The 72,089-nt window shown below is 31.4% G+C and overlaps 3 protein-coding genes and 1 long non-coding RNA gene across 4 annotated transcripts; 2 read left to right on the forward strand and 2 right to left on the reverse strand.

Annotated features, from left to right (window-relative positions):
• Positions 1–18,087: 18,087 nt before the first annotated feature.
• On the forward strand, positions 18,088–22,278 carry LOC134247314 (uncharacterized). Its single transcript, XR_009987806.1, has 2 exons — positions 18,088–18,371; positions 20,640–22,278. It is a non-coding gene; the product is annotated as an uncharacterized LOC134247314 (long non-coding RNA).
• A 271-nt stretch (positions 22,279–22,549) lies between these two features.
• On the reverse strand, positions 22,550–40,266 carry LOC134247315 (COMM domain-containing protein 7-like). Its single transcript, XM_062729682.1, has 9 exons — positions 40,174–40,266; positions 37,009–37,062; positions 36,555–36,657; positions 36,104–36,160; positions 31,593–31,630; positions 30,023–30,113; positions 28,045–28,094; positions 23,001–23,049; positions 22,550–22,890 (listed from the first exon to the last, which is right to left on the reverse strand). Exons 1-9 carry the CDS (start codon positions 40,258–40,260, stop codon positions 22,814–22,816), a joined length of 606 nt encoding a protein of 201 aa, XP_062585666.1. The 5' UTR covers positions 40,261–40,266; the 3' UTR covers positions 22,550–22,813.
• An 894-nt stretch (positions 40,267–41,160) lies between these two features.
• LOC134247292 (chloride intracellular channel protein 6-like) lies at positions 41,161–42,056 on the reverse strand. Its single transcript, XM_062729658.1, has one exon. It carries the CDS (start codon positions 42,041–42,043, stop codon positions 41,363–41,365), a length of 681 nt encoding a protein of 226 aa, XP_062585642.1. The 5' UTR covers positions 42,044–42,056; the 3' UTR covers positions 41,161–41,362.
• A 4,386-nt stretch (positions 42,057–46,442) lies between these two features.
• LOC134247294 (uncharacterized) lies at positions 46,443–52,089 on the forward strand. The gene is made up of 4 exons (XM_062729659.1): positions 46,443–46,820; positions 49,533–49,698; positions 51,043–51,191; positions 51,459–52,089. Exons 1-4 carry the CDS (start codon positions 46,772–46,774, stop codon positions 51,899–51,901), a joined length of 807 nt encoding a protein of 268 aa, XP_062585643.1. The 5' UTR covers positions 46,443–46,771; the 3' UTR covers positions 51,902–52,089.
• Positions 52,090–72,089: the final 20,000 nt, after the last annotated feature.

Here is a 72,089-nt window from a genome sequence, read left to right on the forward strand (position 1 = left end):
ACTCTTCTATTAAACAAGTTTTTGAGTCAAACCTGAATGATAAATTATCAATGGCATTATTCTTCAAATTCTCGTTTTGAAACTATATTTACTTATTGAAAATTGTTGTCAAAAGTAAAATATTGACATAATTCTTTGGCTTTAATAATTGTTAAGGCTTCTTGTGATTTTCCCAAAGAATTTATAAAAATCAAAAATGAAGAAATTTGTCCTTGCAATAACCCTATCAGGGATCAATAAGTCAAAAGTCATTTATGGCTAAGGTTTACAAATAAATACTGAATTGAATCTCATCGCCTTTGCAAACATGAAACTTGGAAGCACCGAAATGAATGTTAAGTTTAACGAATTAGTTTGTTTTAAACAAACAAACTGTCCTCCACACGTAATCTCCAGTTCAGATTAGAGCAGGGTTCGCGCCAGGATTTGAGTGTCATCGAGTCTTGTATGTCTTCCTGGAGTTCATTTAATTTGACAACTCAGTGTTCATTACTTTTCTCGTCCTCAACTCCAGCGGTAAATCTTCTTTCTGTGTATCATTATCGGCAAAGAAAAATGAGTTTATTCCATTCTACTTGAGAGAACATGGAATACTTGGACAGATTTCAGCATTCATATTTTGTCTTCACCGTCCATTATGAATTATTCCGAGGTATTGATCCCATTCATTGCGGATTCTTGAAATAATTAGAAAGAACGAATTTGATGACACGAACGTAAAACCATCAGATTACAAAAAGTTAACGAAATCTTCAAGCTTCAAAAATGGAATGCTTTAATGACTAACAGGAAATTACCACCGGTTCAGGGGGGTGAAACAGAAGGATTAGTCAAAGTTCTTCAAGTCTAATTATAAATTATTTGAGATTAAATTTCGATCAATCTTGCTTGTACTATTTGGGTTTTTTTTTTATCTAGCAGTCTTTTCTCTATTATAATTCTGTTGCCAAATTTGCATGAGGCATTATCTTCTGTGGCAATGTCGAACTTTCATTAAATACTAGAAATAAAATGAGCTTTCGTATCTCAGAGATCAGAATATTTCTTCAACTTAACTTATAAAGATTCAATAGAACATTTTAACTAATAATTCTTTAAAAAAAAAAGAAATCTGCACAGTTTGAAATATTCAGTTCGTCCAATTTTTTGTGAAGCGTCATCAAACAAAATACAGTTTTAAAAGATGTTATCACTTTTATTAATTTTTGAGACGAAATTTGAAAATTAAAATTCAATTTGGCTTTAAACATGGTTTTATATAGATTGGTTTGGGAAAAGAGTAATTGATTCTTAATAGTATTTGAATATCAATTCTAAGAAAGTCCGTGGCGTTCTTCAAATAGTAAAAATTTAGTAAACTTACACCTTGTTTTATTTTTGTTTAAGATTTACATTAAAAGAAAACGGCTTTATCCTTTTTTTTTTTTAAATTCAGCTAGATATGTTTTACTATTTTTATAGATACAAGTTAGTGTTTTCTTCTATTCATGATTGAAGATATATGTCAGAAATAAATCTTATATATACAAATTAGCTTTGATATAGTTTTTCCCTTAAATTCAGCGTTAAGCCGTACCAAATACTTTCTCCTCCGTAAAGCGTTCACCATCTTTTAAAACTTGTAAACCTACTGTTCGTAAAAACACAAAGAAAACATACTAGACTTTAAAGCCATAGGAATGACATCAATTTCATTGAAAGGATTATAGCTTTTTTTTGTCCTTTTTTGACTTTTTTCTTCGTAGAAAAATGTACATTTCAGCAAGATCATAAATTCCCATTATATGCATAAATGGAATATTATAGACAAATGTTATAAGGAAACTTGATAGAATGAAAAGATGTTGAACAAAATAGTCAATTTCATGAGGCTTAATTCTGTTTACTGCTCTATGATATGGAGTATCAAAAACCAAGGCGCACGCGTACGCTTAAAATTGAACAAACTCGGAATGGTCAGAGAACTGGTCTTGATTAAAGAATTAATAATAATAATAATAATAATACTTTATTTAAAGAGGGTGACTCAATTAGTTCGAGCACTATTCTTCCTTGAGGCCCTCTATAAAAATGCATATATAACACACAATGATAAATAGTAAATTCAACAATGTTATACATGTATATGACACAACATACAATAATAATGCATGCATCATTTCATTAATAAAACAGTCACATATGAACAAATATATAAGAATTTAAGTAGAGCGTTGATCTATTATAAATTTTCTTGACTTGATTTTAAAACTTTGAAGTGATGGAGACAATCTTATATTTAAAGGTAAATTGTTCCACAATTTACCTTTAAATGTAAGAATGTCTCCATCGTTACAATCTTTTAGACAAAACAAAATATAGTGCAAAAAAGTTAATTTTATGGAAAATGCATTTCATGTACATAAAAAAGGAGTGACAATCAGGTGTTATAAAATGTGCTAAAATTTCAATAATGTAAACGTCTTTATACGCTATTGCATGGTTATTGATGTTTCATATGTTAAAGTTCGTGATAAGTAAAAAATTATTACTTAAAGATTGCATATTCTTTTTTTATTAATCCATCTGTGTTAAAACTTTGTCGTCATTTAATTGGATCATACATGTACTTTTCTAAATTTATTTTCCTATTGTTGAAAGTAATAAAAATTTAAACTGACATATTGATAAATGGTTCTTTTTCTCAAACGGTCGGTGTTATAACGTACTTTCTCAGTAATTTTAAAGGATTTTTTCTATCAAAGAGCTCTCACAGTCACGAGGTATTGATATTGAATTCATCATTGCTTGTTATCCTTCCTAAAAACAATACACACAGTAGTACAAGCATTATTATATTTATAATGAACAAGTTGCACAGAAAAAGTATTCAAAAATTTTTGGATCGAAAAATTATATTCTTTTCTTTACTTTTGTAAAAAAAAATACTAGTATAATTTAATATTTGTTAGATTATTTTTACTTTATAATTAAAAAAAAATACATATATTTTTTTCAAATTTAGTCTAACTAATATTTATGAATAAACAGTAAGAAACAAACGAACACAAATATTTAAATGGAAATATTCGAAATTTATTGTGTTGTTCTATGTACAGAAACGTCAAGCACTTCACAGACTAGAATCCTTTATTACTTAATGATAAATAATTTGTTTTTTTGTTTTTTTGTTGTTGAGATTTTAGCAATTCTTGGAATGCGATTTACCCAGTATCATGTACTAAAGTTTCTGTCTGTTTTTCTGTATATTTCTAAAACAGACAGAGACAGAACTATGAATAAAACTATATATAAACCTGATACTAGTATCACATCCACCCGCTGATTATTCGCCTTGTGTGGTAACTGTAAAAGAGAACCTGAGAAATGTCAGCAAATGACCGTGTACTTTTGCACATTCAAGTAACACAAGAAATTAAGTAATGTTATCTTCATTGACCAGTCAAAAATTGAATTATATTACAAAGGACGTACTTTAGCGTGCACGTGGCTTCTGTATTTGCTCTCCTCTCATATATATATGTGTATTTGGTTCGTATATTTTATTTCAAAGGTACTTTGAGAGGTTCACCCTTTGAAAATGCTTTCGTTGTAAGAATATGCTGCTCCAAATACAGATGCTTCAAATTTAGTTTTGATTCTTCCATTTATAATTGAAATTTACCAAAATAGCAAGAACGTGCTCATTATCATGATAGAGATCTGCTATTATTTAAACTTTAGATATTTTATTCTGTCTGCACTTAACGTTTTGCTGTTGGATAAAGAAACATATGAAAATATCAAAGTAAAATCGTAATCCTTTTATTTGTAACTTCCTTCTTTTTACAGAGAAGTTTGTCTCCAACCCTTCCTTCCGACAAGATGCTCAGTTTCATTTTATAGACATTTATATATACTCTAAACATATTTAAAACAATTTTTTCACCGATTTTTAACTCATAAAATTGCACTTTAGTCAGATCAACAAAACTTTGAACTTTAAAATTGAATGTTAAGTTAACTACAAGGAAGGAATTCATTGATCTTTCTGGAACCTTTATCTCCCATCATTACGAGACTGAATAAATCTTCAATTTCCGATGTTTATTATTTAATTAAAACATTAATTTGATTTCAATCAATTTTTACGTTGAAAATGGAAAAGACATGTGACAGTTAAATGATAATTATCTGTATTAGAAGCTAATGTAATGGGGCGATGGCTTATTGATTTTGCAATTTGTACCGTTTTGATGCAAAACTTTTTATCAAAGATATAGATTTGCATTTAAATTAATAAACACACCTTTAAGGCGTATATGAAAATATTTACAATCTATACTTACTTATATTGTATAAGATTTTAAAATAAAATCTGCAACACAATCTTTTCTGGGTCGGATTCTTGCAAGGACTATTTAGCTTCATACATTCTTAAATACTGATTTATTTTACATTTATCTTCAACACATTCCAAAGGTGGGATTGGGTGCCTAGGAGGAGGATGTTGTTGACCGGTCACATCCTCCGTGAACCCAGGAAGAAGGAACATTCCATAGTCAAATGTAATATGAGAGAAGATTTCACAATCGGAATGAAACAAGTCAGTCAAAAGTACATGCACGACCTATTTCCAATGATAGTTTTACAATTGCTAATTGATTCTTCGTATAATAGCTGTATTATTAATAAGACAAAGCGTTGAATTTTATCAGCAGAAATGTTTCATTATAATTTTGTACACTTTCCAAGATCTTCATTAAATCATGATCAAACACTAGCTAGGGAGAAATTATTTTGGATACTAGTATTCAATTCTGTTTCGATAAAAGAATTTCATGAAATGTATTTCAATATGTGAGGTGTTTTAACGTGTTTGATCAGAAAATTTTTAAACACGCACTTCGTTTTGTTTGATTTTAATCAATGGCCTAAATCCCTTATCAATCAGTTTTTCCCATCTTGGCGGTGCTTTTGCAGAAGTGTGACACTGAATATTTTTCACTGAAGCCCCAGTCACGCGAATCGCAAAGCAATCACAAAGACTCCACATGGTCAATGAAAGGTTTCGATTTTGTTACATGAACTACAAAAGTTCATAGCGGTATCAAAATATTCCTGGTCGCAACAGTATTTGTACATGAGCAAGGGATAGATGCGGCATTTTTTTCTTTAACACAGAGATTCCACTGTCTCCTTTATTTAAATCGCAAACTGAAACCGCACTCATTGGTTTCCTTCTTATGCTTACACCCAAAATATTGACGCTTTGTAACGTAGTGGCGACACATGTCTAACAGATCGGTACGGCTGCAGTGTTAACACTTACAACTTTTTGTTACCGATAAATACTGATGAAGACTGTGTCGACATGATTTTTCCAAGTTTACGTTCGCATATTTTCTGGCTGCAGCTGAATTTATTCTATGCTTAATTTATTTACAACGTAGAACAGTACAATATATAATGGTTGAAGTTTAGAAAGGTTTTATTGAGTTTGTTTTAGTTGGTAAAAGATAAAAGAGTACAGCAAATTGACAATATCGTCAAAGTTTTGAAATTTCAAAAATTAAAACAAGAAATGTACCCTGTCATCATTTTGCTTAAAGTAAACGAGACAAAATAACGTGGCAAAAATAATGCCTGATAGTTTTCTCTGATTTTCGGAACCTAGCCACAAAACTATGAAACGCCAAATTAACATACATTCAAATATTTGAACCTATCTTCAAATAATTGTACCTATCTTCAAATGAATTTTACCTATCTTCAAATGAATTGGATTTCACTTTAAATCAACTGTCCTTATCTTCAAATCAATCAGAGATAGGTACAATTCAATTATACCTATCTTTAATTCATTTGAAGATAGGTACAATACATTTGAAGAAAGGTACAAATGCAATGAATTGAAGATAGGTTTAATTGATTTAAACATAGGTACAATTGAATTGAACCTGTCTTTAATTACTAAGATATTTGCAATACTAACTACTCCCTTTTTCATATGTTATTTCCGGTACGCCACAGCTGGCGCGAAAATTTATCGGAATCTTCATCCGACTGCCATACAAGATATACCTACATGATATACATGAGTATTTTAATAAGTATATGATGCTTTTTGCATATTTTGAATTCAGTTGTACATATCTTCAAATCATTTATACCTATCTTCAAATGAATTAGAAATAGGTATAATTCAATTGAACCTATCTTTAACTGAATTGAAGATAGGTGTAAGTTCAGTAAAGATAGGTATAATTTATTTTACCTAGGTATAATTATTTAGAGACAGGTATAATTATTTACACCTCAATTCAATTGTACCTATCTTAAATTCAATTGTACCTATCTTTAATTCAATTGTACTTATTTGTTATTCATTTGAAGATAGGTACAATTATTGGAAGATAGGTGCAATTATTAGAAGATAGGTACAAATATTTGAATATCTGCTGATTTGGCGTTCCATATCAAACCAAGTCCATACAATGCAACTCTCTTGAACACAGTTAATTTCTGAAATTTATGATCGTCGAGAGTTCTGGTGCTATGATAGGGTTTCCCTCGTTAACGTATACTTATGTCCCTCTTATGGAAGACATTTTGAGGAAAGGGAAATCATGTTTACACTTTCGTTTCTTCCTGTGCATTCTTTCTGTTAACATCTATAATCTTTTAACGCAAGTGAAAGTACTTCTACATAGATAGAGACAATATTGGCAAAGTGATATATTTCTGTAATTTTGAGATCATTTTTTATGGACTTACTTTGTAATATATAGTCTGTTTAATCAAGAATATTTTTCTGAACCTTTGAAATTGTTCACGTTCTTAAGACTGTGGCGTTGTTTCTGTAACATCATCATTTCTTCATGAAGGCGTTTATATTCGTGACATTATTCAGAATAGAAATTTTTACAATAATAGTCAAAACATAAAAAAATAAATGTCCCAACAAGTGCAAAATTATGTCTTGTGTGAAAAAAAAGACATGCACTTATTCATTAAACGTTGCGATATCTGGATCACGAACATTAAAGTTTTGAAAATGTGAGTCGGTCAACAGTTTTAATTTCACAGATTGAAGAGTAAAGTACACGTTGAAATATCAGATCAATTACGACGTAACTAAACGCCACTATGGCCCCTTTTTTTTAATGCTCGGATCTGTAACAGATGGTAGTAAAGACCATAAAACAATTTAAGACCATAAAAGACTCTTAAGTGTATCAAAGGTTTTTTCACGTTTACACTAAAACGCGGTAAATGGCTTTCATCCTACGAGATGACCATGCTCCATCAATAACTTGGGAAAGTCGTATTAGCTAATGACTAGTTGTACTTATGATTTTCTGGTAAAGTAAATTTCATTCAAAGAAAGTACAAAAACGAACGTACGGATATTTGTCTGTTCGATTCATCAACTTCATGCAGGAGACGGGTTAATAATTAACATCGGAAAAATCTTCCTTGTATCAAAAGGAACAGAGATACCTTCGGCTTACAAATTCGAATATGATGAGGATGAAACTGTTTATTAATGACATACATATATCCCAGGGCATAATGGGTATCTGTCAAATGGTTGATATACCAAAGTGAATAAAATCAAAGTCTTCTGTATTCAGGTAATTAAAGAGAAGTCACGATTGGGCGGTCTGTCCTTCAAGCCTGGAGATGTCAAACGATACAAAAGAGATGGAGCCAGAGGCATGCGGAACAATTAACGTAAGCGGCGACAATACGCTTCTTCGAAATATTTGTAAAACTGTAGATTTTATCTGACATCGTGTTTTATAACGACACTACGTCATCAATACTCTGAAAATCAAAGTAAATTAATTCTATCGCTAAATATAAACCTCAGGTTGAAAAAGTTACAAACTTATTCAAACAACAAAAATTGGAAAGTCAAACAATTCAAATCATCTTTTTATCAAACGAAAAAAAAACCCTGTAAAACAAACATTGACTTGTCTTCCATTATCTAACGTAATATGTAATTAAATTTACCCATTCAGTATCAATCACGTCAGCTTTAAATGGTTATTTTGGTAGCAATGTAAATGTTTACATTAGGCTGTTTTAAGGTATAAATTTACTGCTTAAATTCTTTGTTACATGATAATTTGGAGTCAACTAGTTTAAACGGAACATTTCTTCCTATTTATTCCTATTTTGGCGCTCTGAAAGTATCGTTTGCACGAACTAGAGTAGGTCATTACAAAAGATCGCCACTCCACATGCAAAATTGGAAATTCCTATCGATATTTTTTTCTTTCAAAGTTTTATCACCTTTTAAAGAGATCGTTTAATCAAAATGTTCTCAAATGATAACGATCAGACTATAATGCTCATACGCTGATGTCTAAAAATACTTTTTGAAATATTCTTTGACAACCACACTGTGTTTCTGATTCAATCTTATTTGAGAATACTAATAAGCCCCTTTCTATGCCCACGTAGATCAGCAGTAAGAAAATGCAACTCACGATGAAATATTATTTTACAAACCAGCACGTCAAAAATTTCGCTCTTAAAGTGATAAATGATTTCCTGACTTACTTATTATTAAAGGTTTTATTTATTATCAACAATTTAGGAGGAATTGCAGTTGTGTCTAAAAAATAACTCGAAAAACGGGTATAATGACAAGTTTTGCAATTACTTCTACCGACACTTTTTAATGGAGATTTATAAACTTTTAATCCGATTATGTTTCTTTGTAAAAAAAAAAAAAAAAAAAAAAAAAAAATACTGGTGTTCTATAAACAACCAATAAAACATCACATCGTATTCTAAGCCAGGTAGTTGTTAAAATCATAATTATAAATTAGTTTGTATTATGACACAAAAGTAATCTTTTCAAGAACTAAAAGTAAGTGGAATCGCGTACCCGATGCAGTCAACTGCAGAACATGGTGACCTGGCCTGGGGGCCATAAAACTCACTTTTGAGCTCAGTCTCACTTTTTTTCCAAAGGAATTGATAGTGGAAAAGTGAGACTGAGATCAAAAGTGAGCTCGTCTACGTTTTATGGCCCCCAGGCCTGTTCTTTGGATGAGACTATAAAATCAAAGTCCTTCGCAGTGGGTTCTGTCACAAAAAGATTAATATCAGTGAAATTTTCTTGAAAGGGACTTTAAACAAGCAAACACTTGAACCAAATGTATGACTTGTAATATTGGTTTAGATTTTACCATGATTTTAATGCAATACCTACAGTATATAATATATAACTGTACAATTGATCAAATTACTTGTAATGAGTCTAGAATTTACCGATTTACTTACATGTACGTACGGATACAGTCAATTGAAATGTATAAGAGCTTCAACTTATAAAAGATCATCATAAACAGATAGATGTCCTCTTTAAAAATTCTGCTAGGCGTCTTTAAATTAAGGATACAAAAAGACAGTTAAATGAAAGCAAGGGCAGACATTTTCTTAAATTCAAAGACATATGCATATGCAAAGTAAAAGTAGTAACTAATGAATAATAATGGGAAAAATAATGTTTCTTGTGGGTCAAAAACCATTTGAGTTGATCTGTTCTTAGACAGTCAGTCGGGAGAGGCCAAAAAAAAAAACAATTTTATCAACATGTAAAAAATGTACCAATGAATATCGGCAACGGTCTATCAATTAAAAACTGTTTACTTGTAAATCTTTTATATCTCAGTGAATAACAATTAAATAACACTTTAGTGTCTGTCAGAATTGATTTTTATTTGTGTATTTCAGTGACGAAATAAATGTTAATTGGCAGCAGCTAATAAACTAATTTTTTGATTATTAAACAAAATGTTTTCAGACTTTCAATCGTCAGCGAGCCTTAATTATATAATTTTATATTAAAAACACGTGTATGTGTTGTTAATACATGCCACATGTTATAATGTCATATGTATCTCGCGTATAATTCTATATTCAAGAAAATTTCATCAGTTTAATGAATAAACAAAATCAGACAGACATATGACAAATAAGCTGATATATCAGTGTTAATTTTCGATTACCTGATTACCTTTTTAAAAGTGTGCATTTTGCAATTTCTGTGGTTGGTAAAATAAATACAATCGATCGATCTTTTCGTTTCATTTGACTGACATTATATAAACCAAAAACTTTTAGACTATTTTCAAACAGCTAGATTTGACCACGCGATCTGCGATTTGTTCCACTTACCTGATTAATACAAAGAACTTACAATCTTTCTTTTTTTAAAGTACTCTGTAGATCGACAAGGGTTTCTGACTCCTCCTGGGCAGACAAGCTCACTTTCTTTGTTTTTCAAGAGGCTGTGTCCTATTTGTGATTTTTATTTCTTTACTGGATTTATGGTAAATTACTGTTCGTCACTGTCATTTATTACTGCAAAAACGATTTTTGGAAATGAAACTCACTTTAGTTAAAATATCAACAACAAAAAAACCATGGCGTTTTCTGGGGAATGACTTAAGCTTACTTGAAAAAATAATGCAAGAGCTAAGTTTACTTCGATACAATAAACCTGTTCATCGGTTGGAACATATTTCGGTTTATCGGTTCTTAATTCTTTATTTGACTGCCAGTACTGCAATGAATTTGGCAAAAATAAACATTTTGTATTAAATGAAACTTGACATTTACTTGTATTATGTAAAATTCACTTTTGTTTGACATACTGGTTTTCCGTCAACTTAAATAGTAGACCTGCAAGAATAATTCAAATACACCTTTAGACTTATCCTCTCTAATTACATGTATGTCACACTGAGCCGAATGGACTAACTATAAAAGGTATAGTTTGATATTAAGGCAAAAATTGCATTTTTCAATGTCTGCTACTTTACTACGAAAAGTGTTACAGAATACTAGTTAATATATGTAGTCTAGAAAAAGTTAATTTCATTCACCTAAAGACCGTGCAGTAAAATTTATACATTAATTAAAATTGGGTGCATTGTGTATGGTTTACAATGAACATGTGCCACATGCAAAGATCTGTGATATTTTCATTACATTAAAATTGATTAAGGACTACAATTTACAAGAATCCCTGGTAAAGTATAAGTACCAGTAGGTTGGAGATAAGAATATTTATAGTGTCAATAATTTTCTATTTCGATGAGCAGAAACTTACGTATATCATGCAGCATTTATCCATTTCAATAAAGTACACATGATAACATGTCGACTCAAAGCATAAATGACATATTAACCGTATTTTAAAAAAAAACGTTTGATCCATTTAAGGTTTCACAAGTTCTTATGTATATGCGTCACTGAATACCATTTGGAAATATCAGTTTCTGAATAAGTTGTTGATAAGTTGTTTTCAGCATCAAATATCTGATCTTTGAGTTCAAGAGTTATCTTTTTAACACTACAAAATACATCTGTATAATTGTGTCCCATTTTTATGCACAGGACACTGAGATTTGTATATATAAAAAAGACATTCATAATAACCTATGTCATCGTGAAGTTAGTTAAATGTCCATTTGAACAACATGAATTGAAGCAATCCAACCAGAAGTCTCTGTCGAAACTGTAGCTCTACTTGTTTATACTTATAACAAAGGAATAGAAAAGTAGCGGTTGGGATTTTAAACCTTTTAACAGCAATACATATAATAATTATCCTTGATTAAATCTGTGGCAAGATTGCAATAAAATTACAACAGTAGGAGTAGATTTTAATAAAATTTTACAGATTTTTCAATTTTGGCTGCCATGGCAATATCATTCATCAAAATGAAAAAAAGATGAATGCAATTATGTATATGGGTGTAGTCTACTTGTATGCCACATTATCATATATTATAATCAGACTAAAATTGTATTTGAAGAAGCATTAAGTATTTCACACAAATTCCTATTTCTTAGAAGCCATGGCAACACCGTTCCTTAAAATCAAAAACCGATAGGCAGAATTGTTTCTCAGTGTAGACTATTTGTGTTCGAAATTATATTGAAATCAGAATTAAACTGGGAGAAGTAGCATTTTGAAAGTATTTCACAGAAATTTCTATTTTAAGAAACCATGGCAACGCCAATTATCGAAATCAAAAACTGATAAACAGAAATATGTATCTTAGTGAAGTCTACTTGTATACAAAGTTATATTGAAATCAAATTGTATAAGAAGTAGCATTTTGAAAGCATTATTTAGAATGTTCTCTTTTTAATAACCACGGCAACACCGTCCATCGAAATCAAAAACCGATAAACAGAATTTTTTAACTAAGTGTAGTCTACTTGTGTGCCAAGTCATATTGAAAACAGACTGGAGAATGAGTAGCATTTTGAAAGTATTTCACAGAAATTTTCATTTTTAGTAACTACGGCAACGCCGTTCATGGAGAGCAAAAACCGATAAAGAGAATGATATATCTTAGTGAACTCTACTTGTAGGTTTTATAGAAATCAGACCAAAACTATGGAAGGAGTAGCATTTTGAAAAATTGTTTACAAACAGATGGACAATCAGCTAGACGGAAGGACGACGGATTCATTACTATCCCATAAGCTCTTCGGGTCTCTTACCAGTAGAACTAAAAACAGACCTCTTAAACCAGGTGGGATCATGTGCAATTCCCTGTAGACTGGTCTCATCCAACGTGTGCTTTTCGTCATTCATTGAATCGACCAAAAATTTTTGAAAATGTGGACTGATTGTTGGAAAAAGTAGATTTGTTTGAGCATCAATTCATTAATCCATCAATTCGTAATAGATAAAAATATCACAGTTAGTACAATTGGAGGAAATGTGTAAGATTATCAAAATTATAATTTTTGGATGAAAATTGATATAAATAATATAAATATCACAGTACATCTGGGTAGAAATATATAAAAATATTGAAACAGTTTTTTCATTCGGATGGAAAGAGAGAAAATAGTACAGTTTGAAATTTTGGAACGGAATATAAATATTACACCTAGTACTGTACATTTGGGTGAAAATAGATAAAACTTTTCAGTTAATATATATGGATGATAACAGATATAAATATTACAGAGAACATGTAATACGTACATTTGGATAAAAATTTAAAAAGTATTAGAGTTGGTACATTTGGGTGGAAATAGAAAAAAAAATTATTAAAGTACATGTACTTGAAAAGATATTAGGCAGAAAGAACTTCATCACGTTACACATTTCTACACCGAAAGTTATGGATTAAAATTAATGTAAGTTACAGAAACACTCAAAGTCTAAAACTTTACCACATTCAATTATTTTACACTGAATCCTCTCAACTTATTCTACTGATTCTTACGCCAGGAAAAATAAACGGTACAAAAGATTTAAAGAGGGAATGACGTGTGAAAAAGTGATAAAAAACACCAGCATATCCAGAGCTCCATCGGCTACAATGCTTAAACTCTCTTTACTTAAAAAACAGATTATTTTCCCTTATATATTCCTATTTATAGTACACTGTAGAATATTTTTGAAGATGCTTAGAATCATATAAATATGACAGATAACGGCTTTAAATTCTTGAGATTTTAAAAAGATTTTTCCAACATACTACTATGAAAAACCTTGACCGCAAGTTTGGTCCGACACCTCCCCCAACCCCACCCAAAGGGTGTGTGTGTTCATGATGTGGACAAATTTAAGGCAATATACTTCTTAAGGATGCTTCCAAATAAAAAAAAAAAGACTAAGCCAGGCTTCATTTTTTTTGTTCTTCAGGAGATTTTTCCATTGCATTACTATGTAAAACTCGACCTTCCACCTGTAGACATGATTTGAACAAGTAGGAACTTTCATTCAGTATCAGTGGGTATTAACAAGTAAGACTGTAATGCAAAACTATTTATAAAATACTTGTTCGGAACTAGAAACATATACAAATACTGTATTCATAAACATAAGTTTGCCTTTGCTTGATTGTATTATACATGTACTTGCAATTTTTAACATAATAAATTATAATAATTAGGCATAAATATTTCCAATTCTAATGCTTAAAGACCAGTAAGAAGGATATGGAGATAATGAACAGTATTCGATCTCAAGATCCATAAAACAATATAAAATAGGAGCAGCGTAAACATAGACCTCCGAAACATCAGAGGTGGGATCAGGTGCCATGGAGGAGTGAGCATCCCCTGCTGACCAGTCACACCCACCGTGTGTTTCTTGTCATGATCAGGAAATAACGGAAAAATCCGTCGTCAATTCAGTGTATAAATAATGGACTAACAATTGGTATGAAAAACGTCAGTCAGCATTTGATCCAATGATAAATTGTATTTGCTGACAAGGTCATTGTATCGACCATAGAACTTACGAAATGATGACTTTAAAAGAAACTGCAGATATTCTTGTTTCATCAACTTGCTTGTCAATAATTTACCTCGTTTTAGAAATTGTTCATACGTAGAGCATGCTCTTGCGTATCGAATCAACTGAGATATATATATACTCCGTATGCAGGCGATGAAGGTATATTGCTGCATAAGAAAGGGAAGTTGACGATAGAAAAGTTAAAGTCATCACGTTTATCATACAGCTTGGTTGTTAGATTACCATTAACGTCTTTTTCAAGTAAAATATCCAAGTATGAAACAGATGTCAGACTCGATCTGGGGTATCTTTATCTCAAGCTCACCAGGATATATAGTATCGACGTAGGAATGGAAATTACTTTTGTTAATTGACAATACGTCGTCGATATCTCTAAATGTCGAGTTGAATGCCACAGCAAGTGTTTTCTTGTTTTCACGCATAAGATTTTGCACAATTTCTGCTTCATATGAATGAATAGGTCTGCTAATAATGGAGCGCAATTGGTACCCATGGGAATTCCATTAGATTGTTGGAATACCTGGTCTCCTAAAACCACATAGATATTGTCAATCAGAAATTCAAGCATCTCTTTGATGTCAACTTCAGAGTACTTGTGTGTGCAATCACAATGTGTTTTAACAAAATTATTTTGCAAATGACCAATGACCAGGTAAGTAAATTTACGAGTTCCATTTTTATTGAAAAAGCAGCTGTCAATGATATCAAAAAGCCTGGACTTTAATTTATCTTTAGGGATGGTTGTGTATAAAGTTGAAAAGTCGTAAGTTTTTAAGCTGTTGATTTTGGTAAATTCTTGTGATTTCAAATTGTCTAAAAGTTCTTTGGAATTTTTGAGTATCCACATCTGATTCACACCACTTCTTGAATATATTGTTGCACGGTACTCTTGGTTTTTCCCTCACTACTGTATATATCTTAGTGAGGAGTAACGAAAGAGGCTTGGTTGAATATTTACTGGAACCCGCAATGTATCTTTGTTTGTAAGGATTTTTATGAAGTTTCGGAATCCAATATATATATAGGGTAGTTCAAATTCATTTTTGGCTCTGTGGAATATCAAAAATATTTGAAACTGACATATGATCTTGAAGAATTTTTTACTTAGAAATGGAAGTATAAGTAGGGTTACCACTTGTAGAATTAAATCCAAGTTCTTCTAAAATACAGTTTATATAATGAGCCTTACAAACAAAGACAATGTTGTTACCTGCTTTGTCGGCAGGGACCAGTATGTATGGATCATGTAATCTATCTCATTCTTTTTTCACTTCTGGATTATTGAACACTGAAGGATAGATGGTTTTCATATTGCCCCTCAATCTTTAAATACGCGACTTTAACATGGATCTGATACATTTAATCCAATCAGACAAGGTGTCAACGTCTTCTTTTTCATACCTGGCCTATCGCCTGGCGTAATTTTCAACAGAATCCATAATATATATGAAATTCCGACGCCAGTTGAAGGATCGGGGTTCCCTATATTTAGGACCTTTTAAAGAGAGTAATCTAAAGTCCTCATTATGAACTATATTTACGTCACCTGTAATAACGTGTCCAGAAGGACTATAGTTATAGGGCGAAAAAAACATGAACATGAACACGATGGAGGATTATGTTTTAGATACTCGTTATCCAGGCCATGTAAAGTTTTTTTGTAATTGAAAAGTTTGGAAGCGTTGGTCGATGTATATTTGTAGGAAATACAAGGTGTAGTCTTTAACTTGAAATATGGTGGAATACAAGACTTGACCCTTTTGTGATTAAGAATAAAACTTATATTAACCGCGTCAATTTCTTTATTGGCATATTGAAGTTTAAGGAAAAGACGGATTGTTTTAGCTGCACTTTCTTCCGCAAAACCTGCAGGTTTAAATAGCCTATGGTTTGCAATATTCATAATCACAGATCCCAGCCTACATTCTGGTGTCGAGGAATCAAAAATTGGACTTTCCTTGGCCTTTCCATTAAGGTAGGATTCTTCTCATATTTCTTGCATTTAAAATTAATGAAATTTTCATAGAATCAAGAAGACAATTTCAATAAGTGATGGCATCAGTTAAATTTGACCGTTTTATATCAGAGACAAGGTCAGGTCAAGGTCATTACCTTTTCCCTGGACATTAATAATAAATACTGTTACCAATTATGCAATTCCTACTTGTATTTCAAAAGATTGAATGTTTTTTTTCTGCATAAAAAGATACTACCATAAAGGACCTATAAGATGATATTTCCAAATTGACATAAATAATTTAACTAAAATAAATGTTGCCTAATTCAGATTTTCTTACTTTTCTGAAATTTTAAGGATATATCAGTTATTTTTTTATGCTTCCTATATTTAAATTTTTCTCATTTTCACATATGGTTAAGTTGTCACAAATAGATACAAAATGATACAAAAACAAAAAGTTTTGATCGTTTACTAAGAGAGAAAAAATACTTTTTGCGGATTTTTGGCTAAAATCTGTACTCAGATCGGAAGCTTATAAAAGCTACAATAGTTCTAGTTTGTTTGTTAAATCCTATTTATTTTATATATTTAGGAACTCTAGTCTCTTATTATTAATTAAACTTTCATTTCAAAAGTTATTCAAATCTTCGATTGTGTAAAAATATAACTAAATTCATTGTTCTATAATAATTTTGAGATGCAGAAAAGAAGATATTTTCATACGTCACCATTCCGCCAAAAACACAGCCCTTGCTAGTTTTCAAATGTAGTTTACCATTTCTATTTAAAGTTGTATAATTGTGAAGAGGAAAGAAAAAGATGGTCTTTTTTAAAACCTCTTACACCTACAAAAATAAAACATATAAGGAAATGTACTTTGAATATTTATTCTAGTCAGAAACCAGAGAAGAATCCTACCTTAAGTAAATCATGCCTTTATACCTTAGGCCTAGTAGATATAAAGCTTTCAGTTATATTTTTAACGATCATTGATATCTACTCAATCCACAATACAAAAAACTGTAGGTCACTTAATTATTGTGATCCCTTTATTTCGTGAAGTATTCCTTGACCTGAGGCAGAGTTTTCAGGAAGAGTGGTTATTGTTCTTTATAACCTTAGGGAATACTAATGTACGTGATATGATTTCTTTCGTTTGAGGAACGAATTAGACAGAAATCAATTTCTACTTGGTGTGATAATGAATTACTTTTTCGGAATTACAAGGTTTTCATTCGAATACCTGGTGTATATCACGTGGTTCTTTAGAACCGGTCTCGTTAGCAAGGCTATATAAGAGGTGAATAGTGGTTTAAATACCAGTTTAGGACGACACGTAGAGCACGATAAAGTTTAAATTTCAGATGCAGGACGAAGTGGCGTAGGGTGTGGTTCATCGACATGTTTAGCCATTGTAGATGATATGAAATCACAGAAAATAGAGTTGGAGAGAGATTTGACAGTGTGGAAAACGAGGTCATCAAAGAAAAGCCATCTTAGATCTTGTTTTTATAAGATAAGTATTCATTTGAGAATACAATTGATCAGTTTTTGAATAAGTAATAAATTAGTGATAACAAGGTTTGTAATAGAGAGAATTTGAAAACAAATACATGATTGTATTAAATTAAGAGATTCGTTAATTCTAGTCAGTATATGATAATTGAAGTTATTTCCAGAAATAGATAATTTGTTTTGTAGAAAGATGGATTTGTTAAAGGAAGAAAACTGGTGTTTCTGAAAAGCAAATCAAATACGTTACGTTAATTTATTTTATTTTTCAATTAATACAAGTATAGAATTTATGATATTATATTTGCACTTATATCCAATTAAATATATTTGCTTATCATTTTAAAACGTACTAAATGCATCAACATTATAACTTGGACATTTCCTGAGTATAGAAAATATCGATAAATTAAAATTGTTTGAATTTATTTTTCAGTTTCAGTTTCTTGCCATTTTGTCAAATGTGCTACTAAAATGAAAAGTTTTAGATATGTTGAAGAGAAAACAGTATATTCTTATGTTTCAGGTGGTTACATGTTGGGGTTGGTATCACGATGAGTATAATGAAGAAGGTGATTTTAAGATCTCCAGAGAAGTACGGTAGATTTTTTCTTTGCGTTCTATGCCAATTGAAAGTTAAATTCAATGCGGACTCCATCACAATGGAAAAGAGAAGCATTTCATATTCTGAACTTTGAGTATAATAATTCGTTTTTCGATTTATTTCAGTAGATCATTCAATCATGAATCCTTATAGTAGAGTATGGGGCATAGATAATTTTTGTTTGGTATCTTTTAACCAAGTATATGTATTAATGATATATAAATTTTATAGAAGAAAACGAGTTCTACTTGTCTTATGATTAATGCAGGACAGGTACGGCTTTGCGAAAGAGAATTAAAGATTTAGAATATTTGCATTTTGATTTTCATTGTAGTTAAACTAAGGTCTCATTTGAATTATCTACTTAGAATTGAAATTTATCAATTGAGTATTAATTTAAAAAAAAAAAAAAGATCTAGATGGTATAAAATATTTATAGGAATGATAATTCTGCAGTATTTGCAGTGTTGTTAATTGGCTTGATTGAGTTATCTAGAAAAAGAGATCTAAGTATTTAGTTTCAATTCTAAAAAGTTTTGATAACAGAAACTGAATTTTTGTCGGTTTTGATTTTCGAGTAAAAAGGAAATTTTGTCAATGAATTCTAATTTTAAAAATGATTCGCCAAAATTGAATTAAATTTTTTCTGAATATTAATTTCATGAGCTGTTTTGCACAATTTTCGTGTTTGGTAGTGTTTGGAAGATTTGAATTTTGATAACGTTGATATATTTCATTTTATAATGAAATAATTTAATGAATGTTTATTAATTGGCAACAATTTTTGGAGTATTTACTTTTATTGAAATTAGTTTTCAGTGGAAAGTGATTTTTTTAATACTGTAGCTATTTAAAAGCTGTTATTTTTTAATTTAAAAAAACAAAAATAGAATTTGAGGGGAATTCCAACTCTAACCCAGCTTAGCATAAAATATTTTATGGATGTTTATCATAACGCATCTGTGGTGTTTGGTTTTTGGCGGGATTGATTTCAGTAGACAATGAGAAGTACAAAAATAGTCAAATGAAAATTAATATTTCTGTTTGAAAGAGATATTGAGTTGGGTTTGAATTTGAATAACTTTGGCACAATTTAGCATATCATGCTTTTATGAATGTTTTCCAACCACTTATATGGCATTGTCATTTGGCAATTTATTAAAGATTGTTTTCATTATATTGCTGATACTATGAAATAGAAATTGATTGGATTCGAATGCTTTGCACATTTTATCATAAAATGATGTTATATTATAGATGTTTATCCAACTACATTTGTGGTGTTGCCATTTGGCGAGTTGGTTAAAGTAGAAAGTGGGTTCTTTATCATACGAGTTTGAATTTATGGATGTTTGTCCATGACCACATATGTGATGAAGCCATTTAGTAAGACTGGTTTCTGTAGAAAGTGTTTCTTGGTATATATTAAAGTAAAAGTTTATAATTTTCATGAAATCAAAGAAAATTTTATTAAATCTTGAAGTATTTTGATAAATTTTTCACATAGTATGAATTTATGGATGTTTTTTGAACCGTATTGTGGTGATGCCATTTGGCGAGTTGGTTAAAGTAGAAAGTATTTCTACATATAAAGTACAGTAAAAGTTGATAATTCTGATGAAAATAAAGTAAAATTTGATTGAAATTTGAACTTTTTGATAAATTATATCATAAAATGAATGTATGGATTTGTATCCAACCACATTTGTGGTGATGCCATTTGGCGAGATTTGTTTGTGTAGAAAGTATTTCTACATAAGTAGTAAAAGTAAAGGTTGATAATTCTAATGAAAATAAAGTAAAATTTTATTGGAATTTGAACTTTTTGATAAATTATATCATAAAATGATTTTATGGATGTTTATCCAACCACATTTGTTTTGATGCCATTTCGAGATTGTTTTCAGTAGGAAGTATTTCTACAAATAGTAAAGTAAATGTTGATTATTCTGATGAAAATAAGGTTATCATAACTTGATTATCAAATGGATGTTTATACAAACACATTCATATTTTTCTTAATTTAAAAAAAAAAATGATTAGTGCAATTCATAAATTTTGAACTTAATGGTGGAATTTTGATTCATTTTATCATTTAATGATAGTATGCATATTTTGCTAGCCACAATGATGATGACTTTGATTTTTTTTTTAATATAGATTAAGAGAGAGAGAAAAAGAGATCCTATACATATTTACTAAAATATCAGAGTTACAAGATATATGTATCTATCAGTTTTCTAACATCAAATTTGTTCTTTCAGGTATTATTGGTTATATTCTTCTTACGTTTAATTCAAGCACCATGAGGTATTAATCGGTGTACCAATAATGACAGAGTTTCAAAGAGGCACATGTGTTACTTCCAAGGAATTGAGATGGGATTCAAGATATTTCACAGGAATGTGTATTTTGTGCTATTTTGATATTGGATGATGAATATACTTCTATGTATAACTGTGTCGAATTCATTTGATATATTTGAAGCCTTCTTCCCTGGGACTTCACCATAAATCGTATGGTATGCGTTGAATTTGACTTCAAACTATACTCAAAACTCAAGTGCAGCAAGCATTTATCGATGTATGGATAGGATGTGTGCATAACATCAAGACTTTTACAATCAGACTCACATGGTGAATTACATTATGGATGTTCAAAAGACGGCGGTGTATTGAATTTTTTTTTTCGGATGGATATACATGTATTGATATTTTCCCGCGTTTCGCTAGTATAGCGGGAAAATGTTGTATTAATGACAAGATGTTTATACGCATGTTGTGTGGATTGGTCAGAAAATGACCAATAGAAATTGATTTTGAGGTGTAGTAGAGAACTGGTTTTTAAAGGTTGGTCACTTCGACTTAAGCGAGCAACAGCTAAATTTTTTTAATTTATGTATAAAGGGTATAAGTGAATATATTTATATACATATATTTGATTTTTTTCTTCTTAGGGTTTTATTGGTAGGTTGTGAGGTCCGTCGCAACATTTTTTGCATCCAGCGGCACTTGGCAACGGACACAGGTTTCTAGAGTTTTTTAAAAATTATTTTTATCTCTAGTTTTTCCTGGCCGGCCCTGATGCTTTTCATGTTTATCACAAAGAATATTTTAGAATTATAATAGATGCAGCAGTTTTGGGGGATTTTGATGTTTTTATTTCTCATACACAATGTTCTGTGTTATATATATGTATATTGATGTACTGTTAATAAAATACGGCGTCCAGCGCACGCACGGCTGGCTGTCATGCATAGAATGTTGTTGTTTGTTTGTATAAAAGTAATGGAGTGAATACATGTATTTTTTTTGGTGATTATTTAATTGTTTTCAAAACATTTTATTGGAAAATTTCTGTAAAATTTTATGTATTTATTGTTTGAAATATTGAATGACTTATGATTTAAATGAATTTTGTTGGATTGAATTTAAAATCAATGATTTTACACTTTCATTTTCCCGTTCTTTGTATTTAGAGCTACTGCGTGTCGTTGCTATGTCCAAATGGTGTGTTTGTTGTTTATTGTACTTTCATTTGAAAGTAATGAATGGATTTAGAGTAGAAATATGATTTCTTTCGTTTGAGGAACGAATTAGACAGAAATCAATTTCTACTTGGTGTGATAATGAATTACTTTTTCGGAATTACAAGGTTTTCATTCGAATACCTGGTGTATATCACGTGGTTCTTTAGAACCGGTCTCGTTAGCAAGGCTATATAAGAGGTGAATAGTGGTTTAAATACCAGTTTAGGACGACACGTAGAGCACGATAAAGTTTAAATTTTATCATGATTTATTCAATCCAACATAAACTTGTATATACAAATTGATTTTCATATTTTGCATATGTTATGTACACTGCACAAATAAAGCTACTGCGTGTCGTTGCTATGTCCAAATGGTGTGTTTGTTGTATTGTACTTTCATTTGAAAGTAATGAATGGATTTAGAGTAGAATTAAGTTTTATGTGATCTTTATACATCTGACGCTTTTAAAAACAGAAAACTATTACGCTTACATGAGAAATAGTCAATACCCGTGTTACATATGAAAAAGACTTAGAGGACTGAACGTAAGTAGAATTGCAGAAGAAGAAGAGCGTTATTACATTCTAATGATACACGTATATTAATAGAAGAGCGGAGATTAAAATCAACAAAACTTCACAATAATATTCTACGAGTTTAACTTTAGATAAAATAACAAGGTAAGCTTATATGAATATAGCAACACATTTACTTTCTTACGTATTTTATGTATAACAATAACTTAAAATTGTTTATAAGTATTAGCATGTTTGACATATTTCCTTCTTCGCCACACACCAACATCCACCATGGTAACAAAACGAATGTGTTTACACGTGCATTCCTTCATCTCATGACCACTCCATTACACATGTATTCATTGTTACACTCCACACATACACGGACTCAGCTGAGGTATTCTAGACTGGCCTTAGCTTTCTCCATTTCGTGTAAAAAAGAGTAAAACTGGGGCAAGGTGAGCTCTATAAATTGAGAAAACATTCAGCTTATTCAGACTTCTTTCGAGAAAGATCGATTTACATTGTACCTGTAGACATTGTAAATATAGTTATTGGGTTATCACTTTACATACCCATATAAGTATTCCTTATCCCATTTCCTGTGTTGATGACTAACTTCACCTGTGTCAGAACAATATATTTTTCAAATTAGCAATAAATTAATACTTGTTAAAATGCCTATCCCCTTCATATTTTAAAATATTACTTGAAGCAACACTGGTTTGGATTTCAAACTGAAATAAAAGATTGATTGATTGATTGTATATTGTATATTGGTTAACGTCCCTCTCGAGAATTTTTCACTCATATGGAAACGCCACCACTTGCCGCAAGAGCTGCAAATTTTGTCCTATACTCGGCACTCAAGAGCCATTTTCGTGTCAGCAACTACTGCAACAAGGGACCTCGGTTTATACGGTCTCATCCGAAGGATCGAAAACTGGAATCTTCAATACGAAATGGATTACATAATTAGATAAAAGTCATACTAAAATTCAAGAGTTTCTGTGGAAATAATCTCTGTGCTTTTTGGAGGGATAATATCTCCAATAAGGTTGAGCAAAATTTCAAAAATTAATGCTATATGGCTAGATCTTGTCATCCTGATAACTAGCATTTCCCTTTCAAAAGTTTTGCATATCTGCATTGATGTCTAAATAAACCAAAAAATGCACAACACCCCTATGATCTATGAAAAGTAATAATAACGTGTTTGATTGGATAAAATGAAATAAAGACTTGCCCAACAATTTTTCTAAAGAGTCTCTGAAAAACCTGCGATCAGCTTTACATGGAAGAGGAGAAAATTGAAAGTGTTTTATAATAATGAATGTAGATGATGACATTGAATAGGCTTCTTTAACTTAATCGTCCAGCGGGTGAGAATTTGTTAAATGTGTAGTTGAAAACATTTTAAAGTTATAGACAGGCTTAAAACAGTAAAAATGGGAGAGGTCTAAAATGGACTGAGTCTGCTGCCCAATCCCATCCACAATAACATCGGTGAAAACAATATTGTTTAAGTTAAAAGAAACTGTGAAATATATGTATGAGGTAAAAAACCTTAAAAAGGTGAAAGACACTTTCCTAAATGCAGCTGTAAAAATTTACACTGAATCATATAATTTTACAATAAGAACATCATGGTGTTACACACGTACACACTTCTTGTACTGTAAAAATTATGCTGAAATTAGAACCGAATTATTCCACACTGTACAAAGTAACAACGGAGCAATAGACCTTGACATTATCTTATTTGGGGACCCAAATTTAGGTCAACAAAATAATATCAATATTGTTAAAGCTGTATATAAATATATTAAAAAATCAAAAAGACTTTATGAATAACCAGCGTAACCATTCTGTATCTTTTACAACCCCTCCTTCTTTCTTCTCTCGTTGCACTCCCATTCCCCTCCTTTATTATCTCTCTACACCCTCTTCCTTCTTCTTCTTTTTTTATTATTGTATATTCGTTGCTTCTACATCACGTGTATCTAATTTTGATATTTTGTTTGTGTTGGAGAGGACATTCTAAATTGGTATAACTGGTGTCCAGTCCCTTTGACTGTGTTCAATAAAATATGTTTAAATCATACACACGTAGAGGCAAATGTAACAAGTCCTTTTTACGTAATTACCCACCTATCACAACGTGTAATTTATACAGGTGTGTGTATGTGACGCTATAATTAGGCGTCTCATAAGAACATTACATCAGAATCCAAACGTCAACAGATGGAGTAGTTTGTCAAATAATCAAACAATAAATTAAATCAAAGCAGACAAAAACATTTAAAATCTTAGCAAATTTTCAACAATTTTGAAAACAAATGAATACGACTGACGTGTGAATAATTATATGTTGTTATATTGCACCTGTGTAATTAGAACTTGAATCAATAGCTAGTCAGTTGATGACTCTTTGAAAAGACATCAAAAGGTCAAAAGTCTGGAAGAGTACTTTTGCGGTTGCTTTAAAATGGTTGCAAAACCATCTTATGATTTCTTTACTGACATGCTTTTTAAAAAAAAATGTCTTCAGTAGCGTTTCGACCTCCAAATAAGTGAAAGATTCCCAGAGGTTCGTTAAATACAAAGAAGATGGGAGGATAAGGCGGGCAGAATGCCCATAGCGCGACAGATAAGAAGTGAAAATTTTAATCTCAATTATATCCAAATTTTATTTCATATTTCATCTAATATTAAAGTATACTTAACGTAAAGTCTCTATAATTTACAAAAATCTCACAAAGACTGAAAATATTTGCCAACGGAAAAAGCATACACAGACTTAAAAGAACAAAAACGATCAGTTTTTCATACTTTAACAAACTTTTTCAATATGAGTGGGTCTTCGCTCCATTTTTTTGAAAGATAATCCTAAAAGTTTGCGATAAAATAAATATTTTTTGGTTTACAAAAAAAATGGAGCGAAGACCCACTATACCTTAAAAGTACACTTTTATGACAAAACATTCTCATCTTTCCGAGAAATACTTCAAGTCCATTAAGTCAAGGGTCATATCACAAACATGATTTAAATGCCCCTAATCATCATCACGACCCATGTAGCATAGTAGTTAGCACGTTAGTCTCTAAGCAGTATGATACTTCGGTATTTTATTGCTGGGGTTCGAATCCCACGTATACCATCTAATATTTTTTATATATGAAATTTTATAAAGAGATTTATTTTCTCTCAGAAAATGTTTTTTTTTTCTCATAATTTCATAAATTTCAATAATGAGAGGTAAATTTAAATACTCAATTTACATATCAAGTGTGATTTCTTAATATGTGATGCTATAGACATTCTGCCCGCCTTATCCCCCCATCTTCACATCAACATTACAAATATATTTGCCTTCATAGAAAGGTACATACAGTTTTTTTTAACTTATTTTTAAAAATTATTTAAAACGCTCTTTACGCAACTGGACCCACGTTTCCAATCATTATTGAAACCCTGGAACACCTGTACCCATAAATTAGACTGTGCTTCCTTATATACTGGATCTAAAAATTTAACTTAATTATATATGAAAGACAGACACAGAAAAATAATTGATTTCGAGTACTGAGTATATTTCTGTTCATGTACACAAAGGGGTCCAAGAACGGTTGTTATTTTTAGACCATCTTCCTCAGAGACTAAATTGAGTACTTATCGTACTTTGTAGTATTTTGCTGACGTATTTCATACCAACTATTAGGCCTAATTTTTCATACTAGATATGACTACGAAATATCTAGTTTATCTTATCAATTTATAGGAATCACGGCAGGAGTGACGGTCTAAAAAGTATGCTTACTTCTCTTACGCACTTGAACCCACATTTTAAATTTTAAGAAATTTGTCTTTTATACAATGTTCGCAAACTTTAAACTGGAAATATTACCTGGATTATCAGAATGGGGAAAACAAGGAGAAAAGTACGAAATTGAGGGGATTCTGAAGTGTACATGTACGAGGGTTGATCCAAAAGTAATGTCACAGTGTCAATATCTTTTATATTTGGCGTCATATTATCAAATACAATATACCAAGAGATGCACAAATATAAATCTAATTAATATTGAAATTTTAATTTAATAATGTTAATTTGAATTTATTTTATAGATATTTAAAACATAGAGCATAGGGGGTGTCGCCGCGTCATAACGGAACGTCACATCTTAAAGTGTATTTTTTCTAAGAATAAAAACGACAAACATATTAAAAAGATTTTAAAGAAGCACCTTATCTCCCAATTTTTTTAAAGACACAATTCTTGTCATTTTCTAGTCTTGAATTGAAAATTAAATGACGGCATTGGTATTTTTTATCATAAACATTGTTGTTTTACTCTACTGAATTGAGCAAAGGGATTGTCGAAGTGGGGGGAAAAAGGCTCGACGAGTTGTAATGCATTTTTCCTTCAAAATATGGGAATCATCACTAGCGACATTTTCGTTAATCAGTCAGACTTACAGAATAAAGAATGTAAATAAGAGACATCTTGATAGATAGTTTCAGCAATTTTGGGCGGGTGATTGGTCACTGAATGAATAGCAGAGGACAAAAAGACCGAAAGAAAGGAGATCGGACGGAAACGTTAAGTGGTGTCTGACGTTGTGAAAAAAGACAGACGTATAGAGGGACATGTGAATTTTTAAGTTTATCTTATGCTACTGTTCAAAAAAGTTTGAGATAGGGATTAATTATGAAAAGAGTTAGTGTATAATAGTACCAAGAATTCTTAAAGAAAGTGGAATTGATGAAAGTGTTTGCGAATCACAAATATTTTTTAATGAAAGGAAGGGGAAACGCTTAAAAGTATGACGGTGTGTATCCGTCATATGAAACGCTTAAAAGTATGACGGTGTGTATCCGTCATATGACGTTATATTTAGGTGCGGCGACTACCATAAACGCGCATTGTTTAAAATCCGATATTTTGAAAAGTATACATCATATTCCTTTGAATTTTTCAGGTCTGATTTGAAATAAATAAAGCTTCATTTATCTTTAATTATTTGCTTTACGTCGATTTATAGCAATTTTATCAAAGTTGTGACATTACTTTTGGATCAACCCTCGTATCTACTTTATCTTCGTTAAGCTATTTCATAATCATGTTCTACTTTGAGCTCTCTTACAATTATATTTACTTCCTCCAAGAACACCTCTTTATCCAACTTCTCAACATTAGAAAAGTGTTGCATATAGGTGTACATGTATCTTTTTAAAGTATTTTATCAATATTCAATTGAAATTACATTGAAGAAATATTTATTTTAGTTGACAACATATTTATCGTTTTGATCTAGTTGAAATTGGACTATAACTACCAGATAGCCTACTGACTTTGCCTCAATGGATTCGACAAATTCAGGCTTAGACTGAGACATTTATAACATTTCTTCTACCCATGCAGTGGTGACTCTTTATCATGACCATCAACATTATAACCTACCAGAAGGCATGACAAGTGTTTTAACGTCTCTTCCAGGAGACTCGTGATGGATATGTGGAATTACATGTATTAATTAACTGGCTCATACATGATATATAGTACAAAAATATACAGCGTTGGCATAAATATACAGTATCTTGATTTTTTTCTTTACCTGCAAAAATGTGTTTCCCACTTTATCAACCTCACTGCTAGCTGCTGTCACTGAAATGTACATAATTAACAACTGATTAACGACCACCACTAAATGTATTACAGTGTACTGAGTTATTGAAAATATGCTTTTTCTGCAGGCAAGATCTTTGATTCACTAAATAGATGTATATATAGATATTTTTTTCTAAAAATTTTATTTTTATGTAACAATATATCTAAAGGGACCAAGTCCCAATTGAAAACTGGCATTATAATTCCAAAATTTACATGTACTTGGCTTCCAACATTAATGCTGTTTTATAAAGATTTTTATAGATCAATTTCCTTGTTTGACTGATGAAGAGTCTAAATCATTCAAAAGTCCTTTAGGCCATTTACACACAGATGCACAGCGGGCTTTTGGCATATTTTCAGTTTCTTCTAGCATTTTCAGAGTTTATTCTGCAGTCTTCCGGAGAACAACACAAAATTGTCTTATTAACTGCTGCTCCGTGATGTTCCAAGACATCACCTTTTTTAATTTTTAAATGAGAACTACCTACTTTCTGAAATTAATTTCTTTTCCACGAAACAAACTAACCCTTTGGAATAAGAAATGATGTAACACTTCTCAATTTAAATGTCTAGACTTTTTATTCCGAATTTGCTCCTTTTTTAAACGATATGACAACGGACATTATTTTGGGTATTATTTGTAAATTAAAAAAAAAGCATATTGAACTGCACCGGGACCCACTTTTGCAATTTTTAACTCTCAATAATTTTGAAATAAATCATATCTATAAAGTTTATAATAAAATCATTTGGAATTATTGAAAACACATTTCAAGCAAATATCTGGATATGATTTAAAGTTAAGTTAAAAAACATATGACAAAAGCCCACCAACTTTATATAAGCAACCCTCCTATGTTATTTGAATTAGCTTAGATGAACCAAACAAAATTTGATAATGATAAGTATATAGTTTTTAAAAAGTTAACAGTAGTAAATGCTTTGAGTTACTATGAACTTTTACTTTTTAGTGTCATTTTAAATTTCAAAGTTTCTTAAATGTTATAACAGTGATGTTAAGTTTGTATACATGTACAATATTTTAATGTAATTTAAGTAGTATTTAAGAAATAAAGTTTGCTTTACCGAGAATTTTGCAGGATAACCTCAGAGGTCAAGAAATATAGTCTGAAATATAAAAGCCGAGGAGTTTACTTAGCCGAAGCTTTTATATTTTGTACGTACATTTCGAGACCAAGGAGATAATCCTGTCTCATTCATGACAACAATGACTTTATTTCTATTCCATTTATTTCATATCTACAGGTTTGACATGTGTTTCTGGTCTGATAATATTTCTATGACGTTCGTGATTTATTGAAGAATATTCGCATTTCCAATGCTTTTGTCGGAGATAAAATTACGAATAGTTAATGTGCTTTATTTCTACATAATTGTACTGGTTCATAATTGGCACGTTAAATAATATCATGTCCAGGGCTGGACAAACAGAGACGAGAGCAAGGTTTGTAGCACATGTATTAGTGGAATCAAGAACATGTAAATACTGTCTAATTTTTTTTGATTTCATAACGTTGATCAATCGATTGGCTTGCGTGATAATTTTTATGCAAATTGTCATGCAAGCCACTTGATTGACCACATCATGAATTAAAAAAATCCAGACAGTTTTCCTTAAACAATGTCTGCAGCATTTCTTTTATCTCGCCAATAACTGTGGTAGAATTTCGTTTATTAAAAAAAATATATGCATGAAACTGTATGAATTATAGATCATAAAGTATAGCAATCTGAAATTCACAGTTGAAATACTTTGATATTTGATATAGTGAACCCTTTGATTTAATAAAAGTAAAAAACTTTGACACAAATAAGATGTTAGATGAACATAGTAAACTATATGCAGTAGTTAGCTATTACATGTAATAGTATATTTTGTTAGGGTATGGTTTTTTACTGACCTCCGAATTTCCATTCCATGTCCACCAGTTGATTGACCATTAGAGTTTGTCCAAGGGCACTCTTAGACAGGGCAGCTAAATTACTGGTCCACTACAAAGACCAGAATTCTCTGACAAGACTGTAACTCTACTGGTTTGTATTTGTTACAGAGGAAGAGATGATTTTTTTGCACCACAAGCACAGTGTATGCAAAAGCAATTAATGGAATAATCGTCCTTGTTTTATTGCTTTGTTACAAGATTTATTGCAATCAGATTAGAACTGTTGGAGGAGTAATTTCTTGAGAAAAAGTAACACAATTTTCCATTTTTTAGTGATCATGGCAACACTGTTCATCAAATTCAAAAGCCAATTGAAAGCAAAAAAGTATGCATTAAAGTGTAGACTACTTGTTGGCCATCTATGTTGGCATCAAATGAAAAATACGAGCATTTCAAAGGAATTTCATAGAAATTTCTATTTTTAGTAACAATAAAAATATTGTTCATCAAAATAAAACATAAATGCATTATTTTATGTATCATAGTGTTGTCTACTTGTGTGCGAAGTTATACTGAAATCGAACAAATATTGTTGGTAGGAGCAGTAAGGTTTCAAGGGAATTTCACATAAATTTCTATTTTTAGTAACCATGGCAACAACATTGATCAACATCAAAAACTCTAAATTATGTATCTTAGTGTATTCTACGTATGTGCCAAGTTTGATTGAATTCAGAACAAAACTGTAGTAGTAGTGTTTTGGAAAAATTGTTTGAAGACAGATGGACGGATGACGAACACCTTACCATTGAATTATCTCTTCTGGTCTCTGACCAGAAAAAACAGACAGGCATTATTGCTATTACATTATAGAAAAAAACCATACTGAAATGCATCCACCCTACCTTACAAAAATATCTTCAAAAAATCAAAAGAATCAAAGAAATTAACAAGCTAAGCCAAAAGAGCTTTAAAGTGATGCTCTGGCCATAATATCTCTTTTTTTTTTACATTAAAACCCTGTAGGGGCCATATTTACATGTATTAGTGAACAAAAGACCAACTGGTCTGAGGACCAAGTTTTAAACATATCTGACTCTAGACCTTTTATTTATTTTTTGGTCAGCAATTCTTGAAAAGACTTGTAATAAAAATGATATGATAATCACACATTATATTTCTGAATACTTTTCCCTTGAAATATATTGTTTATTTCAGCAAATCAGAATTCCATTCACCCAAGAAAAATTTGTTCCAAATTTGGTTAAATCTGCCCAATAATTTTGGAAAAATTTGAAATTTTAAAAGTTATAACACAATACATGGCAGACAAGCAGACTCCAGACAACCTTTGATAAAGTCACATGAGACTTTTGCAAAGGTTAGTTAAATATCAAATTATAAAAAGTATCAGTTTTAATACAAAAGATACACGTCACTGACAATAAGATTATAAGATTTTTAATTGAAATAATGATTTTTCTGGTGATAATATATTTCCCTCTATAAGTCCACATGTACGCTTTATTGAAGCATATGTTTTGGAAACATACTGTTAATGATAAAAATCATATAAATTAATTCTTACTTGTTGTGAAAAGTATTCAGATTTGTCCTCTGCTAAACCTATAACGAATATACAAAAGTAATTATATATGGCAGCAAATGACAGACTACCTATACCCATCTTACCTTTTGTTTAATGACATTTATAGACAGATTGATTGTTTAAATAACAATATAATTTAATTCAATAATAAAGTGCCCTACCACAGCATTAAATACAACTTTCAAATATTGTTCAATTATTTTTTTAATAGCAGATAAGAGTACAAGAAAGAAAAATCTTGTACAAAAATTTCAATGGTTTTTCCAAGCCTTATGTTGGACAATGCCTCTCATACATTGTAATAATGAATTTAAAAAAATAATTAATCAAGAGATTTACAAAAGCCTATCTGCTGTTTTGCCTATTGTTTTTAAGAAGAAAGACTAATTCTACAGCCAAGAAAACATCAAAACAATTCTGTTTATGTAAAAATATTAACATATAAGAAGAACGACATGACACTGATATTTATTGTTGACAGAGATATTGAAATGAAAATATCACATAATACATTATTATTTTAATTTCATGAGATTGATACCAAAAATGAATTTAAAAAAAAAATCGCTAGTCAATATTGAATCAGAGCTATTCATAATTTAAAGACCATATCAATTGCAATTAAGAGGCCTGATATCTTTGTTCAGTTCCCAAGAAACAAAGATACATGTAACCGCTGCTTGATTGGAGATGTGACTTCAAAAAAATCTTCTTACACTCGACTCTTCTATAAATTTCTGATTGATTAGCTAGATGACATTATCAAAATGCTTCTTGAAACACCATAATTTGGTTACTACACATGTACATCCAAGAGGTGAGTGGATTTTTTCCTTGTCATTGACACAAATGAAGTACTCTGAGCAATGAGCTCACTAAATGATACTCTCCGCCTCCCATATGAATATAATGGAAATGTCCAATTTTGCTATGGGAAACCCAAAATATGTGTCAGATCAAAAAGTAAAATAGGTGTACAATGGCAATATGTAATAAATATTCTGTAAAAGTCTCATCAAATTTCATTCAGTGGTATGAGAGAAGTATGGATAAGAGATGGGAACCCCAAAGTGTAACAGACAGACGACGTACAGACAGATGGACGGACGGACATCCTGATTACTATATACCCACCAGCTTTTCAAGTGAGGGTATAATAAAAAGATTGACATTTTTTTTTCATTTATTAATTTTTAATAAGCTGAGGGTACTGCATACAATGGCAACTTAAAAACATATATTTTTAATATGTCTATATAATCAAACATCTTCCAACAACTACTTGGCTAAAGAAACATGGCATATTGTATTTGGAAATAAAAATTAAAGATCCATTTATTTTTTCTTTAATCTATGTCTCTAACCAGGGACCTATATACTATATACTGTTAGTATATAGGTCCCTGCTTTAAAATTGTCAAAGCTATATGTGCATATTTACTTATAGCTGCAGATCTGTAGCTCTCCGAAAAAATATATATTGATAGACCAGAGAGCTACAGAGCCACCCATTGAAAAAACTGTATATTTATTGCGCACAAAAAAAATGCGCTCGGTTCTCGATTTATTTCGCCATGTTTTTAAACCTGTAATCTCAAAATATTACTAACCGTGTGTTCCTAACATATTCTTTGACTCTTTCCACAACAAAACATTCCTCATAATTGTTGTTAATAGTCCTCCTGCCCTGATATTGCAATCATCGAACATTTTGCTTATTTATACTGCCATTTTGGTTTCAAAGATAATTCGGTCCAATATGCTTCGTTCAAATGTCAACTACGAGAGAACTTGATAGAGGAGAGAGGAAATTTTTGAAATCTTCCATTTTTTGCAATTGAGGTAAGAATTTGGAAGAATTAATCAAGAATCGAGCGCACTTTTTTGTGCGCAATAAATATACAGTTTTTTCAATGGGTGGCACTGTAGCTCTCCGGTCTATCAATTTTTTTTTTGGAGAGCTACAGATCTGCAGCTAATTTACTTATCACATTTTCGACAATGACCTTTTCAAATCTTTAGCTGCATGGCCAATTATATTCAAAGGAAAAATGGTATTCTCATTTATATTGTAACTCAAAGGCAAAAGGAAAATCAAAAACATTGTGAAAATCAGAAAATGTAGCATTTTCTAGTTGGATGTGGAATTCATTTTAATAACAAGAGACCTAATGAGAAAATATAAAATAAAACTATGCCAAAAGATTTGTGACTCCTGCAATCAATTACTTTGGCCTGGTTCACTACAACAATTGCAATGTATAAAATGTGGCTTGCAAATTATATGCCACAAAAAGTTATGTGTCTTGCACAATCAACTAAACTGACTTGAATTGAGACAAAAAGAAAAGAAGTTGTACTCAGTTTGTTGCTATAACATTGCCAAGATTTATCAATTTGATTTATAGCCTAGACATTAAGCTTCTCCAAGAATCTTTATTTATTCATTTATCACTGTAGCAAAATTCAGATGGTATGAAAATGGGATTTTTTTCTCAATAATTTGAGATAATTTTCTTTAATATACATTTCAGCAATATTAAATTGGAAACTTAATTGTTTTATCTTATTTTAGTTCAATAAAAAAAATGCCTGAATAGAGATACCTGAGAAGGACTTACTGTCCTTCGACCTTGTCAAAATTTAAAAACAAGAGGCCCACATCGCTCACCCGAGCATTGTGGCTAGGAAAAAGTAGTAATTGGTTTACTATTGAAGAGTTTAAATCCAAAAGTTTGGCCCCGCCCTACCCCCGGGGGTCATGATTTGAACAAACTTGAATCTACACTACCTGAGGATGCATCCATATAAATATGAGCAATTATGGCTTTGCTATTCTTGAGAAGATTTTTAAAGAGTTTTCCTATATATTTCTATATAAAACTTTGGTCGGTCATTGTGGCCCTGCCCTACCCCAGGGGGTCACGATTTGAACAAACTTGAATCTACACTACCTGGGGATGCTTCCATATAAATATGAGCAATTATGGCTCTGCTGTTCTTGAGAAGAAGATTTTTAAAGAATTTTCCTTTTCCTATATATTTCTATATAAAACTTTGGTCGGTCATTGTGGCCCTGCCCTACCCCCGGGGGTCATGATTTGAACAAACTTGAATCTACACTACCTGGGGATGCTTCCATATAAATATGAGCAATTATGGCTCTGCCGTTCTTGAGAAGAAGATTTTTAAAGAATTTTCCTATATTTTTCTATATAAAACTTTGGTCAGCCATTGTGGCCCCGCCCTACCCCCGGGGGTCATGATTTGAACAAACTTGAATCTACACTACCTGGGGATGCTTCCATATAAATATGAGCAATTATGGCTCTGCTGTTCTTGAGAAGAAGATTTTTAAAGAATTTTCCTATATATTTCTATATAAAACTTTGGTCGGTCATTGTGGCCCCGCCCTACCCCCGGGGGTCACGATTTGAACAAATTTGAATCTACACTACCTGGGGATGCTTCCATATAAATATGAGCAATTATGGCTCTGCTGTTCTTGAGAAGAAGATTTTTAAAGAATTTTCCTATATTTTTCTATATAAAACTTTGGTCGGCCATTGTGGCCCCGCTCTACCCCCGGGGGACATGATTTGAACAAATTTAAATCTACACTACCTGAGGATGTTTCCCCTTAAGTTTCATCTTTCCTGGCACAGTGGTTCTTGAGAAGAAGATTTTTAAAACATACCACCAAATTTTCACTAATTCTCAATTATCTCCCCTTGAATGAGGGCAAGGCCCTTTATTTGAATAAACTTGAATTCCCTTCACCCAAGGATACTTTGTGGCAAGTTTGGTCAAAATTGGCCCAGCGGTTCTTGAGAAGAAGTCGAAAATGTGAAAAGTTTACAGACAGACGGACAGACAGACAGACGGACGCCGGACAAAATGTGATCAGAAAAGCTCACTTGAGCCTTCGGCTCAGGTGAGCTAAAAAAATGAATAAATAGTTACAAAAAAAAATTTAATTTTTAAAAATTATTTTCTTTAACAAGATTTATCATTATACCTATTGAAAAGACATTGTTCTATTGGATATGAATTTAATTCAATAACAGTTTTTGAAAAACCTATGACATCATAGAAAGATGGAAATACATTATGATTTGAACATATTTTATTTTGCAATGAATACATAAATGGATTTATTTAAAACATTATAAGCACCTGTACTACTCAAAAGTACCTCATACATGTACATGTATCTTGAGAGATGACAATGTGAAATTACGTTAAATTATGAAAATTATGAAAATGCACATTCTTTTCTTATAAAGTTTTTCTAGGGGACAGAATTTATTTTTGCAGAAGAATTGATGAGACAGCAATGTATGTTGTATTATTTGATATTTAGTAAAATATCATAGTCTTGTATTTGTACATGCATAATGGATTCCATTAACACTGATTAAGATTTCAAATCCAACCTAATAACAAATGAATGATAAATGAAGAAAAAATAAAGAGGAACAAACACTTGCCTAGATTTGTTAAATCTTCTTTCAGTTGTGATGCAGTCAGACTCTTTCTCAAAGCACCTGAAAAAAAAAACAAATGTTTAGAATAATTTCTCTGGAAAATAACATTAAATGGAGAGCATGAAATTAATATATCAATTTTTAAAATGTTTTATTTCATTTTTTAAGTCAAACCTATCTGAGCAACTCATTGACACCCTGATTCATATACAGACAAACCTCATTATCTCAAACTAAATGGGGCCGAAAACATCCAGCTATTGGAACATTCAAGGTTACATGTAAATACTTAAAGAATATTAAGTAGCTGGGACTTCCAAATCACTTGGACATATATATGGTATTTGAAATACTGTGGTTCTGCATATGATATACCAAATTTCAACTAGATATAGAATCAGAGTTACCCATCAATAAAATCCTTAATAACAATAAGCTGATATTTTCTACATACTATTGCTGAATGAGAGTAAACTTTTGAATATATTTTTCAGGCCTGTAGCATTCACTCCATTTTCCTCAGCAAATCCCTCCAGCTGTTCCATCAATCGGGAAGACTGAAAATATATTACAGGTCTATTATTCCAATTCTCACATTTACAATTCAAATGAAAGCAATATAGTCAAGCCTAAATATGCCAGATGCCAATTATGCAGATTTTTTTACCTTCCACATTTTCCAAATGAATACTGTGTATTGTGAATAAAACAATATTTACCAGTCATGAAAAGTATATATCCAGATGTTTTATTTAATTATTCTAACACAAGCCACAACAAAACAAGTGTAAGAATTAAGGAGACTCAACTGCTCTAATGTTTTTCATTTTAAGAACTTAAAACTTAATTCAAAATGTCATATTCCATTCGACTTTTCATATTAAATTTTCCTATTTCAAAAACATTACCTTCCCAGGATCAGCAAGAAATTCAAAACCATATTCCAATAGCTGTTTGAATTGCTATAATTGGAAAGAAAAAACAAATTATGCCATGGTTCAGTATAGCTAGCTGAATAATATTCCTGATCATTAAGTTCTTGAGAATTTTATGGTTATTTTCAGTGCAACTCCTATCTATATGTATTCTTAAGATTTTGTGACACATATCTAGACCAGCTTTGTTTTGCTACATTTGCACTGTATGTACAGGGGCATTCTCTATTACATATATGCGGGAAGTTTCTAGTATGCCAGTCCCCAGAATCACGCGATTGCGCATGAGCAGTTATTTCCCTTGCCGTTGCTATGCAGAATGTAAACAAACCGCAATTTCCCACTCGCTTCAACAAAACGCATCCGATCGAGTGATTAGGGTTAGGTTATATAGGCCTATTTTTCAAAATTGGGGTTGTTTTATAAATCCACTCTGTAGGCTAATCTTTCTGACTTTGGTCTAATTTATGTAATTTTTGCTCACAAAAGGCACTATGAGTGCCTTTAGTGATCAAAAACTTGCATGAATCAGCCTGTTGAATTGGCCGATATCTTACACTTTGGTTTAGTTTATAAAAAATTTTTCCTTTACAAAGAACAGGAAACAGGGCTCTCACACCACTTTTTGGGACTGGGGCTGGGGCCGTTCAAATTGGGAAAATTATCGTCATTTTGGGAAAAGTTGGATAACCAAATTTCATTTTAAAAAATCCTCAAATTTTGCTTTTCTAGCATTTTGTCATCAATTTTACGTTTTGAATAAACAGTTAAAGAGAACAAACATGGGTACGTAGGCTATTTATGAAAGTACATTTATTTAGCTTTGTCATTGCTATCTTTGAGTGTTGATATTGCGGTTAGGTGTTTTTCTGAGTGACAGTCGCTAGTCACATATTCCTGAATTTCCTCGATCACATTCACAACTTTGCTTACCAATACAGCGCGAGACTGAACATGCCAAAGCGTGTGTATGTTTCTAGGTGCAGCTTACTAATGTTTAAGTGAAATTTCTATTTTTGAAACCAAAATGTTGTTTTTTGTCGAAACTACATAAGATACTCTGCACTCATAATTATGAACACATTTTTGTAAAAACAATAACCTGGTTCCCTGAAACAGTTTAGGAATGCATTTGGATCGAACTAATAAAATAGTAGTACAGTTTCACTTTCATTTGCGAGTGTGTTTTGTTTGGGGTGTTTTTTTTTGCGATTAAGTTTCATGGAGTTTTATTTTTTGATTAATATTTTGCTATGGAGATTGGGAAATTTACACCTTTCTTTTGGGAAAAAAGGTACCTTTTTTGCATTAGGAACGGGGCCGAATATCGGCCCCAGATTTAGAGAATCGAGAGCCCTGGGAAAGTTTAAGAAATGAAAGTTCGGGTAAATCAACTCTATTGTCGAAACATGACAATTTTCAGCGCTGAGTTTAGGCAAGTTATTGTAAAAGCGACTTACCGTTAACTGCAGCTCGATATCCTTACCTCCTATCAAATCATGTCCAAATATTCAGAATATTTTTCCTTTCAAATCGATAATGATGCACAATTCAATCCATCGATGATTAGTAATTAGCTAACATTTGTTAAATCCCTGTATTTCTCACAAAAATCGCGCAATTTTAATAGCATTGCACTTTGAGTCCAATCAGGCATTTCTTCATTACGTCAAAACACAAGTGACGCATCTCATGAATATTTATGAGATTACGTCAAAAATTGATCATGTGACAACATTCCTAAACAACGCAAGATGGAGATTTACTTCCTAAACAAGTACGTTATTTTACGAAATCTCTTAATTCTCATTTATAAAACTGTGTTTAAAAACCAGTTTTTTAAACCCAATTTTTCACAAGGAACACAAATTTGGGGTCAAATTTGCAATTTGTGGCTTCTTTTTCAATTTTGTCGATCGCTCACGCGATCGTCTATATATTGTACACCGCCTTCGGCGGCACCTATTTTAGCGCCATATTTATGGGGATCGGTATACTAGAAGTGTACATGTTAGTCACGTATATGCTTCTATCATTACAACTTGACCATTTCTGTAACCACAATTTGTTTCGGGTACAGAAAAGGTCAGGGTTCGACACTAACGGTAGCCCGCTGGCCCGGGACAACTGAATATTGAGGTTGGGCTACTAAACATGTCTTTAAACTTGCCCTGCAGGGCTACTGTAAATTTTACCAAACACTCAGACTAGTCAGAGCAACAAAAAATAATTATAATTTATACACAATGTACCTGATAGTTGTTAAATTAATTTTATTTTCAAATATATGTTTTAAATTATCATCATACCGGTAATTATTATTTTTGTAAGTCAAATTCAAAATGTAAACTTTAAAGGTGAATCCAAATACCTTTAATGATTATAAATGTGGAATTTTTTGAATAGAAAAATGTCATAGGTACAATCATAAAGTGACATAATTTTTACCTAAAAAACAGCCAGAATGCAGAATTTGGCATCTCTATTTTCCAAATTTCCCGGGGGAGGCCCCCCGTACCCCCACCAGTGAGAGGGGGAAGCCCCCTCCAGCACCTACCCCCCTCGTCGCTTCATGACTCAGCCACCAGCTTTCGGACGACTGCTGGACTGCTGGCTGCTGGACGACTAATACATGAACAGGGCTAGTAGAAATTAGAAATGGCTCGCCCTGCTGACAACTATGGTTTTAAAGTTAGTGTCGATCCCTGAAGGTGTGTGATCGAAGTTATACTTGTATATGATTGGATTTGTATAACAGAGAATACATAAGAAGATGCCCTTGTTCTGTATGGAATGTATTTTAAGTATCAATATTCATCAACTTAAAAACCTTGGTTTATTCCCCCGTCCATAATGATATGTACATTACACAAAGGGGTCTTTTTTTACTGACCATAGCTAACGTCTCAGCACGGGGGCTCGTGACAATTAAACTGTCTTCTTTCTATTTGACCACCCAGAGTGACCCTATACTGTATGATCAAATAGAAAGAAGGCAAATTAATAGTGAAGAGCCCCTGGATACAAGCGTTGGCTGTTGATGAGTTACCCTGGTCATATTTTACAGTAGCATCCGCCAGACATGAAGTTAGGTAATGTTTAGAAAATTGATCAGAAATAAATATTTTCTTAGCTTACCTTATTCTGAAACTTATTCAGCGTCTGGAAATCGGTAAAAATTGATTCTGGGGGTGTTTCCCGACTAAAGTGAAAGTTGGTCGCCATTGTTGCGAGGATGATTTTAGGAGATCGATCCCGATGGAATATATGTAGTGCTGCAGGCTGTGTAGAATGAGCCAGTCCTTGTTTTAGATTTAGAGAAATTACATGTATGCTTTCAAAATTTTTAATGGCAAATTACATTCAAAATTTTTGATTTAGACAATCTCTTGTTTTCATAATTATAATTTTTGGGGTAGATAAAAATTGAATTTTAAAAATGTATTAATTTTAAAAAGAAAGTTACCCTTTAGTATAGCGTTGATGTTTTCACTATTTCTAGCCATGTACAACTCCGTTAACAAGATCACGGCCACATGCAGATGGGGGGGGGGGGGGGTGCACGATACTCAGTTAAATTGTTTGATTTTACGCTTAACATGCAAAAAACTTACAATATATTAAACATGTTAAAAGGTAGAAAATATAATTTCAAACTACTGTAACATTAATTTTTATTCATGATTCATCTGTAGATTGCACTTTTAGAATAATATTTTTTTGTTGTTATTGCTTACAGTTTTAACATATCAGTAAGTGATAGTATGAAAGAGGTCCTTCTCATTCGGCCGTTTTATTTTAAAAGCAAGGTCAGGTCAACATGGTCAAGGTTATTATCTTCGTCATTGCAATACCATCGTCGAAACCCAAGATTTTCTCTCTGTTGCGGTGTAAATCCATGGGTTCCCAAGATGTATTAATACAAAATATACTCGTACAGGGGATTACGTAAAATACAAGTATTTTACTACATGTACACTGTAGTCTCTGTGCACTACATTGGAAATGAAAGTTCACTCTCTGCTGTTACCCTAATAGTCTATAAATATGTCAAAACCTTATTTTCTGATTGCAGCTAACCCAACAGTAGAATTTAGAAACAAGGAATTAATATCATCACACATCTTAAATAAGAAAAAAGGCTTACTTTATATATGTACCTGAGTGTACAAGAAAACTTAAAGATGATTGATATGTACATTTTTTGAATTACTAAGTATATGTAATAGCGTATTTGTCTTGAAAAGAAATTTTTTAAGAAGTCAACATGGTCAAGACTTTCATTTTGAACTCCTGATAGCTTTTGTCGCTTTTTATTAATTAGTGTCTATTGTGTATGCTTTTTCCAACCATGAATTATTTCACTATCAGGACAATTTGTCTTAATGTATATTTCATTTTGTTCTGCATTTGAAATATACTCTTTTAAATGTTTGAATTCATCAGGAATTTCAAGTCCGCCATATTGTTTTCCAGCAACCATGACATGACGCAATTTAGGGAGAAACATACAGTCTATCTCACAGAGGCGATCACCCAGCAAGAACTTTCCTTTATGGTCAGCGCTTCCTAAATAAGTATCCACTTTCTTTAACTCTGACAGCAGATTTTGTCTCAGTATATCTGTTTGGGAGGGGTCCTTGTTTTTTATAAGAGCGGCCAGTTTAGGGAATACACCCGAGCAAGCATCGAGAGCCGGGCCGCTGTAATCTTGTTGACAGTCCAAATCTGGAAATTGTTCATGAAGGTACCTGGTTATTTCTGCAGAATCAGAGATGATTTTGTTGTCTTTCGTTCGGTCAATCAGCACTGGGACTTTTGCTTCGGGATTAAGTCTGAGGAAATCCTCGGGTTTATTGCTAAGGTCTACAGGTTTTATTTCCAGTTCTTTATTTGGTACTTTGAGGCCCGCATACATCATCACTCTCTGTGAAAACGGACAGTCGCCGACATTTTCTCCGTCACTGGCCGCCTTTACGTATAGAAGAAACCGTGGACCGGCACTCATTTTTCTGGAAAATATAATCATGATTTTTGTTAGTATTTATTAATCATAGTCGAGCCTTTTTAATTTAAACTAACAAAGCTAGTAAAATGACCGACCATTGGGCTTTAGGGTTCTTTATGTTTATATATAACAATAAAATACAATTTTGTAATAACCTGATTTGTATTTTAAAATTTTGAGACAAAACGAAGAACTTTAACTGAAAAAAGATTCACGCCCTAGGACTGTGTACAATCGCCCATTATTGGAAGATTTCACCAATAGGCATCCATAATCAAAGCTTCTAAATTTTCACCGCTTCTAATATCCTAAATAGCTACGTATGTAGTTGTTTGTTCATTTTATAATTTGTCCCCAATGTTGTCACCGCAAGTGTCAAGACGATACATCATATGTACAAACATGTACACAGAGAATATTCAATGGTTACAGTTGAAAATCAAATTTATTTCATGGGTGGGATAGGTTCTTTATAAAGAATAAAATATTCCCATGACTGGCTGATACAAGCGAAAACTCTCGATATGTTTGGTAATTTTGTAAACAAGTTCTATACAGTAAAATTTTTGTGTAAAAGTGAAATAAATTCCTTACATGTGTTTAAATTAATTAATTTTACCTCATCCATGGACCAAAATCTGGTACAAGTGGGACTGAGAGGTGAAAGCTCTCTTACATGTATACTTATATTTCAGACTAAGACAAAGGCCACCACTGATACAAATTACGTGCCAAATATTTTAACAAACCAAAAGTAAGTGAAGATTACGTGTTGTACATCTCTTTACGACAGAGCTTATGTATATTTGTACATATATCAACATGAAGCCTCAAGTCAACATAAGGTTGAGCTTTTTTTTTATGCCTTAAATATTTTGTGTAAGTGAAATTCCTTTATTGTATATATAGGATATTTCCAATATTATATATGGGCTATCATATTTAATTAAACCATGATTTTTTTTAGTCTAAATAGAATTTTATGTAAAAGGTTTTTATTTATATATAATAATAAATAAATAAAATATAACAAAATAACAAAATAAATAATGAGATAGACCTAAAGAAATAAAAACACAACTTTCAAGTTAGGAAAATAAAGAGATATTGCATAAATATTAATTCAAATGTTCAAAATGTTAATTTTGTTATTTTTATTTACTGTTGAGTATTGAATTGAATTGTAGAATTCACTAAAGATGTTACCAATATTTAAAATAAAAAAAGTTGATAATAAGCATTTGAATAGAATGGGCCGTGGTCTAAATCAACTTTCTTGATACATTCATTACTGTATATATACTGAGAATTTATCAGATATGGCAGTTTTCTGTTCTTGCCGTTAATTTTTTTTTTTAATTTTTATTATTATTTTATTTTTTTTTTCTCATCATGGTAAGTTGATTTTTATACCTCCTTCGAAGAAGGGAGGGCATAGTTATTGCTTTGCTGCTGTCTGTCGGTCGGTCTGGCGGTCCACTAAGCATGCTAAGTTTCCGTTCATTTTCTGCAAAGCCGTTTCAGATGAATATTTAGGTCAAGTTCTGTTTTGGGTACGTTCGCGCCATAGAAAAATTCCAATTCTTCGCAGTTTCTGTTCATTTTCTTTACAACAGCTGCATATACTGACATGAAATTTAGTATACAGATTTATCAGATGAATTACTAGATCAAGTTCTGTTTTGTACATACTGAAATGAAATTTGGTATGCAGATTTTTCGCATGAATTTCTAGGTCAAGATCTGTTTCGGGCACAATCGCGCCATTTTTGACAGATTTATGATTTATGCCAATTTGGACTTTGCAAAATTCCAATTATTTGCAGTATCCGTTCATTTAATTTGTTCGCAGAGGTTGCACACACTGAAATGAAATATGAAATTTGGTATACAGATTAATCAGATGAATATCTAGCTTAAGTTCTGTTTTGGGTTCTGGTAAATCTAAACATCTATTGTTATTTGCATGTGGGAATAGGTGGAATTGAGATTTTCAAAAAGTGGGAATAGCTAGAAGACACCAATCGCGCCATTTTTGAGAGATTTATGCCCCTTTCACTTGGAACAATTCCAATTTGGGGGAGGGGACATAAGTGTTTTACAAACATCTCTTGTTTTTAGTTGATTTTATTCCAAACAGAACTGCGTGTGCACATAAATTTTGATTTTACAAATCGTTTAAATTAGAGTTTACCCAAATGTTTCATTTGTTTCAAAATGATAGCATTGATTTTTCATGCAGGGTTTATACAATCATGTATATATACGTCAGTTTGATTAGGGATTGGCTGAACACATTAATTTTTATAGCAATTTATTAGAAAGCTTGTTCACGATTAAACATATAGCGTACACTTAAAAATAAATAAAATTGGGACTCAATCCCTAATAAAAATATCTGGATATAAATTGCTGGAGGGTTTTCAGAAAATATGAGAAAATTTGAGTACAATGTACATGTAAATCAACTTTTTAAAAAGTTTTGAAAGATCTAGATACAGTAACAATTACAAGGCATCTAACGTCCATGCAATACTTTTGTATTTCCTGATGAAATTTCAAATATTTTATTTGTATTTTGAGAATTCAATCCTAGGAAGAGACAAAAGTAACATACATTTAAAAAAAAAAGATGAACCATGCAAGTCGTAAAGAATTTTTTTTAAAAAGTGCATCATGTTAACTTTCATGGATACAATGTACGTGTTTCTGATTATTTTCTCTCGACGAAACACATTTAAACAAAGCCATTTTCGTTTTCTTTTTTCTTCTTGTGACATGACCCGGCGAGTTTTCCTTTGAAGTCAAGCATACTGTAACTGCGATACAGAACACTTTTTATGGGCGTTTCTTATGCAAATGAGCAGAAACTGTACTGTATCTGTAAAATATCAACTATACAGTACGGTTTATTTTCAGCGATGATGGAAAGCTGTATCCGCATACAGACATAACAATTGTTCAATTTGCATGAAAGCACTGTTAGTATTTACTCAAAATTGGATGCGCATGAATTAAGAATAAAATTTTACACGTAAAGTTTTTTTCAAAAATTTTAGAAAGGAGTGAGGAGGGCAGTTAACAAATTATTACTTTGCCCCCCCCCCCCCCCCCATCTTATAAACCTGGAAAAATCGTATTTCTTATCATATATTAACCAAGATATGCGTGATACCGTTACTTGTTGATAAATCAAAAAGCGTATGTATACAAGTTTAGCAAAAATAAAACAGCTGTAAAATAAAGAGATTATCATGTTTCCTTTGGTTACTCAACATTTTATTAAAAACAAAAAGGTATATAAAATCCCCATTTCTTTTCATCTGTTTTTTTTTTTCAATTTTATATCGGTATTTGACAACCGGTGGAGGACATTGTCGGACATTTCTCTCAGAATACGGTCTCCCCTTTTTGTTTCAAAAATATTCCCACATGATTCTAGATCTTATATATCAAAATGTTTTCATTCATTAATTACATAGGATGGAATGGCCTGACTGTAGTGCAAAAAACTTTCGCATATACTGGTGTTGAATTAAATCGTAGGTTAAATTTAAAAAAAAAAATGTCTGACAGCAAGAGCTGAATAGAGAAAAAAAAAACCCTACGCAATCAAATCTAAATTAATTTTTTGGAAAACAAATTCTATAATGCATCTCATAATTCTAAATATTTTAAAATAATAAGTACCTGCACGTCCACCTCACTCGGCATTTCAGTGGCGAATGCTTAAAATGGGATACGTAATCAACTTTGTACAAAATCATCTCATTGGTTGAGAGATATGTACCCAAATACGCATGTAAATTAGTTAGGTCATTAGAAAGGTCATGTCACAAGTCATTTAGAATACTCGTTTCCTACTGTATCAGAGATACAGGGCGGGGCCCGGGAGCTATCGCTCTCGCCTCAAGCCCCGCCCTGTATCTCTGATACAGTAGGAAACTCGTACTCTAAATATAACTTATGTTTTATGCTTTTTTGTTTGTTTCTCTTTCATATTTTACCTTTACTGGCCCTATTCAAAAAAAATTCATTGATACATGTATATTCATGACTGTATAGTTCCTCTAAATATTTTTCATGCAAGATTTTTTTTAATGCATGCGAAACAAGTGGGAGGGAAAAGGGTGTATCTTATGATTTATAAACCTAATTAATATTATAATTATCATATATTGATATAAGTATAAAGATTAATCTTGTAATTAAAATCACGATTGTGCTTCATGTAAAACAGCTGTAAAATAAAGAGATTATCATGTTTCCTTTCCATTACGCAATATTAAGTACATCTAACTAAAACTTTAAAACTTATCATGCAGGCGTGTCGGCTCCCTGGTTTGTTACACCTGTCAGAGAAACGAGATTTAAATCTGTCACTAAGACACCTTTAATAATAAAACGACCCCCGACAAGGACGATCCGACCGTGAAATGCTTGTATCTCGTATATAATTCCGGTGAGAAAATGGGACATAATGAAAACATTTTATGGGATCCTAAATTCATAGATCCGCCCCAAATGTGTAATCTCGTTAAAGATAATTAACGTGATCAACGTTGTGTCTCTTAATGTAATGCAGGATGTAACTACATGTGTACAAAATTGATAATGTAATAATCATCCGGGACAAAACGTCATTAGGGATGTTTACTTCAGATTGTAAACAGACAAAGGGGATTCGTTAGTTGCAAAGGTGTTCGGTTTCTTTTTTGTACTTTCTACATGGGAACCACAGACATATTTGCCGTTTTAGGATTGCTATCGTATCTAGGTAGGTAGCGATTTCTGATATATTCTTGTATTTTGTTAATTTCATTTTGGCCTTAGGTATGTTTACCTATCTTTAATGGTGTCTAATCTGACAATATTCATAAATCAAACGGGGTTGTTTACATTAACATCTTCACTTTGTTGTTATATTAATTCAAAGGCACCTGGCGTGAATAATTTTTCTTTATGTAAAAAATAAATAAACTCCTATCCAACAATTCTTAGGTAGGGGATTTATTTTTTGTGAAAAGAAAAAAATAGTAATGGGTGCCTGTGGATATATTATATGCTATTTTAAACTTAATTGCAGAATCCAAATTAGAACTAAAAGAAAAGATGAAAAAAAATATAATAAATGTTAATATTTATTTTATCATATTTAAGAGAATAGCAAATAATATCCAAATATAATTGCTAAAAGTGGGTAACTTTTACAATAACATTCTTCTTGAAATTTAATACACTTTACCAGGCGGGGTAGTGAGAAGTGCCAAAAACGAAGTCTCAGACTCAGTGTTAAGAAATGGTGATAAATAAAATTATTATAATGCCTAGACTGGTTTAGATTTTGGGACCTAATATAGTTGTAAATGATGCACATATTACATTTATAAAAATTTTACGACACTGTAAACTTTCTTCCCTATTCAAACCATAACTTTCTGCAAATATTCCTAATAATCTAATGTGCAATTTTTTAGGTAATTCCATCAACCTCTCTCCTATAATTATGACGAAAATTAGACAGTTATACTCTCTCTCTCTCTCTCTCTGAATCTATTACTCACTGGTCTAAAAAAAAAAAGCCTTAATCATATGGATTATCATATTAGATTTTTTTAAATAACGGAATGCATGAGTAGATTTAATTTCCTCAGTACTGTAGGGTAAAGATAAGTTTTAAATTTAAGGAAGTGAAACTTAAGCGTTTAATATTAGGCAGATACTTGAAAATCGCTTCCCTCTACGTTGTTGCAAACTTGGAATTTATAACATTTATTGATAGACTACTTTAAGTTTTGTATCTACGATACAGAACCCGTTTCGGTCTCTAAATAATACTTTAAAAAAGAAAAATTAGTAGCGTCGGGTGCCTGTGCGTGTATTATATATACTTACGATTGAAAATAATACGATCTTGACGCAATTCTTGTGATGTTGATAAATTTACACCATCATTGATCATGATTCATGACCATTGTACATAACGTGAATATGGCATACCATCATATTTCATTTTTAGATAACAATGATAAATTAGGAAAGACATATCGTATAATTTCCTCTATAAAAGTTGTTCAGGATAAATTACAGAGTTTTTAGATAAGAAAAGTCTCACAACTTACACACAATTTATCTATTTCCGCGTTTGATCTGAGTAAGGTTTGAATGCTGTTTTATGCGTACGTTACCTAGACATTAGGTGTTCGGCCTTTTTATTGTACAATAACCAGAAACCGTAAAATTGACATTTAATGATCTCACGAGAACACATTATTAATTAGACAGTAATAAACTGTCATCTTGATTAGGTAATAGATTTAGTACGTCGTGCTTACTGCCCAGTTCTATCTAAAATAATTCATTTATACGTGTCTCTTTTCTATTATCTTTCAAAATATGAGCAGTAAGAGTTTGTATTACATGCACATTGTAATTATCTACGTTATGTTTAATAATGTCTGTTTGCAAGATATATTGTACAAATGCATCTTGGTGGGAAAATACATGTCTTTTTAAATTTTACAACTGGGACCGACAAAGGTTCTTAAAATTTAAAACGCCCTTTCTCTATATATACACGTGGATTATCTTGAGCATTTTAACATAATATTATATGATTCACGAAAAGCGCAGAAAGAAGGATCATATTATTATTAATTTCTTTACAGGACAAATTTTTGGTTGCCCTTGGGCAATTTCAAGTCAAGGATTTTAATTTGCCCAAAAACATGCATAAATATTGAAGACAGGCAAATGCGCTCACTGTTATATATTAAGTCTTTTACACATGCCTTTAGATCGCTTAGAAAAAAATTGAGGTGTTAAAAAATATCTTTTTTTACACACACATTTTTAAGCGATCCAAAGGCCTGTGGTCTTTAATACAAAAAAGTGCATGATGTATGTATTTCATTTTACTAGCATTTTAGACACTATATTTACACGTACTATTATAATGTAATATTGAGCTTTGCATTTTTAAATTAAATATCAAATACTATTGAAAGCTTTCATTTCTCAAGAGCCCTTAGAACAGTTTCCTCAAAGAATTCTAATTCCATGCTATTTTTCAAAATATTTATGATACTGCAGTTAGACCTTTCTGCCCCTGGTCTATGATAAAATAAATGAAATCTAAAACTTGCTCGATTTGCAACCGTGTAGATTACCATTTGAGACATTTCATTTGGATAAGATGTATTAATTGAACACTATCTTATTAACACATACCTCTTAGCAACAATGATGTACATTTACTTAGAGGTAAATGACATAATATATCCTATACTGAAAATTAAAACATTTCCATATTTATTTCTTTTATAAATCAGGTGCAGGTGTCGGGTCCTACATGTACGTAGAACCCCACTTGCTTTATTGACGCAAATACAATGATGGACAATGTTATAAACCTGAACTAGACAATGAATTAAAAGTATATTGATCTTGAAATTAATCGCAATATTCTTTTTCTTTAATCTAATTTTAGTTGATGTAACCACCGGCGCCATTTGTACGCATGCGTACATACAGAGTTACTACATCTCCGGAAGAATACGATACCGGAAGCGATACACAGATATCTACTGCTCAGATAGCTGCTGCGGTGATATCAATTCACAATATTGCTGTGACTTCATCCAAGGCCAAAACACGTAATTATATCATTATATTACACTTATATATAACTGTACGATATGAAGCTAACGATTAATATTTCAAGAGTGGAGAAAAACTAAAAATGACAGGGCGAATAAATAAATAATGCTATATACTTTGTTCATCGGGCGTAATAACATACATGTAACTGAGACAGAAAATTTACTAAAAATATAAGATATTCATCTATCTAACTACACTGTATATTAACTTCACTTTTTGAAGCGAAATACACTTTAAATTTGGTTAAATATTAAAAGAACTTGTTTGCATTAATTAAGTACATGTACCATTTGTATAATATTTTATCACCTAAATAAATAATAAAAAAGAAAGATAATCTTTTTTCAATATTTACTTCAAATTAAAAAAACCGTTTTGTGTTACTGAAGCCTACCTTACAATTCATATTCAGAACAAATTTTATTATCATTAAAAATAAAATCTTAGGACGTCAATCATGTGTACATGTACGTGAAATATTTACTTGTATTATTTGCAATCTTTAACATTTTGAACGCCATTGATAAGAAACAACATGAAAATCAAAGGAGAAAATTTTGTTTCTCTCAACATTTTTACAAATTGTTTTTGAGATATGTTTATTTTATATACATTTTCTTAATGTGTTATTGAAACACTGATAAAGTATCATATTATACTTTCATGTAAATTAGTCAAATCGGATTCGTCAAGAAACATTTGTTAAAAACACTGCATGTAGATTACTTTCTTAATTATGAAACAACCCTCCAGTGTGGAAACATAATGATTAAATAGCAGTCAACATTGCTTGACTACGGGTAATATTCAAAACAATATTGACTCCGCTCAGGATTAATTAGTAATGTGCGCCCCGTTGAGTGTTATATATTTGAATAAAACATGCAATTTAATATAATACATATTGCAAGTAGTCGATGGTAACGTTTAAAATTTCAACCATCTATAACCAATTTCAACATCGACTTTACCTCGGTTGACAATGCTTTTCTTTAAATGAAAATTTTTCATGGATTTTTTTTAAATAAAATATTATTTCATGCAACTCATAAAATAGTATATTAAAAGCCCCCAATAACGTATCCTGAATGACTTGAATTTTTATTGTTAACAATTCTAACAGAAAAAATTGTTTTTAAAAAAAATCTTTTTTCAGCTTTTATCAAGACGTGTATCTACAGTAAAACATGTTTGAACTGAAGTGTATTATATACAATACAACGATCTTCTTCGTGAAGAGTAGAATTCTTACCCCTTTGTCTACATTTCAATGCAAACTTTTCCTTTTTATAGCAGTATACAGTTTACTTTGCTTATCATTATGATTGTGATTTCAGATCGGTGAGTGAGATAGTCGGTATTGTTATAGGAACATTGACAGGATGCCTGGTGTTGCTGTTCTTCTGTGTTTGTGTCTGGCTGGCTACGTCAAAACAGCGCCGAGACAACAGGCAGGGAGGACCAAACGTACCGCACATTAGTGGAAGTAAGTCTGATATGTATCAAATATATTGTATTGGAGCATCCCCTTAACCCCCCCCATCTTTCTGATACAACCTCCTTTTTAGTACAAGGAATGTACGCTCTGAGGGTATGAGTTAAAAACATAAACTACTAGTATTCTTTTCATATATCTTTTTTACAATACAAACTTACAAATTACAATCGATTCATGACTCTTTTTAAGTATTTAGTGAGTTACCCTTTAAATTTGCAAAAAGATAGTTGAATTCTTAATCACATGTATTTTTAGATTTACGGCGCAGTACACAAGGTGACATAAGTCTGCCTCCTACCTACGAGGAGACGGTATTAGGTTATGAAAATGATGGCTTCTCCCCGGAATGGTACTCCCAGCCACCTTCATACAACGACGTATTTAGTGACGAGACTCTTAAAAGAGAACGAGATACGGAATATTTTCCCGCAGATCCGAACGTAAGCAGTCAACAAAGTGTTAGTCATCCGGCCATTCGGAACACAGACGTTTACGTTAACACCAGTGAAATCTCGCGAGATTTTAATAGGTCCGAGAGTGTGACTTCAGATTCTATATTGTTGCAATACAACAGAGAAAATGATAGTATAATTACAGATATTAATGTTGACCAAGTAGACAGTGAAACAGAGAGGACTGAGGTATGTGAAAGTTCAGCAGTGGCAGTGACAGAACCTCGAAGTTCTAGTATAGTATAGGCTGATATTTTGAGGGTATAATCGCTTTACTGAATGGAGAAAAAATATCCTTTAGGGTTTAGGCATTTTCTAGCCCCATGGGACCTGATAAACGAATCTGATTTGTCTGTGATATACATTTAAAAACTTTATCTCAATTTATGTTTTCACGCATAATCATATTTTAAATTATTTATAACAGCAGAATAAACTATGAAGTCATAATGAAGCGTTAATTATCCCCTCCCAACAGAGTTGGAAGGGATGTGGTAACTTGCTTGTCTTTGTGTGTCTTCTTTCTTGGTTTTAGTACGGTAACAAAACAGTGGATTATAATATTCTTTTTTCAGCTATATAGCTGAATATAAGAATATAAGAATATTTTTACCTATTCATTTCAAATAAGTTTTATTAAGTACAATATCTGTAAAAAAAAAAAAAAAAGGCAACGACAGAGCAATTTGTAAAAAGCAATTTGTAGTTCAAAGTTGTTTTGCCAGAAATTAGTCAAATCTTGTGGTTTGAACATACTTTATTGCACTAAATATATAAAACTAAAATTCTGAAAACTTAAATCGACCCCTCCCTACATGAAATGTCACAACAGGTTGAATTAGAAGTGTCCAACAGTTGGTACAGAATAAATTACTAGTAACTAAAATTAACTCACAATGTAGACATATACGAGGGCTGTGCAATAAGTAATGTCCCGAGCTCTATGACACACAAAATAGAAATCCTATGACATAAGCTTGACTTTTTCTCATGATTGAATCATTAATGAACTGATTCCAGTTTATATGACTTTTCACCACATAGTTTCACTATGAGAAGCTAGAAAACAAGGGTTATTTGAAACAATGCATCATAAATGAATGGTAAAGAGTCAGTAAACTAGAGTGAAATTAAACGCTTCATGAAAGCTTCTGTTAAACTCGTTAGGAATCCCAAAGAAATATTTACTTAAGAAATAAGGTATCATTTTTTGAGGTTTTTTTTGGTAGATGTAGACAAAAAGAACAGACAAGTTTGGATAGAAATGTGATCAAATAGTTCATAAAGCCCAAGGGCTTAACTTTGGAAGATTTGATCATGTGCCAACCCGTTTTACATCCCAATAAAACTGAAAAAATGATATCTTATTACTTATATTTACATTTGTGCCTGATTTATTACAAATAGTAAGGTACTTAAGTAAAGTTTGAAATCCATAAAGTTTTTTTTATCTCAAAACTCAACAGTGTAACATGAATGTGTTGATAATGTCGATCGCTTAACGTCACTATGAAATGACGTAGATCGCTTATGACTAAAAAATCAATTTATGGTCACATGACGAACTTGTTTTACGGAGATGTAAAAACGCCTTGCTCAAATAGTGTTATATAAGGGAAAACATTTGCAAATGTAAATATTGAAATATGTGAAATTTAAAGCAACCAATGTTTGTTATATTGACAAATGAGCAGGTGGATTTCAATCAACAAAATTGATATAATGGGCATCAATAAATGGATACCGTCCTTGGCGACAAATACTTACAACAACCAATGCACTGTTTGCCAAAATTCAATAAATATCACTGATGATATTTGACTGCCTTTAAGACACAAAGCAAAATTAATAAGCATCATTTTTGGGGTAGTTTACACTGTTTTAAAGAAACGATTAACGGTAAAAAAAGCTTAGTACTTAATGGTCACCCTATATTTTGAAAAATGAGTGAAAACGACAGCGTGTAAGCATATCTAACCAATTTTTTTTAAAAAGTAAAAAATTGTAGTTATCCACATTTGTCTGAAATTCAAACAGATAATGAAACTTGAATCCATTACTTTAAACCCTCAAAACAAATTTACAATAAAATATATGTGACAAAAACAGCCCAGGTCTGAGAATAGCAAAGAATTGCAAGAGCAAAAAAAAGTTTTGTATGCCATTTTCTTAAATATTACTGGTCTTCTTGTTCAAATTCTTATTCAAAGAGGCAGTTCAATTTTTGGAGAACTCTAAAAAGCAAAATTTTTGCAAAAAAATCAAAAGGTTTATGAGAGGAAGGAACCAGAATCAAGAATCCACTATATTAAATTTGTAAGACTCCAAAGTCCGATGGTGACGCCAAAGTCCGATGGTCACGCCAAACCCTAACGCCATCATGGTAATGGCCAAAGTTTTTGCCAAAGGATGGCTCGTTTCCAACAGAAAGTTAATGTTTTGTCACACCAACAATATTCGCCAGATTATTCACACTTTGTCTTGTTTCACTTTCAAACATTTATTTAATAAAACACAATTTAACTGACTTGTCCAGGAAATCATAGACCTTGCCATATTCCAGTATACGAATGGGCCAAACTCGAAGAATGGTGTTCTACAAACAATCAGAAACAGGATAAAAATGTTTACAGACATGTGTTTTAATTAAAAGAGAATATTGAATAAGTAAAATCAACAAAAGACGGAATCGCATTTTTGAAAAACCTTTTTTGTTAATTGTTTTCAGCACCAGGACATTATTTATTGAACAGCCCTCGGACTTTATACTGACCTACATGATTGTTTATACAAATAATTATAAAACTAACGCCATGATGAGTAAAGGAGTTTTGGGGATTAACAGAAAGTTAATGTTTTGTCACACCAACAATATTTGCCAGATTATTCACTTTGTCTTGTTTCACTTTCAAACTTGGAAAAACGCCTTTTAGAAAGAAGAAACGAGTCCAGGAAATCATAGGGTCTGCCATATTCCAGTATACAAAAGACCATAATTATTCAAAAAGTTGTTCTAAAACAATCAGAAACTGGATAAAAATGTTTGACATGTGTTTTATTTAAGTCTAAAATCACTAAAAGAATATAGATCGTTGAAAAACCTTGTATGTTTCTTTCCGAGGACCTAGGACATTTTTTATTGAACAGCCCTCGTATACTGCTACATGATTGTTTATACAAATAATTATAACAAGCAAATTCAAAGAATTGTGGTCCCCCGCTTTCGGTGTCTTTTTGGGTGAGATGTCATTTTTTAACATAAAAATATGATGTGTATCATAAGTCATCTATTTACAAATTATCCCTGAACTCCAAGGTCAAGGTCAAAGGGTTAAGTATCCAATAAGTCTTTTTAAAAGGACTACATATGTGAATATAAAATCTTATTCAAAAGCCATGATCAAGGTTAAAGTTGTGTTCAAGTACAAAATATCTGTAAGGTCAAGGTTGTTGGTATCAAATAAATGGTCTTGCCACAAAGAATACATTTGTGAAATATGCTTCTGTTTTGTGTAAGTTTTACATTTTTGAAAAAAGCTAACTCCAAGGAGGTCCAAGGGGCAAAGTTCTGGTATTCAATAAGGTTTTATCAGAAGAATTATATATATTACTGAAAGTTAGGCCTTAGCATTCAAAAGTTATGGTCAAAATTTGTACCGAAATCTCCAAGGTCAAGGTCAAAAGGTTAAAGTTGTTGGTATCCAATAAAAGGTCTTGCTACAAAGAATAGATATGTGAAATATTAAAGTCCTAGTACCTACCATTCAAAAGTTATGGCCAAAGCAAAAGTATGGAATTTTTGTGTAAAAGTGGGTCAAATCCAATCAAGGTCAAAAGGTCAAATTTGGTGGTACTCAAAGAAAGGTCTTGTCACAAGGAATTCATATGAAATATGAAAGTCATAGCTCCACTAAATCAAAAGTTATGGGCAAGGTTAAAGTTTTTGTGACGGACGGACAGACTGACGGACAGACGGACGGACGGACAGACGAATGAATTTTAATGTCCCCTCGCTTTCGCGAAAGCGGGGGACAAAAATGAGAACAATCAATTAAATCTACCAGAATGCTGAATATAAGAATGTACAATAGAAAACAGATGTTCATTTTCAGCAACACTGAGTGATTAATCCCCCCAGAGTAAACCATGAATGTCAACAATGTGGACTTTATTAAATCTCAAGAACTTATCGAAAAACTCTTTCCTGGCCTCGTTGTAGTTAAGGCAAGAGAAAAAATAATGATGTGTATCTTCTACCTTACCATAGGAGCATAATAAACTAGATATAATGTTACACCTATAAAGATCGACATTTAGCACGCAGTTGTGCCGAAGACAAGTATGCAGTATACTGTTGCGTCTTTTTTCCAAAATTAAAATAAGGCGTAGCTTCTGTTTTGTGTAATTTTACTTTTAAAAAAAAAATTAGCGGCTTTTAAAATATGGAGGACCACAATTTGGAGGGTCAGAGAGTGCAAGGGGTGGAGCCTCTTGTGTTACATGATGTAGGAGGTGGAGCATAATGCTTGTCGTAAATTTAGCACGTGCTTATTAGACCTGTCATCTCGATACCCCGTGAGAACGTGTTAGAGTGTTACATTACCCAAACAATTCAAAAAAATAATTCCCTTGAAGATGAGTGAATGAAACTCAGTTATATCTCCCAACCTGATTTTGTGATGACCAATTGACAGTATCTGAAGACATTTGTTTATAAAGTCCATAAAATACTAAATGAGAAACAAAGAAATGGGAAACTGTAAAAAAAAAAAAAAATAATAATAATGAACACCACATTTCAACGAGGGGAACAGCTTTGCTGATTATTTAATTTTTAAAGATAACAGAGACTGATTGAAACAGAATAGCAACAAAATTATTACCTTTTGGTGATATTATATACAGATATATATAAATATACTGATATGAGAATCAAAATGACCTATAGATATGAGATACAAATGAGGGGCATGCAGCCTGTGCTTTTGATTTAAATTATGTTATGCGATTTTACATGATGCTAAGTGCAATGGAAACTGTCTGATTCACACTGCTATCTCGCAGTAACCCATGAGGTCTTGACAGATTTTATTAGTATAGGTATCAAATATCTGTAGGGCAAAATGTTAAAATTGTTAAGGGCTAGATTACATGTACCTTAACTTCCAGGCAAAGCTAGAAAAACATATATTAGTGCACAGAAGCAAATTTGTCCCCTCATTTGTTGTTTATATAACTCAAAGTCATGTTATCTTTTTTTTGCTAAATTTCATTTTCAGTTGTCATTTAATTGTTTCTTCTTTTTGTGATTTACACATACAGAAGCTTTTGCTGGATTTTCACTAACAGCAATGTGAAATATACTTTTTAATTGATGATAATCTGCAGACAAAGTGATCTGCGATGTGTTATGCCTGACATAATTATCTGCAATAAAATTTTTACATTCGGTACTTTCAGTAATTAATTCTGACACATTTATCACTGATGGAGAGCTCTACAAGCAACCCAGTTGTATTCGGTTTCTAAAATGATTGAAAGATAAAACAGGCAAATGTGTTAAAATTGACACAAGGGGCTCCACCCCTTGCACTCTCTGACCCTCCATTTTGGAGTCATTGTGGAGACTCCATCCTCCGCATTTTACACAAAGCCGCTCGAAAGTCTGGTATTCAGCGATAAAGAATTCCACTCATTTACTACAGTTGGAACAAATGATGATTTGTAAGTTTGCAATTTACATACAGGTATACTATAACTTTGTGACTTTCTTGTTGTATATGCAGAAGCGTTACATCGCATGTCAGGTATAATTCTCAGATAGGTATTCTGGTACTAAATCAGTGTAAATTTAATCTTTGGATCCTACGTCTATCGCTGAGCGGCTCCCAGCCTGTTTCAAAATACAAAGAATCTCTAGAAGCAATCATAGTTTATCCAGTAACAATCCGAGCTGCGTGTAATTGCAATTTCTATAATTTTTCAGAATCGATAGATAGACAACCACCCCATACAGCTGAAGCGTACTCGAGTTGTGGACGGATAATTGAAGTATACATGAGTGAAAGGATTTTCCGATTTAAAAAAAAAATTATTAATATTTTAATAGATCTAATTTTTGTATGCATTAGACAGCAAGATTTCAATGTGAGATGACCAACTTAAGTTGTATGAGTTTGAACATATTCTAATTGGCCATCTTGGAAAAAGGTATTTTGGAAGGTTTTTTGATTTTTGTGTGTTAAAAATACAACCTTAGTTTTTTAGGGATTAAATTTTAGTAACCATTTTTAGACCATTCTTCAAGAGATAAAAGATCATTATTCAGACGACTTTCTATAGATCTGAAACATTTTGATTCATATTGCAAGCTGTTATCATCAGCAAAAAGTCTACAAAATCTTGACATCAGCTGCATCGTTCACATAAATTAAAAATAACAATGGACCTAATACAGAGCCTTGTGGAACACCGCCATAAAGGGATTCCGATGGGTATACAAGATTTTTGTATATTACTCTTTGCATTCTATTCTCTGAATAACTTTTTAACCAACAATACATATTATTCTTTACACCATACATGTTTAGTGTAAATAAGAGTCCTGTGTGCCAGACACGGTCAAAGGCCTTATATAAGTCACAAAAAATCATGCAGCAAGATTTGCCTTCATCAATATTTCTAACAATGTTATTATAATTATGTTTCTAACAACTGATATACCGTAAAGTGACCAGGTAAGATCCAGCCTGGTATTTATAAAAATATTGTTAATATTAAAATAGTTATAGAAGTTTCCAATAAAGCTTAGGATCATTTAACTAACACAGCTATTTCATTATAGTTAGATAAAACCACAGGGTCATCTTATTTAAACAGAGGGATTGCAATAGCTACCCCCCCTTTTTTTTTTTTATTAAATCTAATTCTCATATGCTTAAAATTATCCCAGTCACTCTGTTTATCACTTTTTAAGCTTTATGTCTCAATCTATTTTTTCTCCCGATGAGTTTTCCTTAAAAGTAAATCAAACCAAAGTTTGTCTTTAGGTCTTATTAAAACTGATTTTCAGGTACACATTCCTTTACAAGGTCTAGATATTCGGTTGAAAAAATTTCGGTAGCTTCGTCAATTGAAGCCAAACCTTGATGTTCCGTCTCTATTCCATTACCACTTACTCTTACAGCAACCAAAAGACTTAAGTTTTAAATTAAGTAATACCTTGAGTAAGACCCTTTTTGGATTTCCAAGTCCTCTTACAGGTAAGTGGCTTGCCCATCGAACCACTTGGTATATCAAGGCAAATTTCCCCAGTTTTGTTTCAAATTTTTTTTTATTAAATGCTCTTTAATTTTACACAATGTGGTAAAGTATCAAATAGGACCTAAGTACACATAAAAGTAAAGATTGAGTCTAAATTTTCGACTTGCTGGCGAAGTCTTACTTTGTATTTAAAATCTGGCAAACTTATATTTTTTAGATGAAAATCGTTTTTACACTTAAAGAACATAAAATACTAGTATGCATATATACATGTACATGTTTTCATTTTAAAATTTTAAGTTGAATAAACAGTGGTGCAAAAATATGGAATTTTTCTAGAAAATAAAATAGTTTTGATAAATCAAATTGGAAAACTCCAACAATAATACTTGTTTGCCTGATATTTTGCGTCGTACATATACCGTTAACCATGTAAATTTATCTTAATGCGTAAATTGTATAAAAATGATTGCTTGAAGTGCTAGTTTTTATGCAGGCTGGAATCTGATTAATATATCTTACTTCTTTTTGATTTTTTTGAACGTACACGTACAATGAATTTCAGCTTTTTCTCCAAACCCATGCACCCCACTCCCATGAAATATAGGAGGGTTGTCCTAAAAGTTCGTGGACAATGACGTTTTTGTTAAAATAAATGGTTTTATATAAATTTATTGTATATCAAAATATTTTTTATGAAAAACCAAGTCAGAATGATCTATGTAAAAATCGGGGTCTTTAAAGGTTGCAGACAGTGCACGCGAACCAAGGTTAAAAATTCCATAAATTCGGATATAAAGTTTTCGGGTTAATATGATTATTTTCTATAAAAAAAATTCAAAACTTAATAAAAATTATATGCAACACAAATAATGAGGCCATAATCATTTTCTGATATCTAAAGTATCGCTTACTATATAGACAGTGAAACCCTAACAAATATGTGTCAAAACCCGACAGTAAAAGCGACGTCGGCCGTCCGAACGGGACAGCGTCCAATCAAAAAAATATGTTTTAAAACGGTTAAAACAACGTAAGAGACAAATCATTTGTTAAAACAACTCATAATTATTGAAATATATATTTTTGGTTTCTTGATTTGAGATTGGTATGTACAAATTCGAATTCAGTACAAAAATTTTAAAACACATGTAATTCGCTGAAAATGTAGATTTCTATTCATGACGTTGTTGTAAATCAGCACAGCGTCCGACTGGACTGTTTGTGTATACTGTTCATATTGATGATGCTCGTAAAATTTTGTGCATTGTTTTGAATTTTAAAAAAATAAAATAATTTATAATCTATACTTAAAGATTATTACTAACACTTGGAAGTGTGGCGCCATATAAAGAAATGTAGTGTGTGTCCATGAACATGTGTTGAAATTCAAAATCCAAATGTTTGACGTTATAATTAAACTAGCTTAACGTCAGTCTGGCCTGTGCGCACTATCTGCTATTAAACCCCCGATTTTTACAAAAATATAAAGTTCCATTTATAAAAATCAATTCATTGAAGAAATAATTTGAAATACAATAGATTTATATAGAACCACTTATTTTAATAAAAAACGTCATTTTGGACAACCCTCGTATAAGTATAAAAACATGTCCCCCAGGGGAGGGGACAGGGTTGTAAATTTCCTTTCCCTTACTTTTAGGCATAAAGATCGAACCAAACACTTTATAATATTTTATTGTTGTTTTTATCCCCGCTTTTTATTTTGCATTATTTACAACAATTATCATATTAAAGAGACCAGGCTATGGCGTCAGTGGCAATTACTTTTTCTAATCAAAACAACCAGGAGAGGTCCAGTCTAAGGGCTAATTTCTCATTTTTATTTATCTATTAATTACTAGTCTGCCTTATCATTAAAACTGCAAAAGTTCTTTTAATTTTTTGCACGTATATTTCATACATAATTCTCTTATTAACCTAACCTTTCAAAAACAATTTTACCGTGGTTAGTTATCAAAGGTGAATTGCAGAGGGAAATAGCGTTAATCAATAGTGTCCTGAAAAGCACATGAACACTTAACCAAATAGTCCGAATTAAAAAAAAAATGCATAAATACCATTGCTTATTAAAAAATGTAAATTGTTTGTCTTCGAGGTTACCAGAGACAGAGAAGATTTTCAACAGAATAATGCATTTTCAGTATAGATTCAACACTGCCAGACTCTAACATCATAGCCCATGACCCAGAGTCCAAAAATTCTCTTTGAATTTCAAGGGTTAGGAAAATTACAATTTTTTTCTCCGATCATAGATGTTCCATGCCAAAATTGGTTGAAATTGGTTCGTTAATTCCAGAGAAAAAGCTTAAAATGTATATAACATTTAAATACACGCCTGAGTGACTCAAACTTAGAAATACTGAGATCTTGTTATAATGATTCACAAAATTACTTTCACAAAAAATCTCTGAAGATTCTTAATGAAAAAAGAACGTTGAAGTAAAAAAAAAAGTCATTCAATTATATTCATATCTTGAATAATATCAATTTAGTATGCCCCACATATCTTTAAGGGGTTATATGATATAGGTTACTTAGGCCCAATTTTCTGCCCATATTGGGATTTTTAAAGCAAAAAAGATAACTGAACATGCATCCTTTAAAATATTTAAGAACATGAATAGGTATATTTGAAAATTTGAAAAGACAAGTTTCTTTTATCACATTGTGTCTAGGTGCATACTTTGGAGAGCAATTTTAACAGCCAAAAGTGCATATGTAATTTACACAATAAATTCTATTATTCAATATGAGATTGATTTTATTCTGTTAATGGAGAATGTTTCACTTACAAAGAAAAGTGAAGGGGTTCAATTTTAGATCTTTTTTTTCAGTACTCAGAGTCATTAAGCAATGGGATAACTTTATCCTGCCAACGTTTGCTCAATGACACAGGACGAAGGGCTGGGATTCATGAAGATACTTTAGATTTGTGCTTAGATACATGTACACACTTAAGTTTAAATAAATTCTTAGTTAAGAAATAATTTCTAAACCATATTCAAATAAATTCCAAGTGTAATACTTAGCTAAGTTTAATTCTAAGAAAATTAGAGCACTTAACACGGATAAATTAAATCACCATAGACATGATAGAAACGCATGGGAATTCCCGAACAAAAAAGGCACTTTTTGGTGGGGTGTTTACTTTAATGTTTATTAAATCAAGACTGAAATGTACAGCAATATAAAAACAACAGGGAACAGAAGAAATTTTAATCTTTTAATTAAGAAATCACTCTATAGCATCTAACTGGAAAGTCTTTTGGACTCTGAGATATTTATAAAGATACAAATGTCACCAATATTGATGAAATAGCTGTACAATCCAGTTATGATGTAATACACATAAAACTAAATACCTCCATCACAAAGGAGTGCACTTTTTGTTCGGGAATTTCCATGTGTTGCTATGGTGACTTAAGTGCTCTAATTTTCTCAGAATTAAACTTAGCTTAGAATTACACTTAGGATATGTATGAATATGGCTCCAGATATTTTTCTTAACTAAGAATTTATTTATGAGTTTCTTAGTACAAATCTTAAGTATCTTTATGAATCCCAGCCCTGTATTTCAAAGGTCTTAAAATTCTCAAAGTGGACGGTAAACAACATACTATCAATCATTCTGTTGTTATGATAGTATTAAAGGGGCAAGTACACAGTTTCAGCTAAAATTTCAAAAATTATTTTTACTATTTTTACAAATATTTAACTAGGGTCTGTCTAATGATCATCAAAAATTTGAACGTCAGTTGTCGAGAAACAAGACAGATTTAGAGCTCCAAACCCTTGTTATGTAAACAAGGTCCTTGTCATGTTTTTGTGTGCATAGGTTAATATTCTACTATATGTTGGTTCAAAGTACATGTAGATAATTTCAATAAAGAAGTTAATTTCATATAAAGATTTTCTATATGTAAACAAAAAAACAAGGCACGAGCCTTGTTTACATTTAATTTATGTAGTATCTCGTATGTTAATCAACATTTGATGTTCAAATTTTTGCTAATCATTAGATGATGCCTTAGGTAGGAATTGTAAACATTAAAATTGGTTTAAAAATTGAAAAAGTTGAAACTGTGTCCATGCCACTTTAAATTTGATTTCACTTATTAACTTGTTTATTAACTTACAGTACATGTAGTGTCCTGGTGACAGTGTACATGTATCTGTAAAAGTTATTTAACATAAACTCAGTCATGGCAATAGTCAATAATATAAAGTACGTCTGATAGTCTGTTTACTGCGTCTGCCATTTGCAGAATAAAAGCAAATCAAATTTCTTGTTTTTGTGTCTTTACAATATTTTTTGTTCGTCACAATATTTAGAATATATATTTTTTTAATTTTATATTACAACGCTCTAATTTGCGAGAACTGATATCATAGACCGTTGCTTAGCATGCATTCTATCTAGTAAAAAGAATTTTTATCTTATTTAAAAACTGGAGAAATTTTTGTGAAATGGATTTCTGCTTCTTATCTAGTTGACATGATTTTTATCTTTACATTCTTGCGAAACAAAATCAAAGCTTCTAAATTATTTAGTTGAAACATGATTTTTTTTATCTTTATTCATTCAAAATTGTTTAACTTTAATTTGCAACTACAATTTATAAAAATAAATATATTGGTTTGCTTTTCAATCATTAAAACCTTTTCATTATATAGAAACTTTTCAATGACACCAGCATTTAAACACCCAATTTTATGTTAACGCCCCCAAAATCTACCTAAAACATCATTTATGTCAATCATTGCTCTAAATCAATATAACTTAGTTACCATAAGTCAAAGACGTAAAATCAGTTAGCAACAGCTGTTTTTTTTATATTCAAGTTATAGGGCAGAAACTGATTTATTTGGAAGTCGACGATTAAAATTATTTTTTAAAAAGAAACTAATGAATGGCATACATAGTGTTTAAAAGAATCAGAAATTGTTTAACTGTATATATACGTATGAAAATGTTAAGATTTAAATATTTATTGGCAACTACAATTTATAAAAATAAATATTTGTTTGCTTTTCGATCATTAAAACCTTTTCATTATTTATTTATTTATTTGATAGTTTTGTTTCCAACTAAGTCAATTCGCTAGAACATTTTCTGAACGCACACAAACATTTTTTTTAAACAGAGAAATGTTATTGACAAATAAGTTGACAATTCTGAGTGCAATCAATATTTTAAACAAAGGCAGACTTTTAACAAATATGTTGACCCTTTTGGCAAATATAGCCTTATTTAACGTGTTCAAATATAACCAATCGTTGGACTGTTAATTGATTGATACATTTATGTTCCATACCAGTTGTAAGGCTTATCATTTTATACATCAAGTAAACAAATTACTTACCGGTAGTTTAACTTATGAATACTAATGGTTTACGACTGGTGTGGCCTGTGATCACGGGGTGTCTTCTTCTCTTGGGCACCTGATCCCGACCCGTGTGTTTCCAGTTGCATGTGTTACGTGAATTAGAAAGGACAATAAGAGGGATGTTAACAGTTCTTAAGACCGTGGCTCTTATAGAGTTCCCTGGAATGAAGTTTTAGGGTAAATGTAACCAATCATTTTTTGCAAAAACCATAGAATAAAAAATAGACCCTGCGAAAAGTTTCCTCAGAGACAATCTCCAGCAGCAAATATATATGTACGTGCTCGAAAGTTAAACAAATAAAAAGATGATGCATATAAATACACGCAATGCATAAACCCAAAGAGAGCGGACCTTTGAAACATTAGACGTTGAATCCGCTACCACAGAGGAGCATTCTCTGCTGAGCTGTCACACCAGCCGCGTGCTCCTTTGTAGATTAAAAAACTGAAAACCCGAAGAAATTTACAAACTATGAACATAAAGCCAATCATAATTTCACTTATAGATAGTTTTTTTCCCTCGCAAGGTCGTTGTATCGAATATAAGACTTGATTGATTGTATATTGTTTAACGTCCCTCCCGAGCATTTTTCACTCATATGGAGACGCCAACACCCGCCGGTTGAGAGCTGCAAATTTTGTCTTATAGACACTTTTTTTATAGCATATTTTGCCTAGGAGCTGTTCCCCATAACCGCCATATTGTAGGGCAACACACCTAGATCCCTTCATTATTGAACCAAGTTTTGTTGGACTGGTTACTGAGATAAAGATAACACTACGTCGCACAGTGGGATTCGAACCCGCGACGCAAGGATCAACTCCTTACTTCGCGACTCTAGAGCAGACACTTCAAACACTGTGCTATGCGGGCACAAACATAAGACTTGATAAAATGAAGTCAAACTAAACTGTTTATATCATTTTTTCACCCAGTTCTTTGTCAAAAAAGCTTGCCTCGTTAGAAATTTGGTCATACGCTAAATATGCTTTTGCATATCTAATTAACCGAGAGACATAAACCCAGAAGACTAGATGCAATAGTGCAAGAATTGTATGCTAACAGCAAAATTTCATGATAAACGTGATGAATTCAAATTTTCAATTGTCAAATCCCCTTACTTATGAAGTTATGAACCTTTATCACTTTGCGGTTTATATCTTTCAGTTTACTCAATACGCGAACTTGTTCTACGTACGAACAATTTCTAAAATGAAGTACATGTAAGTTATTGACAAACAAACATATTATGGAGTCCGTGTTTGCTCTTTGTATTAATTCGATGGACGTTTGAGCTTGGTTTCTTTTTTTCTCAAATTCTTTTATGTCAGCAGCAAATACTTAAAAAAGAGAATAGTTATTAATTTAATTGATTTAAATGGGGTTAAGTTTAATTTTGATAGGAATGGGTCTAAATTTTTTGAATAAACTAGAGTTACTGTAAGCAATGAGCTCACTTAATGATACCCCCCACCTCCCATATGAATATAATGGCAGTGTCCATGTTTTGCTGTGGGAAACCCTCCTGGGAAACCCAAAATATTTGTCGGATCAAAAAGTAAAATAGGAGGTCACATTGGCATTATGTAATAAAGATTCTGTGAACGTTTCATTAAATTTCATTCAGTGGTATGAGAGGAGTTACGGATAATAGATGAGTACAACAAAGCGTAACAGACGGACGGACGTACGAACGGACAGACGGACATACCGATTACTGTATACCCTCCCGCTTTTGAAGCAGGGGGTGTAATTAACTTTCTTGAAATAAATATACTTCACTAAAATTTCTCAACTTTGTTTTAAGGTCTTTTTTTTGATGGGTATATTTTATCTAGTTGTGATCTGTTTTATTGAAGATTTAGTTTGCTACTAAAATAATAATAAACAATATATTTTTTATGATTTTTCATGATTTTGAATACGAGGGTTTAATGTTCAAGCCGCTGAGTGGACATCCCTAGCTAATAGTTCATATTTACATATAGAAAATATCATATTTATAGCAAAAAGAGATTCGGCAAATCACTAAAAACTATCTAATCGTTTTTTGAATTTACTTCTTTATTGAGAAAATCTGCTTTTAACGATTATATATTGCTATTTTTAACCTATGTAAAGAAAAACATGGCCCGGATCGTGTTTACATAACAAAAGTTTGGAGCTCTAAAACTGTCTTGTGTCTTGACAAATGAAAAATTCCAATTTTTGTTAATCATCAATAATACCTAAGTTAAGTTTTTGTAAACATAAAAAAAATGAGAAAATCAATTTTAAAAGTTTTAGCTGAAACGGTGTCCATGTCCCTTTAATGCAAACTTGAAAAAATCTTAACATTTCCCTGAAAAATGTGCAAAAAATTCTAACTATGAAATAAAGTTGGTGCTAAAACATAGTTCTAAAGTTATGCCTGAAAAATTAATGTAATAAAATTTTAATGATTTATTCCTTATAAAAGTACGAGAACACATATCTACAAAAGTTGTCACTATCACATTTAAGAATCTTTTAAAGTTTGATTTTTTTAAAGCAAGTGTTTGTCTTTTCCATGTATTGTAAACTTGTACCCAATGAAAATCCCATATGGTGTTTTTCTCATTAGCTGTGTTATGTTGTTTTCATCCCTTGTGACATTGTTTTACAACATTGTTTACAAAAACAAGATATTTTGGAGAGGAAGAGATCATTTTTTTTAAAATATCAGATTCATAATTTATGCTTAACAGTCATTTTTCTAATTACACAAGACGTCTTCTAATGAAATATATTGAGTAATGTTAAATAATTACATGTGATGTGTACTGCAATAAAATCATTTAATATTTAACACCCCTGAGATTAGTCTAGTGATTTTTCATCGAGACGACCAATCACATGCATCTTTTATATATATATTAAATATTTGAAAAATTTCAAATAAATAGAACATTGACTGTATAAATCTTGATTGTGTTAAGAAATAATACATAAACTTATTTCAATAATAACAACAATAACAATTTAAACAGAAAAGTAAGTTTGTTTGCTTAATTGTAAACTTTGATGCAAAACATGTTGTTTTATGAATGTGTTGGTAGGGTTATCTTATCTTGTAATTCGCTGTTTATCCCGTTTGTATTCTCTATTTTAAAAACAACTTGTGGACTTTCATACAAAAAGATTTCCATGGTTTTTTTTTTGTATGTTCTGTTTCCTAACAGCTTTAACTTATTATTTTAAGAAGAATTTAAGATATTGTTTGACTCCAATAGTTCTGATTTTAGTCAAACAAGTCTATTAATACGTTCAAAACACATTTTAATATTTTACTATAAAATGCTAAATGTCATATGTATGAAATATTTTGAAGAGGGAAAAAAAACATAGGAAACATTTATTTCCAACTAAAAAAATTGTAAAACTACTCTGTTCGAACAACATGAACATCTCTGAATATCATTTTTTTTTCTCCCCATATCCCACATCCGATGTTTTGGAGGGCCTTGTTTGCTCTGCTCCTGTTTTATGGACTTTTGATCTAGAATACTGTTTTTTTTTCTCCATATGCTTCACTCCATTTACAACAATTTTTTATTTCCTCAATATCCATCTCACAATTTTTATTATAAAACGCACACGTATCTTGATTTTTATTTTTCCACATATTTACCTTTTCAATTATATTTACCTCTTCAGATATTGAATTGATATCAGAATTATTTTCTGCGGCGGGTGATTTGTTTTTTGACTTCTCGGATGTTCACTTAGGTAGACCAAAGACATACACCGGGCTCTTCCTGTTTTCCTTGCTTTTTTGTGTGTTTTTTGCAGTACAGTTACCTTTAAGGTAAGTTCGGTAAAAGTTAAACGCCATGCAAATACTTGTTTTACTTACACAAGTCACAACCGAGGAAGAAAACATTGGATACAGTAAAGGAATTTTCGTCATTTGAACGCGTGAAAACCAAACCTAGACGAAAATACCCATGGATAAAAGTACGTAATACTTAACAGCTTTGCCATACATCTTTAACCTCTTCGCCACCTTTAATTAATTTTTTATCTATTCATTTGATTGAATATTTCGTAATATATCTTTATATATCTATTGCTAAATTAAATTTCAAAAAAGTTGATTGAGTTCATTAAACTTAGGCTACATGTATTAGAAAATAATAATTTGAGTAGAATTGAGTCCAAAGGTATGAAAATTTAGATGTAATATGTCGATAGATACCCTTAACTAAACCTCTTTTTGGATGGAAAAAAGTCCTGTATGAAGACTTTCATAAGAAAAAAATAATTACAATGTTTACTCACAGGCACCTGACGTTACATATTTTTCTTTTAATAAAAAAATATATACCCTTACCTTAATATAATAAACCAAGGGGTTTATTATAAGGTAAGGGTATACTTTTTTTTATTAAAGAAAAATAAGTAGCTTCAGGTGCCTGTGTGTTTACTTTATACTTGAATTATTAGAAAACCTTTTTCGAGATACATGTGTATTATTGTATTTAATTGTTTTACGTTTTGTCAAATAACAATGATTATTTCCATTTTTATGTCAACACGGCATATACCAATAAGCTTGAAATAAAAGATAAAAACAGTCTGACATACGTACAGTATCTGTTTCATATTTAAATATTTTACTTGAAAAAGACGTTGATTGTCCTATATTTTCATTTCTATTTGTTTTCTCTTAAATTTATCTTTGGAATAAAAATGAGATAAAAATGAAATTTCCATTACTTATGCAACAATTTACCTTCATCACCTGTATACGGGGTTTATATTTTTTTCCGTTGATTCGGTACACAAGACCATGCTCTGCGTATGAACAATTTTTAAAACGAGGAAAGTTATTTATAAACAAGTTGCCGAAACAAGAATATCAGCAGTCATCATTTCGTAAATTATATGGTCGACAGAATTACCTTGTCAGCAAATCTACCATTAAGTCAAACATTGACTGACAGTTTTCATACTAATTGTAAGGCCATAGTATACACTGTGTTGTCGACAGATTCTTCCGTTATTTCCCGATCATGACAAGGAGCACACGGCGGGTGTGACCGGTCGACAGGGAATGCTCAGTCCTCCATGGCACCTGATCCCACCTCTGATATTTTGGAGGTCTGTGTTTGCTTTCATCCTATTTTGTTTTGTTTAATGGACGTGGAGTTTGAATTCTGTTCGTTATCGCCATATTTTTCACAAAAAAATCTTACCTTGTCAAATGCTTTCATTAATCATGGAAATTTTAATTTATAATGCACTTTTGTTCATGTTTCTTTTGCATATCATATTGTCTTCCGTTTTTATTAAACAACTGGTTTTAAAATATTTTTTTTAAAAAACAACATGAACTAAACGTGATCGTTCTAGTAGACAATACTTTTGAGAATATCATCTTCATAAGAAAATAAGCTTTATTTTAGAACTTGGGTAGAATTTTTCAAAAGCACATCGCAGTTTTTGATACTTTTAAATTCCAGTCAATCAAGGTGAAATCGATTAACCCCACATATAATGGGTTCCTAAATTCCTTAAAATTCTGATCACTAAAGACATATTGCCTCCGGGTTCAGTGATTTCTCTGTCTGTTAAAAACTACAAAGTCAGGTACATGTATATTGATGACGTTTTAGAATGATCAGTTAACAATATATAACTTTTTTTTCAATAATCATTATGATGATCTAAGTACTATTAATTTTTAGGCAGAATACTGTTAGATAAAGTTTATTAGTAGGGATTTAGAGTCACCATTTTTTTAAAAATCTGTGATTGTTATAATGACATTGTCAGCTAAAATAACCTGTAGCAAAAAAAAATTGTTTTTTATGCTGAATTTAACAACTTAATACTCGTCTATCTGATTAATACTTAAGACTAACAGCCGATGTGACAGGTCAATAGGGGATGCTTACTCCCCATACACACCTGATCCTATTTCACCATGATTTTGACCTGTTAACATATTTTTTTATTTTTTTTTTCGAAAGGTAACGATAGGTTATCTTCATCTTTATTATATGAAGCTCATAATAAATGTTTTACCTAGAATTTATCACTTATTCACGATAACATTTTCAACGTTTTTGTATTAATTAATATAAAATATCACATGACATTCTGGCTTTTCCTATATTTTCTGACGTTTGTAGTTAAGAAAATTACAAAATACTTGACATTTTGATTTGACCTGCTTTCTTTTGTCTGAGGAACATGTGTGTAGTAAACATCTGCTACATGTACTAATAAGAACATTTAATATCTTGAGATGCATATAAAATTATCTATTCCAATGTCAAAATTCTGTTCATGTAATTAAATATTAATTAAATGAATTGAATATAATAAATAAAGTACAAAAAAGTCGAAATTCCTCTTTATAAAATAAATTGTACATCAGGTCTTTAACCAGTTTTAAACAAAGTTCTGCCAGAGAGCTTTTTCTACATTGATAAGTCAAAATGTTCATATTTCTCCAATTTTTAGAAGGAGTTGAAATTTAGTTATTTAGAAAAGCTTATTCAACGTATCACTAGATGATCTTTATTCTAAGCTATCGCATTATATATGACGGAATGTATCTAAGAATAATAGAATGATTTTTTTTATTTCTAAGATTAAGTCTTATTTCGTAATATGTCATGCATAAATGTGTGTAAAAATCATAAATTCGTTTCAATTATTTCAAATCCGAATCATCCTATACATGTACAGCATTTTATTGAAAAGACGTTACCAGCGATGAAGGAGGTTGGTTCCTGTTATCAAAAGTATTGGCGATTTTTTGTCAAGTTTATTTACAGAATCTACACACATAGCTTAATAAAAAAAAAAAACAGAACAAATCATGGGGATCTGTACGCTTCTTTTAGCACTACAGGGCAATCAATATGACCTTTTTGCACTAGCCGTAATTACGTCTACCACATTATTCCATTTTTCAAAGTTTTCCTTTCATACTTTTTATCCAAATGAATGATTGGATCAGCCACAATCCTTTTTCGTCTTAATTAATCAAATTGAAAATTTTGACCACAAAAATATATAGTTTCAGATTACCTCACATACTAGTACTAAATTATTTGACCTTTCTGCACTCAAAAAACATTATTTTTCTGGCCGTCTCAGAAAACATTGATTTCAGAAAACCTCAAAAATTTGATCAGATGACTTGAAAAACACCCTTTGTCGAAGCAAATACCAATAGTTTCTCTATTGTCAAATAGCACAAAGTTTTTTTCATCTTAATTTATCACATTAAAAATTTTGACAACAAAGATGGTATCAGATTTCTTCACATAGTAGTACTCAATTATTTGACCTTTCTGCAATCAAAAAATTTTATTTTTCTGGAGTTTTCTTTTCTTCTTTGTGTAATGTTCAAGTACTCTGTGATATATATTGAATGCCTACAATTCTAGCAAGAAAACTACAAATATAAGAAAGCGAAAATAAATATATTTTAATTATAGTCGATTATTACTCGACAGTTACTTTAAGAAACATATAGAGGAATGAAACACTGGTTTTGTGACAAAATCCCCTTTCATGCAATTAATGTTTTTAAAAAAATGGATACTAACTTTATGATATTTATCATTCACAAATAAAGAGCCGGTAGAAATATCAATTATAGATGTATCTAACATCAGAACATCATTTTTGTGCCTTGTCTTATTACACCAGGAACTTGAGAAATGATATCAAGTTCAAAATCCATCTGGACAATACAGATTGTGAGCAGGCTAAACATGGA

This window comes from Saccostrea cucullata, unplaced genomic scaffold (genome assembly GCF_032062105.1).
Source record: "Saccostrea cucullata isolate Sc308-1 unplaced genomic scaffold, CSIRO_AGI_Scuc_v1 ctg61, whole genome shotgun sequence".
NCBI classification, from domain to species: domain Eukaryota; kingdom Metazoa; phylum Mollusca; class Bivalvia; order Ostreida; family Ostreidae; genus Saccostrea; species Saccostrea cuccullata.

What these genes read in the sequence shown, in the direction of transcription:
- LOC134247315 (XM_062729682.1), bottom strand. Translation starts at nt 40,260, where the DNA reads ATGGCGACCAACTTTCACTTTAGTCGGGAAACACCCCCAGAATCAATT. An exon ending in TGGGAAACACATTTTTGCAG is followed by an intron (nt 23,050 to 28,044) that starts GTAAAGAAAAAA and finishes GTTCTGACACAG; the next exon opens with GTGAAGTTAGTCATCAACAC. An exon ending in GATAAGGAATACTTATATGG is followed by an intron (nt 22,891 to 23,000) that starts GTATGTAAAGTG and finishes CTCAATTTATAG; the next exon opens with AGCTCACCTTGCCCCAGTTT.
- LOC134247292 (XM_062729658.1), bottom strand. Translation starts at nt 42,043, where the DNA reads ATGAGTGCCGGTCCACGGTTTCTTCTATACGTAAAGGCGGCCAGTGAC.
- LOC134247294 (XM_062729659.1), top strand. Translation starts at nt 46,772, where the DNA reads ATGGGAACCACAGACATATTTGCCGTTTTAGGATTGCTATCGTATCTA. An exon ending in TTCATCCAAGGCCAAAACAC is followed by an intron (nt 49,699 to 51,042) that starts GTAATTATATCA and finishes TTGTGATTTCAG; the next exon opens with ATCGGTGAGTGAGATAGTCG. An exon ending in CGTACCGCACATTAGTGGAA is followed by an intron (nt 51,192 to 51,458) that starts GTAAGTCTGATA and finishes ATGTATTTTTAG; the next exon opens with ATTTACGGCGCAGTACACAA.